Here is a 72,089-nt window from a genome sequence, read left to right on the forward strand (position 1 = left end):
ATTGCTTATGTATATTCTGTTCAGGTTATTTAGGGAGGAAAACGAAAATAAAGGCGTCCAGATATTGTTAATACCGTAATCGGACGGACTTTTATGTCATAGATAAGACTTCCGTTAAGGACTGTTTATAATTACACATAATTTCCACAGGTACTTTGCGACAGGACAATTATTTTCGCTTTTTCTGTATACTATGAATATACATGTACTTACTATTTACTATCATATTTTTAAGTGAAATCTCTCTTGTGGTGGAATGATGAGTCAAATGGATAGAAATGTTTTTATAGCTCTGCATACTTTCTTTGTTATTTGACAACGAACAGTTGACTTCTATCCCATTGAAAATAACTTAGTAATATTGTAATTTATAAGTCAAGTCTGTCTGTAAGGTTTCCTTGTCACACAGCTGTTTTGCAAATTTAAATCATGTGATGTGTTCCTATATACCTCAATGGTAAGGTTTTCAGCTAGCCTGAAAATTATATTATATTATTTGGAAGTGGTTTGATTTGGAATGGTGGTGATTATAAGGCCAAACTTAAACTATGAATGACCTCACTGAGTGATCACCTTTGAGGAAGTACAAGAAACGATTGCAGCAGGATTCCTATGTCCCCCTGCGTTACTCATATTTTATCTTTTTTTTCAAGGATATTAACACAAAAAATGTATTTTATCTGTTCTTTCCAAGGACATTAACTCAACACATTATGTTCTTTTAAACTTTTTAAAGTTATCTTCCTATAAAGTTAAGATTTTAGAACAATTTCCGATATATTTAATATTATCAGGGGAAACTCATAACAAATATTTGATTGGCATTGAATTTTTTTATCTGATTAAAATCTGGCAAAAATTGTACATGCGAGAGCACTTACAATGCAATTTACCATATATTTAATGTTTCAAAGGGACATAACTCTTTTAAAATTAGCTCGTTAAAGACTTGCTCATATAAATTTAGATTTAACAACTGCATCAAGTGTGATACGATATTTATCTACTCTAAATAGTTAAATTTTCAAATGTATAACGCATGTATTTTGTAGGTATTGTCACCGTTTGTGTCTTTTTATCATTTCAAAGTAATGTCACTGTGTGTTCCTATATGCGCCATGTGAACAGCAAGTGTATTTGTCACAGGTGCTGTCACACAGGGAGATAATAATGATGTGGTAAATAACTGCACAGCATTTCACTGTTGTGCGTTGCATTCTTTCTAAGTAATATAGGGGCATCAGTGGCTGAGTGATCTAAGTAGTTACTACTGTAATCACTAGCCAGTCAACACTGAGGTTGTGAGTTCGAACCCCGCCTTGGCAGGTGCACTCGACTCCAATCTTAATTGACTAGGATTGTCAGTTTTCCTATCGAAGGTCGTTGGTTTTCTCCGGGCACTCCGGGTTCCTCCACCAATAAAAACTGGCCGCCACAAAATAGCTCAAAGGCGGTGCTTAAAAGTGGCGTTAAAACACCAAAAATCTAAATCAATCAATCTAAGTAATAAAGTTGTGTGTTGTACATTTCAGTAGTTTCTGAATGCTTGGAAACGTACTATAAACATCAAACACCTACATGTATATCCTTTAAAGAAAGTGATTGTATGCACACATATCTGATCAGGAACATCTCTTGTTAACTTTTTTCTCGCAAAGTCATATAGGTCTTTGGCGTTGTTTATAACAATGCCTTCACCCTTCACTACCCGTTTTGGAGCATTTTTTATAACAGCACCAGCCCCATCTGATGGTCCTTTGCCATGTCTAGATCTGCAATGGGGAAATCCATTACTAAAGATTATTTTAAGGTCAATGTTGAGACCACTATCTCTCAGATGTTCATTTGTTTTCTTCATAAATGCTGCTACAGCATGTGAATCATGTGTAACGTCGTCTGATTAAAAGATAACCACTAACAGGTTAAATGAATGTTATTTCAATCTGGTCCCAATCCGCATTACTGCTTTGTTTAATTTCTCCTGATATGATCTTGCCTGGGACGGGGACTATCAAGACAAGTCAAATCTAAATAAACTGTATACATCTTTATTCTCAAATCATCTTTTTTCAACTACAAAACAAAAACAGTATACGGGTCCGATCTTCCATCCTAATAACATGGAATAGCTCCGACCTCGAACCGGATTCAACCGTACTACATAACATCTCCCCGAGAAACCAAAAAATAGACATTTTTTTTCTTTTACCACAAGTTGAATTCAGTTCTGTACTTCAACATATATATATGAAACAATACAAAATTTCCCCGAGATAGAATTTTCTTATACTTTGCCAAAATGAAGATTTTACTATGATCTTTTCAAAAATATAATAAAAAGGATGGGTCACCATGCTATTTTTCAAGCTATGAGTCGTTGAAAATTGCCTAAATTTGCTTAGATTGTTAATGAAAAAACACATTTTTGTGCATAAAAAGAAATCTATGAGATAGAATTTTGAAATAAATTGTGAGAAGATAGGTTTTATAATATGTTTTAAGAAAATCAAAAGAAAAAATGGTGTCACCGAACTTGTTTACTTGCTACAAATAAAAATAAAAAATTTTCCTATCAGTCCAGTATAATTTTTTTGCTAAAAGAGTTATCTCCCCTTAAATGGCTTAGTTGAAAAAATTGATTCTAAAACACAAATGTTTGGTATTTGTTTAAATATTTTGAATGCAATAAATCAGCAAGTTTTCTTCATATACATAAACAGGCCAACCAATAAAATTACACATCTGTCTACAAATTTGCAGATTTGGGCAAATAACTAGACTGATTGTGTACTGCGATAGTACAATCCAAGATGGCGGTAAACCATGAATCTACCTTAATATGAAAACTTCAATTCAAACATATAACTAGTCAGAAATCTTCAACTTTCTCTCTTTTCTTGATCTAAATACAATATAGTAACGGATTGAAATCAATAATCGATGATTTAAATATGGCAGTAAAAATGAAACAGTGTTGTCATAACATAGCTTAATTATTACAATATAATGTATACAGCTATGAAATAAAAAAAAAACCGCTACCTCTTATTGAAAAATGAGCTTTGCACTTTTGTTACCGTGAAAACTGTATTTGTGGTGTTTTGATCAAACTTTTATAGTGTAGTTTTGATCTATATAAATTATTTCTTCCTTTTTTTAATTCTGCCGCTAAATTCTTAAGCGTGTCTTCCAAAAAGCCTGCTTCAGCTTTTGTTGTCTCCATATACGGACATTCAGCTCCACAGATACTTCCTTTAAAAATCCGTGTGAATGGCATGATTTCAGAAATTTCACCGTTATAGAATGCTGTAACTGAAATTTCTTCACTATCGAGGAATGTTTCTAGTACAATTTTTTCCGTTACCTTTAGTTCCATTGTCCTTTCCAAAGTATCCCTTCTTTGAATATAAGAAGTCATTCGTAGGTAAACATTCTATATGTTCTTTCACACAGACCAAGGCAATGATTGGTAAAACTCGGTGTATATTGTTGGTTTATTTCGAGTGAACGACACACTTCTTCAATTGCACGTGCTGTGGCCTCAGAACCATGATCGCTGATGATTGTATAGCATACTCCATATTGAGACACAAGTTTAAACAATATTACAGCAGCTGTTAAAGAATCTTTGTTAGGAATTGGTTCTTCAACTATAAACTTGGTAAATGCGTCTACACATGTACAAATGTAAGAATTTCCTTTTGAAGAAAGTGGGACCGGTCCATACAATTCCTGCTTTGGGTTTAACTTCAGTAACTTTTCAAATATTGTTTCATTCTAAAAACAATTTGGAATATATTATAAAATATAAAAATATTGTATCAAATTAAAATGATTTTAATTTTTATCACGTTAACTTAGCGTTGTATTTTATTTGTAAATAGACACTTTTGATTTAGACTTGAGTTCTAGTAAATTGAAGGAAATTTTGTCTGATTTTAAAAATATACTTTACATTGTTAAATATTTGAATAAGCCTTTTTGTTCTCATGCGGCGTAAAGCAAACAACAATCAATCAATCAATTAGTTACTTTTCTACTCTGGCAGTCATGACAACTTTTAACATAATCCGTAACTGGTTGTAAACATTTCGGAAAATAGAAGTGTTCTTTCAACATATCTGCAGTATGCTGAATACCACCGTGTCCACCTAACGTTGTGTCATGGTACAATCGGATATCGGTTTTAATAACAAATTCTGGCAATGCTAGTTTATACGAACCGAAAAGTTTTGTTCGTTTACATTCTCTTTGTTTTAGGACAATACAAAGATGAGAAGTTATTTTTTTTTATCAGTTTAATACATGAAAAAAGTACAGTATCTACAATTTTCATATAAGCCTTATATAGATGTTACTTATTAAAACTAATTTGGCCCAGGTAAAGATGACCTTCGCAGTTCTAGTTGTTTTGTTTATGACTGATGTTCTCAAATGTTTTTGTCTTCGGTGTACCTGAATTTAACCAGAAAAACAGTTTACATTTAATAAAAATCCCTATCACACTTTTCTAAGCAGAGGAATATTTTTTTCTCAAACTCAATTTTGTCTTTGCTCCATGATTTACGATATATGATCAGACGTAAGTCATCTGGTTTTTTCACAGTTCTGTTTCTGCTATTTTCCGAATGAAATAACACACATATCAAATTTTCTAGGCCTCTTACAAATACTCTAAATAACAACGCACGGGTTTTAACAATTCAAAGTTGTCTATATAATATGTCTAGATTTTAATTTAATATTACTCTTAGGTGCACTCTATTCATTTGGTTTTTTTTTCAAGAAATTGGCTAACATAAATACCGTTTTACTTAAAGTTCATCATTATGTCCCTTGGTAATTGAGATGTGTTTTAAAAATTAGAAAAACTGTTATATTTACTTGTTCTGGACTCATATCTTAAGGGTTCTATCGTCAGGAAGTTTTTGGCCATTGATTCTACAGAAGTTTGTGACATTTTGGTAGTATTTGGTATAAACCTGACTTGTTTACATGCATTCCTGAAATCTACTCACAACTCTAAACAAAATGCCCCTTACCAGAAGAGACTTGTCCGTACAGTTTAGTACAAAATATTTCCGAGGGAATTTACGGAAACTAACTGCATAGTATCTCTACAAGATTTTGAATCTAAGGAAAATCTTTTAAGAAGTGGAATAACATTAAAGAACAGGTCAGTTTCATTTTATGATGTTGAGAAAAATATTTCAAATGTCACTGTAAAAGACTTACCATACGAACTAGATAATTGCTTTTTTGCAACCCAGATGCTTCTTTTCGGAAATGTTATTCCATCATCTGTTCAAAGGGGATATTTTAAAGGTACGACCATTGAAAATGGGACCAGGTATAAACAAATATTAAACTGTCAGCCCACATTACCGAACAGAACAAACTGATATACGACTCTTTGCAGACAATCATCGTACAGAATGTAAAGACTGCAAATCTTCTAATCACGTTTGGTACGCCTGTCCTCAAAAACCCAAGCTACAACAGGAACAAAAACAATGCTATAATTGCACACAGAAAGGTCACATTGCTAGGGATTGCAAAAATCAGCCAACATGCAGTTTTTTGCAAACAGGATGGTCACAATCGATCAGAATGTGAAAATTTTGCTTCTGAAAAGGCAAAACATGACTTTGGTCTGTATACATTCGAAATATTAGAAGGTCATCAATTGATGCAGAATGAGCAAAACAAATCTACATGTGAAACGTCCATTGAGGCAACTAACGAAACTTTACCTTCGCCTAATGAAAATGAAACAGTTGCTGAAACTGATGTCAAGCCATCTCACACAATGCACTCTACACATAAACCTTCTGAACATCTAAAAGACAACTTAAATCTCATCATTGGTGCATCAAATGCAAAACGTCTTGGTGACTTTCAGCAAAATGTTGTCAATGCGTCAATCTCCGGAGCCACTCTGGACGATATAGACATGTGTATAAATTTAGGTCGTAAGAAAATTAACCCATCAGTCACTAGTATAAACAAAATTTCACTGTGTTTGGGGACAAATGACATAACAAAAAACAGAAATGAGAGTGATCATGTGAATATTATATACACTAAAGCAATAGCGAAAGTCGAAGAGACTTTCCACAAGATACATATTGGTATCTGCAGTGTTTTGCCCCGCAAAGGCAAAGGTCACAACATCACAAGGTTAAACGAGACAACGAACTTAGTTAATACCTTCATTAAAAACTCTGTTCAAAAGAGGAGGAACTAGACTACCTTAATATCGCTGGTGAGTTTTATAAATCGGGTATTACTGTCCGATCATTATTCGACACAAGTGTCGTCAGTGGTGTCCTTATAAGTCCCAAAGGAAAAGACAAAATGTGTGCTTTATTAGCAAATTTCTTTACTTAGTCACATACACCAACATCTGTCCTTGAAACCCCTGTTATAGAACGGAAACGTACCGTCACTGACAGGAGTGATTCTAGAACAACGCCTTCCTCTGCAGACAGACAATGTAAAAGTTCATAAAAACAAGTCTCTCCTGGTGGAAGTTAATATCTTACGTTTTTAAAGCAGATCCTTATTGTAACCGGTTGTACTTTTTATTTTTGATATTTGTAAAAAATGGAAAGGTATACAAATTAAAAATATATATATATATATATATATATATATATATATATAACCCTTAAAAATGCCCTTACCTCTTTATCAGAACTAAGAAAAATATATACACCTTATACGAAGGAAGAAATGCTGAAAACTCGACTTTTTTGTAACTATGATATTAAATTTAAAAGAAAATCTCTATATTTTAAATCGTTCATCAAGAGTAAAATAACAACTATTAGTAACATATGGAATCTTGAAACGAATACTTTCCAAAACTGTAATTCTATATATAACCGACTTATTGATAAAAGAAATTGCATAGCCGAATATTCAAACATTAAAAATGCTATACCTAAAATGTACATAGATATACTAAGGGGTATAAACATTTTACACAGTCAGCAGGTCAATTTGTTAATTAGATTAGACAACTTAGATCTGAACACAATTTCAGGAATTAAATTACTCCCACAAATTTAAAACCGAAAGATATTCTATACGTACTTAATCAAAATACCATACCTAAGGCACAATTAAAATGGGAAACTGAGTATCGACTGGCAATCGGTTTAATAATTAGGTCAAGTATGTACTTTCATTTTTTAAGTTAACGTATCGATACATTCAATTAAAAAAAAGGTGATTATGTCTACCTTCTTACTACATTTACATGGTAAAAAAAATCCACAACATTACATAATGTGTCAGCAAAATTATCTTAAGTTTGTAAAAAAAATAACAATTTTTTTGCAATAAATATTTATTCTTCTATAAACTACAACAAAACAACTGGTTTCTACAATTTTCATATAATCCTTAAATAGATGTAACATATTAAAACTAATTTTTCCCAGGTAAAGATGACCTTCGCAGTTTTAGTTGTTTTGTTTTTGACTGATGTTCTCGAATGTTTTTGTCTTCGGTGTACCTGAATTTAACCAGAAAAACAGTTTACATTTAATAAAAATCCCTATCACACTTTTCTAAGCAGAGGAGTATTTTTTTCTCAAACTTAATTTTGTCTTTGTTCCATGATTAACGATATATGATCAGACGTAAGTCATCTGGTTTTTCCACAGTTCTGTTTCTGCTATTTTCCGAATGAAATAACTAACATATCAAATTTTCTAGGCCTCTTACAAATACTCTAAATAACAACGCACGGGTTTTAACAATTGAAAGTTGTCTATACAATATGTCTAGATTTACTTATTATTACTCTTATGTGCACTCTATTCATATGCTTTTTTCAAGAAATTGGCTAACATAAATACAGTTTTACTTAAAGTGGTTGTGTGCTTGGACGAAAGGGATCAAAACGCACAAAATGTCTCCTTGAAAAATATCAAATCTCTTTCCATCGGACCGTAGCCACAACATTATAACGATAATTAGTATATAAAGTGCTGTTTTTTTTCTTGTACGTGCACATTATAAGTTGTGCATGATAGTATCTTTGGTAAATTTGTATTGTTTTGTCTTTCCCATGGCTTGACATTTATTCCATAAATTTCTACAAATTGCATTTTGTCTCTCCATTAAAATTGAAACGCGATGTACAAAGGCAAAAGTAGTATACCGCTCTTCAATAGTCGTAAATCGATCAAAAGGCAAAACTTGGGGTACTTTGATAATTGTATAGCAGCCATATTGCCTTATTATGACGGCAGCCATTACAAGAGGAATAATATATGCTCCTAAAATAAAATGCAAATATGCCCATTACTAAGTCGAATCAACAATTTTTTCCGCAAGTAGGTGAATTGTACATGTGGCTGCCTTCTTATCGTGTACAAATGAACATTGTCTACTTTGACAACCTAAGGCCTTTTCAGTTTGAAAATCGAAAGCGTAAAAGTAGTATAATTGGTAACTAAAATAACTTTTTTTTTTATGAAAAAGCAAGATACAAAATAGAAATAAAGATATAAGAAGGCCTTGCTCATGATTAATCCGCATATCGGGAAACACCTTGAAGGTTGAATTTTCAGGTTCAATAACTTTTATCGCACCTGCTTTCTAAAGTTTTCAGCCACATTCTTTTAAAAACATGATGATTGCATCCTTCCCATTCCGTAAATAGTCAAATTAAATCATTTGTCCTTCAAATTGCACAAAATATTTGTACATATCCGTCAAATGAAGTTTTCAAAGACAAATAAGTTTTAGATCCCAAACGATGAAAGACTTGAATATCCGCAAATTTGATATAATTCATATTTTCAATCTACAACTAAGGGAAGTAATTCAATGAAAAGGGTTTAAGTCACGTGGTGCAAATCATATGAATAAAGTACCTAGGATTTTGTCATATGATAACCGAAAACAAATCGGGTTACGAACTAAAACCGAGGAAAACATATAAACTATATGAGGAAAACATATCAACTATAAGAGGAAAACAACAAAATAACAGAAACACTGAACTGCAACAAACAAAAACGTCAAGATACATAGAAGCGAACTATTTGATAACAATTGCTATGCTTCCATTTTTTTCATTATACGTTACACTTCTTATTTCAGATGAAAAACATCACAACGCTTAACGGTTAAGCACCGAACAAATGTACATCCCTAGGGTTGACCATGTATTAACCATGTGATCTTCCCATGAATTATTCTGTCCGACATTTAAGCCTTAGTCAAAGTTGAGCGTCCGTTTGACCTCACAAGATGTATAAATATACTCATCGATCCCGTTTGGAATAGTGACGATATAGCGGATTTATCTTGCAGGGAAAGTGTCACGCTATCTGTACGTAAGATCCCTTTCTTCTCATCGTTACAGCAAAAAAATCAAATGGCAGTCCAGATATCCGACAATTTTCCCCGATCGACCATCCTTGCATGACCTACTTATTGTAGTATTGTAAATTTTTCCTCATCCAACTTACGCAAGAAATATTTGCAACTAGACTTAAAGCATTCTACTTGTGATTAATCCAACTATCATAAATATAAATAAAATGAGAGCGTAAATTTACCTCATCAATTTCAATACAAGGGTTACCTAAAACTCTGATGATTTTCCACACTAAAGGCTACTCAAATACAGAAACATAATTAGAGGAAATTGGAAATTAAAACAAAGATTGTCTATGCCATGTGATAGCGTTTTTGACCCGACATAAACAAATCCAAAAATCCTTCGTTCAGGACCTCCTAGATACAAATTTGGTTAAAGTTGGCTATGTTGGTGGTTTAGTGGTTTCAAAATATGTCTACTAATCAATCAGCATCAAATTACTAGTGGTGTACATGGTTGAATCAGAAGCGTTAGCTATTTGCACCAAATCTTGGGTACACCAGGGTTAAGATTGGGTTATAGAAATATGGTTATCTGGATTTTATCTATAACAGTAAAATTCGTGACAAAGCGGCCGTCGATTTGGGTTTTGAGGATGTATAATTATGCAGCAATTGCTGGTCGGTATTGAGTGGTGGAATCCAAAGCATGATGTAGAGAGACTTCCACAACCTTTATACAATAAAGAAACTTTACAAGAACTGAAGTTTGCTTGTTGTAAGACTTAATTTCTGCCCCTACCTAACATGTCTTCATTTTCAGTGACATTTTCAACTGGCCTGCTGCCATTTTAGTTGGAATACCTTGCAGTGCATATCATTGCATTAACTATATTCAGTTTGTTGTCCAAAGTATGCATCCAATAAATGCCCCTGTATTTAATCAAGCATAGATGAATCGTATCTTTTGATTAGCCTATATAAAACCTAGTTAACGCAAATTTGATGATCTAACATTGTTGGGTTAGATTTGAGACGAATCATATATATATATATATATATTGCGAAAGCAAATTTACAGATCTAACATTGTTGGGATGATGTTTAGACGAGTTGTGTATACAGAATGTACACAGCCATGTATCTACATCATTGCTGGTGATCCGATGGATAAATCTGTTGTAGAGTTGTCACTGGTTCAGACGTACTTATAAATATAATTATTTCTGTGACTGTATCTTGCATTAATTTGTAGGATCCTTTACAATAGATATTTCAGCTGATCTGTAACTATTCCATCTTCATGCCTTATATATCATGTACTGTATTACGACGCTAGATTAAAACTGATGAGGAAAGGTAACATCCGGCCACCGAAAGCTTTATTATTGTGAAGCCTAGGTGGTCGTGTGGTCTAGCGCGTCGGATACAGTGCAGGCGATTTGGTGTCACGATATCTTAGTAGCATGAGTTCGAATCCCGGCGAGGGAAGAACAAAAAATTTGCGAAAGCAAATTTACAGATCTAACATGGTTGGGCTAATGTTTAGACGAGTTGTGTATACAGAATGTACACAGCCATGTATCACCATCATTGCTGGTGATCCGATGGATAAATCTGTTGTAGAGTTGTCACTGGTTCAGACGTACTTATAAATATAATTATTTCTGTGACTGTATCTTGTATTAATTTTTAGGATCCTTTACAATAGATAATTCAGCTGATCTGTAACAATTCCATCTTCATGCCTTATATATCATGTACTGTATTACGACGCTAGATTAAAACTGACGAGGAAAGGTAACACCCGGCCACCGAAAGCTTAATTATTGTGAAGCCTAGGTGGACGTGTGGTCTAGCGCGTCAGATACATTGCAGGCGATTTGGTGTCACGATATCTCAGTAGCATGAGTTCGAATCTCGGCGACGGAAGAACAAAAAATTTGCGAAAGCAAATGTACAGATCTAACATGGTTGGGCTGATGTTTAGACGAGTTGTGTATACAGAATGTACACAGCCATGTACCATCATTGCTGGTGATCCGATGGATAAATCTGGTGTAGAGTTGTCACTGGTCCAGACGTACTTATAAATATAATTATTTCTGTGACTGTATCTTGTATTAATTCGTAGGATCCTTTACAATAGATATTTCAGCTGATCTGTAACAATTCCATCTTCATGCCTTATATATCATGTACTGTATTACGACGCTAGATTAAAACTGACGAGGAAAGGTAACACCCGGCTACCGAAAGCATTATTATTGTGAAGCCTAGGTGGTCGTGTGGTCTAGCGCGTCGGATACAGTGCAGGCGATTTGGTGTCACGATATCTCAGTAGCATGAGTTCGAATCCCGGCAAGGGAAGACAAATCTAACATTATTGGGCTGATGTTTAGACGAGTTGTATATATATATAGAGAGAGACATTAATTGTCAAAATCCGGATATGGTGTACAAAAACCTTTGCACCTCTTGTTTGCGGTATACCATCTATTCCGCAAGTTTATTGTTTTCTGTTTAATGTCAAATTTATAATAAAGATCCATTTATTACATCGGTGATCCGTTTATTTGGCAATCGCCAATGGCAGTCAGCAGGGTTTAAGAACATTTGTTGTTCGACCTTTTAGTCAAATGCGTTTTGTTAAAATATACTTTTTCACTTTTTTGGTCTGTTGGAAAATGTTGTTTGTGCTGTATTTAGACCCCTCTAACAAGAAATTTGTTTTGCATGCACACGTATAAAAATTGCGGTTTTTATCCAACGCAATCATAGGTTTGAACTTTACAAGTCTCAATTGAAAACAACGTTCAAACCTATGATTGCGTTGGATAAAAACCGCAATTGTTATACGTGTGCATGCAAAACAAATTTCTTATTAGAGGGGTCTAAATACAGCACAAACAACATTTTCAAAAAGACCAAAAAAGTGAAAAAGAATATTTTAACAAAACGCATTTGACAAACAGGTCGAACAACAAATGTTCTTAAACCCTGCTGACTGCCATTGGCGATTGCTAAATAAACGGATCACCGATGTAATAAATGGATCTTAATTTAAAATTTAATACTAAACAGAAAAATATAAACTTGCGGAAAAGATGAAATACCGCAAACAAGTCTAAATTGAAAACAACGTTGAAACTATGATTGCGTTGGATAAAAACAGCAATTTTTATACGTGTGCATGCAAAACAAAGTTCTTGGTGGAGGGGTCTAAATACAGCACAAACAACATTTTCCAAAAGACCAAAAAAGTGAAAAAATATATTTTAACAAAACGCATTTGACTAGCAGGTCGAACAACGGATGTTTTCAAACCCTGCTGACTGCCATGGCGATTGCCAAATAAACGGATCACCAGATGTAACAAAATGGATCTTAATTATAAATTTAATACCAAACAGAAAACAACAATCTTGCGGAAAAGATGGTATACCGCAAACATGAGATGCAAAAATTTGTACACCATATCCGGATTTCGCTAAATAATGTCTCTTCAGTGATGTTAGGAATCGAAACGGTATTTGGAAATCCCAACAATTTACCTCAATTTAGGATAGACTCTTGAATATTGAGGAGTCAAAATAGGATGAACGGATCATATAAACCCGAAGGCAAATATAATACAAGCCCAAACGAAAAATATAAGCAAGTCTAAATTGAAAACAACGTTCAAACCTATGATTGCGTTGGATAAAAACCGCACTTTTTATACGTGTGCATGTAAAACAAATTTCGTGTTAAAGGGTTCTAAATACAGCACAAACAACATTTTCCAAAAGACCAAAAAATTTAAAAAGTATATTATAACAAAACGCATTTGACTAACAGGTCGAACAACTGACTGCCATTGGCGATTGCCAAATAAACGGACCACCGATGTAATAAATGGATCTTAATTTTAGATTTAATACAAAACAAAAAACAATAAACTTGCGGAAAAGATGATATACCGCAAACAAGTCTAAATTGAAAAGAACGTTCAAACCTATGATTGCGTTGGATAAAAACCGCAATTGTTATACGTTTGCTTGCAAAACAAATTTCTTGGTGGAGGGGTCTAAATACAGCACAAACAACATTTTCCAAAAGACCAAAAAAGTGAAAAAGTATATTTTAACAAAACGCATTTGACTAGCAGGTCGAACAACGGATGTTCTTAAACCCTGCTGACTGCCATGGCGATTGCCGAATAAACGGATCACCAGATGTAACAAAATGGATCTTAATTATAAATTTAATACCAAACAGAAAACAACAAACTTGCGGAAAAGATGGTATACCGCAAACATGAGGAGCAAAAATTTGTACACCATATCCGGATTTCGACAAATAATGTCTCTTCAGTGATGTTAGGAATCGAAACGGTATTTGGAAAGCCCAACAATTTACCACAATTTAGGATAGACTCTTGAATTTTAAGGAGTCAAAATAGGTTGAACAGATCATATAAACCCTAAAGCAAATATAATACAAGCCCAAACGAAAAATATAAACAAGTCTAAATTGAAAACAACGTTCAAAACTATGATTGCGTTGGATAAAAACTGCAATTTTTATACGTGTGCATGCAAAACAAATTTCTAGGTAGAAGGGTCTAAATACAGCACAAACAACATTTTCCAAAAGACCAAAAAAGTTAAAACGTATATTTTAACAAAACGCATTTGACTAGCAGGTCGAACAACGGATGTTCTTAAACCCTGCTGACTGCCATGACGATTGCCAAACAAACGGATCACCAGATGTAACAAAATGGATCTTAATTACAAATTTTATACCAAACAGAAAACAACAAACTTGCGGAGAAGATGGTATACCGCAAACATGAGGTGCAAAAATTTGTACACCATATCCGGATTTTGACAAATAATGTCTCTTCACTGATGTTAGGAATCGAAACGGTATTTGGAAAGCCCAACAATTTACCTCAATTTAGGATATATATATATATATATATATATACAAGTCTAAATTGAAAACAACGTTCAAACCTATGATTGCGTTGGATAAAAACCGCAATTTTTATACGTGTGCATGCAAAACAAATGTCTTGTTAGAGGGGTCTAAATACAGCACAAACAACATTTTCCAAAAGATCAAAAAAGTGAAAAAGTATATTTTAACAAAACGCATTTGACTAACAGGTCGAACAACAAATGTTCTTAAATCCTGCTGACTGCCATTGGCGATTGCCAAATAAACGGATCACAAGGTGTAATAAATGGATCTAAACTTTAAATTTAATACCAAACAGAAAACAATAAACTTGCGGCGAAGATGGTATACCGCAAACAAAGGTGCAAATATTCACCATATCCGGATTTCGACAATTAATGTCTCTACAGTGATGTTAGGAATCAAAACGGTTATTGGAAGGCCACATAATTTACCTCAATTTGGGATAGACTCTTGAATTTTGAGGAGTCAAAATAGGATGAACGGATCATATAAACCCGAAGGCAAATATAATACAAGCCCAAACAAAAAAATATAAACAAGTCTAAATTGAAAACAACGTTCAAACCTATGATTGCGTTGGATAAAAACCGCAATTTTTATACGTGTGCATGCAAAACAAATTTCTTGTTAGAGGGGTCTAAATACAGCACAAACAATATTTTCCAAAAGATCAAAAAAGTGAAAAAGTATATTTTAACAAAACGCATTTGACTAACAGGTCGAACAACAAATGTTCTTAAATCCTGCTGACTGCCATTGGCGATTGCCAAATAAACGGATCACAAGGTGTAATAAATGGATCTAAACTTTAAATTTAATACCAAACAGAAAACAATAAACTTGCGGCGAAGATGGTATACCGCAAACAAAGATGCAAATATTTTGTGTACACCATATCCGGATTTCGACAATTAATGTCTCTACAGTGATGTTAGGAATCAAAACGGTTATTGGAAGGCCACATAATTTACCTCAATTTGGGATAGACTCTTGAATTTTGAGGAGTCAAAATAGGATGAACGGATCATATAAACCCGAAGGCAAATATAATACAAGCCCAAACGAAAAAATTTAAACAAGTCTAAATTGAAAACAACGTTCAAACCTATGATTGCGTTGGATAAAAACCGCAATTTTTATACGTGTGCATGCAAAACAAATTTCTTGTTAGAGGGGTCTAAATACAGCACAAACAACATTTTCCAAAAGATCAAAAAAGTGAAAAAGTATATTTTAACAAAACGCATTTGACTAACAGGTCGAACAACAAATGTTCTTAAATCCTGCTGACTGCCATTGGCGATTGCCAAATAAACGGATCACAAGGTGTAATAAATGGATCTAAACTTTAAATTTAATACCAAACAGAAAACAATAAACTTGCGGCGAAGATGGTATACCGCAAACAAAGGTGCAAATATTTTTTGTACACCATATCCGGATTTCGACAATTAATGTCTCTATATATATATACGCGTCGGTCATATTAAACATGAACGTAACAAAATTTTAAATGATCTTTTGTTTTAATCTGAATACTGAATACAACTGCATATATTATGATCTTATAACATATGTAATTTGTAGTTCTGTAAAGTAAATGACAATCAATTATGTTAAATAGTCTAAGAAAAACAAAGAAATAATTCATTTCGATTGAATAAATGCACAAACAGTTTCCAATTAGAACATACTAACTGCCTTAAGAGTACTGCAAGATCATTTATGTTTTGTTTATTTCTTTTTTACGTCAAAGAGGAAAGCCTTTCCGTCTTGTCTGTTACAAACAAAGAGAATATTTTGTTTTTTGTCAAAGTGAATTCCAGCGGGCTTGCACAGTTCATCTGATCCTGCTAGAATGTCCCTATAATGTTGACCATCATCAAATACAACAACTACAGTGTTGGTATTTTCATCAGTCACATAGACATTACCCTCATTATCTGTTATCACACGATTTAAATTTCGATATTTCTCATTTTCAAACTTCCACAATAGTTTTCCATCTAAAGAGAAGCAGCTGATTGTTGTAAGTTCTATACAAACAAGCCTGTCTCTGTGTACTGTAATGCCACGGATAGTGCCTAAAGGTAAAGTACGTCTTACGTTTCCCGTCAGATCCATCACATGCATTTGCTTTATACTTCTACCAATGACAACGTACAAGTTATTATCATAAAATGATATTCCCCAAAGACAATCACTGGTTTCGATTGTACTGGTGACATCACCTGTAGATATATTTATTATCAGTATGAATCTGTCGAGTGTACAGGTTACAGCCACAGTATTACTGTCTATGTCTGTTATATAACATGGTCTATAAGGCATAGGAAAATAATGGACGTCAGCTACATCTGTATTGCGTATAATGAGTTGCTTATTTAAATAGTCGGTAAACACTAATGTATTGCCTATTTTTATACAGCTGCCAATATTCATATATTTATTCCTTGACGGTTGAACATTTAACTGTTGACGCAAAGTGACAAACACAGGAAGGTTGTGTTTGACAGGTGTTTGAGCTTGGACGAATGCTTCTCCTGTAATTGATGGTTTTTCTGAAATAGATCATCAGATTTATTATTTGACCTAATGATTGGATTTAATTCTTGTGCAGTTAACATGGACGTATTTTGGAACATGTCTTTTGTTTTGCGCACTATCTATTTTGAATCTTTTAAAAGCTCAAAGTTTTATGACTACAATCTCTAAGATAATATCAATATCTTTTAGTGTTATTTTCAGTTATCTAATTAATAGATTATTTGATTTTAAATTCCACTGAAAAGAGAACGTCCTGATGATGCAATAAATGGTCATTCTACTGTAAAGAATCGTAAAGCATTCGGTCACTTTAACAGTCGTCTAAAAGATTTTTACGTTTATCGTTTTACGAAGAATTTATTGAATAAGTATGTCACCTCGAACGAATGTCTGGTGACATATCACTTTTGCTCCGTCTCTCTTTCTTTTATTCTCAGAATACTATAGTAGCTTTTTTTTTTATAGATTACACAATCAAATGTAACAACAATTTATAGATATGTCATCTTTGATGAAAATTTGTAGAATAAGTTTTAAAAAAGTATCAAAATTGCCATAGTTGCAAAAGAAACAGAGAATATGTGTTAAATTGTAAAATGCTTTTAACGTAATTAACTTAAGAGAAATCTTAAATGCCATGTAAAGATATGCTATCTGTATTGGAAATTTAAAACAATGGCTGCCCTCACCATGAAAACAGCTAAACAGAAAAAAAATGCAGAAATATATATGAATTCACTTTTAAAAGTTTCAACATATTACCGAGAAAACTGCAAAACCAGGATTACATCCGTTCTTGCTTGTAATTGTAATTGTATTTTTTTTCATTCTCGTTTTTCGAGAACTTATTTTCTAATGGTGATACTGCAAATATTACGTGAAAGGGTGTATAAAAATATACGCAATACGAAAAGTCCTTTCGTGACATACGGTTTTGTTTATGCCTGTATAATATTTTGGTCGATTTCAAATTTCAAATAATTAAAACGTGAAGCGTAGTAGTCAATGAGACAGTGCACTTACATCACAAATCAAAAACAAATGTGACAATGCAACATAAACTTCCATGAAATAGTACTATAAAGACACACAAATAAATCAAATGTGGTATAAACATGAATGCGACACTACCTCAACAACAACAAATATAAAAAAATGTGGCATGAACGTCAATACGACAGTACCTTCACGACACGATTATTAAATAAATATGGCTATTACGTCATCGAGACAGTTTTTCAACCAAACAAATAAGTAAAAATAAAAATATGGCTTATACGGTTATGAGACATTTACCAAATGACACAAATGATAAAACAAGTGTGGCATATGCGTCAATGAAAAAGTTTCGGACGACAAAAATTATATATACGTTTATCAGGCATTACAACAACGAAACAAATAATAAAAAAATGTGGCATATACGTGAATGACAAAGTATTCGAACTATAAAAAATTGTAAAAAAATTAATTTCATATACGTTTGTTAGGCAGAACACCAACGACACAAATAAAAAAAAACAAAGTTTGATATACGTCAATGAAAAAGTAAATGAAGGATACAAATATTAAATAAAATGTGCATAAACGTCAAATACACGACGCTAATAAGAAAAATAATTTGGCACAAACGACACTGAGACAGAACCATTACGACACAAATAGCAAAAATAAGTAGCATATTCTTTAATCAGACAATACTTATTGTTCTCTATTTTTGACATTTTTACCTATTATGTCTGTTTGTTTTGTTCACACATCGTTTTCAATATAATGGAATTTTATGCGACTGTCATACAAGTGAGAAGTTTAGCTAGCTATAAAACTAGGTTTAATGCACCATTTTATACATAAGAAAATGCCTGTACCAAGTCAGGAATATGACAGTTGTTGTCCATTCGTTTGATGTGTTTGAGCTTTCGATTTTGCCATTTGATTAGGGACTTTCCGTTTTGAATTTTCCTCGGAGTTCAGTATTTTTGTGATTTTACTTTTTCTTAAATGAAGCACTATAGGATTCAAGGAACCTGTCATTCATCAAGATCAATAACTCCCTTTAGAAATAAGCTAACAGTTTCATCTTTATTGAACTATTGTTGATTATGTCCTTCTCGCTATTGTCTAGTTGTAGTTAGTTTCTGAGTATAACAATGTTCAACATTGGCAATGGATGATTGATAGGGCGTTTGATGCCGAAGTTGTTTCATTTCAAGAGACGATGATGAACTATATTTTGATTCACTGGTTACAATTGCTGTGCATCTGATGGATGTCAAGGCCTCTATTCCACTAACTACAGGTACAGAAATGAGTATGTTAAGTAGTTTTTAAAATACTGTTAGTATGCCTTTGGCTTGGTTTTGTCTAGCTTTGCAGTTTATATTGAACTCTTGTCATGATAAATCACTAATCCCTCGATAAACAGAAATCCAACTCTAGTGTACCTATTTACTTTGATAATAAAGAGGCTGTTGCAAACTTATCTATTTCAGAAGAATGCTTTCCTAAGTTATAACAGTAAACTTATTAGGTCTTTCCACTTCTCCGTCGAAAAGACCTATTGCTTTTGTTCTGATTATTATTTTTTTTCTTCCGCCTAATTTTTTACCTTTGCTTTTGTTTGTTTCGCAAGATGTCGCTTAGATATTTGGAATATGATATTGAATAGTTATCTCCCCAAACACTGTTTTTCTTGTTATTTCTAATACTTCGCAACCGTAAAAGTAAACGACAAATTTATTTTCCAATTTGTTCGTTATATCCTCAGGATGTTTTGTTTAATTTTGACCGAAGCGGTATAGAGAATGCATATGAGAGTTATTTCCCCTTCTGTATTTGATATAAGTGAAATCTTTTTGTACAGAATTATTAGTTGCGACATGTCGTAACACATAAATTTAGGTTAAAAGGGTACGTTGACATTTAATGGGAGTTTTCTCCCTCTTATATTTAATATTACACGTATGATGATATAGCTCATTGACCATATATAATAAAGACCTAGGGTCTTTTGATCTGAGGTTCTTGGTTTATGACCTTGAAATTAAGGTCAAGGTCACAGCTAAACTTAATGTTCTAGATTTGGACCTTTGCTTTCACTTAGTATGTATGCATGATAAAGCTATGGGACTTTGTACATGAAGTTGCAAGCCATGTGATTTGAAAAAATCAACCGGAAGTGACCTTGTGAAAACCGGAAGTAGCTATCTTTTTTACTTATATAATGTTAAAGTATATAGAACCATATATTTTTGGAATCAGTGTCAAGTAGACTATCAAATGATACTGGAAGTTACATTTTTCAAACCGGAAGTAACCAATTATCTCCCTTATTTCAAACAAAAGTGTATAGAAGCCATATATTTTTTAAATCAGCATACAATAAGCTATCATTTGGCACTGAAAATGACGTTTCAAACGGAATTTTAATATTTTTTATATCAAAATATATTGCTTCGGGTGGAAAGACCTTCAATTGTTCTCTGAACAATTGGTTTTTAATTCTTTTTGAAATTCTTTTTGTTAAGGTAAGATTTATTTACTTCGAGTATTTTCAAAATAAGTTTCCAAGATTGTTTCTAATTTCAAAAAAAAGTAATAAAACTGACACTCTGCCTGTGTGTTTGTCTGACTCTGTTATTTTACTAGTAATTGTACGCTCAAATAATCATATAATCATTGCATACACAATAACTTAACTTTTACTGACGTTTTATGGATGTTTTTTTTAAACCTTAGCAATATTATTGCGTTTACAGATGTTTGCTTTAAAACTGGGTTGCTCACACTCATCTATGTGCAATATTGAAAACTTGATATTTCTCAACTAAGATCTCTTTTGTATTGTTTTTGTCTTGATATGCATGTTTGCTGGTAAAATTGTTCTTCATCTATTATAATTTATGCATAATATGCAAACAAATAGATGAAGATCATAAAGAAAGAGCAATATAACTCCAATCAGGAGTCGACTGAAAAATTAAGCCGTGTTGATGTGTTTGCAGATCTTGTATTGCTATCATTTTGCTGTTTACATTTTTTCTTTATCTAGTATAATTTTGGTTAAAACTTCAAATTTAAATAGTAAAAATAGCCTTTTGGCGGCAATAACCCCTTAGCTTTCTATTTTCTTTTTTTCGTTTTCTATGTTGTTTTTTGTGTACTGTTGTTTGTCTTTTGGTCTGAGTTTGAATGTCCCTTAAGTATCTTTCGCCTCTGTATTTTAAGGTATGCTTTATCATTACAAACAAACTAAAAAAAAATAGATAGGATAAATCATTGTACTTTGTGATATTTTAATTTTTATGAAAATTTACAGGTAAATTATATATTAACATATAATGAAATCATAAATATGAACTAGTTACCAAGGCTAATAGGTAAGAGCGTTGCAGTCATATTGTTGTTTGTTCCTCTTCCATTGGAATGTTTGGAAATGGCTTCAGATATTTTACTCAGTTGCTCTTCCATTTTATTATCGGTTTCAAACAACTCAGCCTCTATATCAAAGTTTAGATGACATGCTTTTGCACTGGGTTTTGATTTATTCCATTGTGTTGTCTCTGTAAGGGTAAAATAAAAGAAATAAGTTATAAAGTCGTACAACAATATTATCATGAACACACTGCTAAGGTAGTAGGATATATTCAGATGTTTTTGTCTGCTTAGGTTTTGTCCATTTAGATTATGATCGTTGTTGTCGATCTTTAATTTTTTGCAAAATTGATTAATGAATTGTACGCTCCCTAGATATGTTAAGCTTCAAAAAATTTGGGAAGTCAACATTTCTTATTATTGTTGTTTTCTGGATCCGGGCTTGCAGTTTGGTACGTCAGCTGACCGTTTCGTCTAATTAAGACTCATCAGTTGCACACAGAATTGTAAAAAGGCCACATCATAAAAAAGCTGAAAGGCATTAGAAATCCAATGTTGTACCAAATGCATCGACGGCCTTCTTTTCAGGGCGTACAAAAATCTTACAAAAAAAATTGTGCTAAAGAGATATGTCCGTTGGGCTGTACAAATTTTCAACCTCGCCCGGTTAGAATAGGGTTTGGTCCGATATCTCGTTTAAGATAATGCCACGCAACGCACGGAAAAAATCATTGAAACCTCTCTATAAAGGTCTGTAGATTTCCTGTTGGAAGTCATACCTTGGGTTTAATTGTTCTTTCTGGAGGATTAATTCTGAATAGCGTTCCAGAAGTGCGAAATTTATAAAGTGTTCTCCAGCTCAGAAGTCAATACTTCGTGACTTTTAATAACAATAAATTTTAAAATTTCAAAGCATAAATTTCGAACTCCGTTAAGGCAAAGTTAACCTTAGATTAATTTGGCCGTATAGCTCCATACCTATCCTTGTATCTATTCATCATTGGTTTTAGTTTTTTTGGGAAGGCAATTCTATAAAAGCAGACGTTAAAACTTTATAAAGTGTTAGTTTTCATTTTATGATGACAAAGAAAATCGTCTTTACTTATTATTTTTCATAAACATTTAGTTTAGATTCATACCTGCATGGAACCGCCGAAGACAATCTTCTAGAAACACCAAGTATACTAAATACCCATAGAGTCATTACAAATGGTGTAGGGTAGTAATGGAACATTAATTACAAACCTTCTATAGGTAACAAAACCATATCAATACTTTCAGTAGTAAATGCCCTAATACGTTCCAAAATCTTTTCTAGAAATAAAGCCAGAGTGGATTGTAACATTTCATCTGTTTCAATCATTTCCAACAGAATATCTGCATTCAGGACTATACTCCCTTTTGTAGCAACAATGAACTCTATTCCAGTTAAGCCTTCATTTATTTCGTCTTTGAGCGAATTGAGGATATCAATAATTTTCTCGACATCATCCTCGGTTTGAAAAATGATCTGTAAACGTACTTTCTGTCTTCCTACTCAAATAATATATAACATTATAATGATGTTATGTTTATCTGTATGAACATTTAATATAACACAGACTATGTTATTACCTGGGTGAAGGCATATGTAGTGATGCAATTTAGTCCACAAATTCGTAAAATAAACAGCGTAACAAACTGTTTTAAGTACTCATTAAGAACGGAATAGTAAAAGAAAGACATTAATCACTAGGGAGAATTCATATGGAAGAAAGAAATCATTGTACTTGTTTTCATATGTAAATCATCTTCAACTTTAGGTATATCAGAACATACATTTTTCTATATTTATGTATATGCTAGATCAATCTGCGTTTCAAATTAAGAAACTTTCACAGTATCTATGGCATGACAATATTTTTGTTTTTTTTATGTTCGAATTTCCCTATATTAAGCATTTGTAATCTCTACTGGCGCCTTAATTTAGGGGTATGGGGTAATATACCATACATCTATAGATATATATAATTAATTTAGTAACTTGTGTTCAACATAATGAAATTGTTATTGATTAACATCAACTTCCTTAAAGCTTACAAATCTTCTTATTTCTCGATATATGCACGAGAAAAGTGCAATGATTGTTCCTCAACACACTAGTACTTCTTAATTTTGACACCTGAGTCTTAATTACTTTCTTTGTGTCCTTTTGTGCATTGTACTAAATGATGAAATATTAGATTATAATATCATATTGCTATTTGTAGTTATCTCTGTCATTAATCGTCTTTAAACATTTATTGTAAAATACGAATTACCTTCTAATATTTCTTCTTTTAAAAGTGATCTAAGATTCCTCAAACTTCTTTCAAAGTTTTCTCCCCAGTAAAACGTTATTGGCCTCTTTTCAAATTTCACTGTAGAAGAAAAGATATTGCAAAGCTATAAAAACTGAAATTCAAAAGTCAATTTGATAGAAATTTAAACGTAATCATGTAAAAAAAAATTACATGTCGTTTCCTGAACATACCTTGTTCTACTCGCTACATAAGGTATACAGCATCTAAGATGCCAAAATTATAAGTGTATTTGTTTTAGAATGTTCTTTTCAGATATGAACTATATGTTTACTAACAGAGCGTATATTTGTTCAGTATATCAGGTAACTAGTTAATTTAAAATGATGTATAATACAAACTTAACGATTTAAATTGTTCTCTTCATAATAATGCGTTATCAAACTGAAAACAAATATAGTTTAGATTGTACTGTCATCGTACGTGCATACTCCTTCATTAGCATTTTGTGTTCAGTTTTGAAAAAAAAGAACATTAGAATATTTTAGACTTATGTTTCGTCGAAAATGTTTTCTTCTTTCTGATTTATTCCCATTCATTTAAATAAAATCCATATAAAGAGAATAGTTTCTGTTGTTCTATTTTTATTATTAAAGAATGTTGTAGTGTTGGGTTGCAGTTTCCTTCTGTATGCCCCTTTTAGGGAAAAAATAACATATCTTAATTCTAGCACCACTAAGGGGTTTAATGAAGTCAAAACATTCGTATTGCGTTCAAAAATATAACACTGGTACCTTTGATTGGTTTTTAAAACCACTGGGTAGTTTCGGGTTTCATCCCCGAGGGAAGCATCAGCCCAATAGTGAGCACTTTTGTGTTGACATGGAATATCAGTGATGTTCATCATAGTATTTGTGTATATACAATGTTAACTTTTTCGAATCATTAAGGTTTTCAACCGCCAGTTATAGTTTGCCTTAGCCGTTTTGAGCAAAACTATTCGGAATTTTCTGTTCTAAAGCTTCCACTTTTATTTGGACTTTTTTGTATTTTATAAGCCTAGTACATTGGATGAGTATTGTCATAGCATTAGAAGGTTAAATGGAATAAAACACTAACTAACATACAGACAATTTCAACGCTATTGACATAAAAAATCATATGAAAACAGAAATGCTTATTACACCGACATGAATTCTGTTTTTCCAGCAGTTGCAAAGTTTATTCAGATTAATTTGTCATTCTTAGTAGTTTAATAGAAATGAGTCACAAATGCACAAGGTGAAGGTCATGCAAATATGAAAGTTAATTGTAATAAATTTGTTTAATGTAACTGTAAGCGATAAAATCTGAACACTTTTTCTTGTTTTGCAAAATATCCGTTAATTACAAAAATGCCTATGGATGCAGAACAGACATACGAACGGTGTCATTCATAAGGTAATAAATAAAGGCGACAATAGTTTGACAATGTTCAAATCTCGTAAATTGAATAGGAATAGATAAATCAAGGTAACAAACAGAAACAGAGAATTCCATGAACTCCAAATATATTTAAAATACTAGTATTTTGGAATTTTAGCTAAATTTCCGATAAAAAAAAAACAATAATGAACACGTGTTAAAATATTGTTTTCAAATTTAAAGGAATTTATAACGGATAAACATTGATATCGAATGATAATTTAAATATAAAAATCGAACGATACTTTAAAAAGCCTACAATTGTTATTGAAATGAATACTTATAAAAAGTCAACTATGAAAATTAAAGATACAAAGCGTGCAATGTTTGTAAACAAAAACCAAACAACACTTTTCTTGGGAGTCATTTTTTGTTTTAATTGTTAGCCTTCATTAGAGTTTTGGAGTTCACTCTAGGTAAATAGTATGTATACATTCTTGCCCTTCACACGTTTGGTTTAAGCATGTCTGGTTTGGGTAAATCCGCTCCGGAAATACCATAGTTTGTTCATCTTATGGAACCACTAGAACCATATTTTAATTTTGCAATTTGTTGGAACATATACATGTTTATGAAAGAATTACGGAATGATTCAATTAATTAAAATAAACAAGGGTCATAACATGCATATATTGTAATACTGCAGTTATTAGAAAATGCACTTAAAGGTTACACTTGATGGCTTACATTTGATGGTTTCTATCTCCTTCATTGCATTTTCATATTTTATTTGCGTTTCCGCATCCATTGTACATGTTCTGTGTCCAATTATTCGCATTTCATAATTCGTGTTTTGGAAAACATTGAGATCCATTCTACGACAAATATCACGAAACTTATTGAAGCAATCATCGAATTCCGATTTATCAATATTGGTGTCGCGTCGATGAACAAGTTGATTTCTATAGCATCTTATTCGTTCAATGTCATCTCCCAATTTGGTATCTGCATTGTCGGGAATAATTCCCCATCCTTTTGTTGGAGAAGGTATCAGCGAAAACTGTCTTAATAGTATATAAACTATTGTAATATCTAACGAATCATATGTATTTGAATTCTGTAGTTCTTTAAGGCTTGTCCGTTGTTCGTGATAAAACATTTTTAGAAATGGCTCACACATTTGATACAGCTGGCTTGCAGATATTCTTGATCGAATAACATGTCTAAGAACTTTCGGAAAAGTTTCGATGATGGCCATCGAAAGCCTAGAATACCTTTCTTGCCCTTCACGTTCAATATTTGGTAGGAACTCTGTTTCTTCAAAATTAAACAAATTGTAAAATTTTAATGAGAAATTTCAAATGACTTTAGACAATTATGTAAATTTTTGGTAAAGCAAAAACATTAAAAGTAAAATCGTTGTACATGTTTTCTGACTGGATATCTTGGATATACAAGTGATTTGGGCGAATGCGTAACGCAAATGGTACAACAGTATTGGCTATTTGTTTAAATGTAAACATATATTACCGAGTTCAGTGTACACAAGTTTTGTTTTGTAAATAACCTGCTAGTATGTATGTCAACGAAAACTCGAGCATCGCTCGTTAGTAACGAGTATCGAATTCCAAAATGATACTCGATTAATCGGTTTAATTTCATGTTAGAAGATTGTTCCCTTCTTTCAATAAATAGATTTTCTAAAGAACGCCTTGCAGAGAATCAATAGAATTCATCAAATAATTATTGTTGACAAACCGTTTCGTATGTTTGTGCAAAATTGTTGTTTACAATAATTACGAAATATGTTTAACTCATATAATAGAAGAAAACACAAAACTAAGTTAAAGACTTTGATTTATATACAAAAGGTGGTTATTTAATTATTAAATCACGGTTTACTTAATTGGTACAATATTGATTGAGCTATTAATTACGTTAGTCGATCATGCCTTGGATTACAGTTATTAAGCCCAAGATAATAAATGTAGAGGTTTCAACAAACCGTATAATGCGTATTATTGTTTTCTGTTTTGTAGACACTTTTCCGAGCGAGTACTCGAGTATCGCTCGATAAATCCAACGACTTCTTCATTAGTAATTCTTCGTCGAATTGACATCCCTACTGCATGCGATTTTTTCGAAACCATATGGTTGACAAATGACAATAGAAATTATTGTTAATGATGGACGTGAATTTGTTACCGTTGTAAATTTAATATACACATTCATTTTCATTAGAATTTCGTTGAATCAATATCTTTAGTAATCCTAATGTACGTGAAACTTACCTTCAATTGCTTTTATCAGTGCTAGGTCTTGTAAGACAGAAGTAGAATCTGTTCCAGATCTGCTTAAAGTGTTATACATACGTCTTAAAGTGTCTTGTTTAAAAAAGGAATCCATTCTGGTAACTATCAGTTTGATGTCCTGTAGCAACTTTTCGGAATAACTGTTTGTAACCTCTTCAGGTTTGAGGCTAGTTATTGAATTTGTTGCATTAATTAACCGTTGTATATCATCAGCGATTTCCACTTCTACATCATGAGGGACATTTCCCCATTTACATTTAGGTTCGTCTAACATATTTTCAGATCTAAGTATTTTGTAGCATATTTCAATTGTAAACTCGTCCATGTTTGGAAGCTTGTCCATTAGAACAATTTCATTTTCCATAAAAACAAAACGGTAATCTTGCTGCAAATATTTTCGTTTTAACCAATGTGGAGTTACATAATATCTTAAAATCATCTGCATAACTTGAGGAAACAATCTCAGAACCATGCATCCTAACTTTGCATGTCGATCTTTAAATGAATCGGACATTATGCCAACTTAACTTATCGTACCTCTTGACTTCTAACACACAAGCCTTTATATGTATTATTCATATGCTATGTCGTCTCAAAGTGATTAATCTGCAAAGAAAATATGAAAGGTAAATGCTTAACCAATCAATTAGAAAATGAAGTGTGGTATGTGAATAAAAAGCAGTATGCAATATCTTGTTGAAACAAAATATGGGCGTTGCACCTTTTTCTTTTTCATTTTGCCTTTGATATCTATAAAATGCTTCTATAGGCGGTTTCAAATTTATTTTGTTATAAAAGAGGCTATATTATGACGTATATTCAAGCAAATGAAAATGTGTTATTTGCTTTTGATACAATGTATGTATGACTGGCTAGAATTTTTGTTTTGCCTCGACATTTCGGGATTTTTTAACCATGAATAATTCCTGCATCTTATTTTCTATAACATTATTTTTATTAAACACCTGATTAAGCAAACATGGATGTTCATTACAGGAGTAAGGGAATACCCTCAAATTAATGACATTCTTATCAGAATTTCTACTATATCCACCACCACCTCTCCCTAAAATGGGAGAATCATCTCATATGTATACGACGAAAATAAAAATTTGGAATCATTTTATTTTTAAAAAGATAAAAGTAAGTAATTATTGATTCGTTTATTTTTTTATGACTGGTCTGTTTATCCTCGTTTAATCTTTAAATTTGTCATTTCATTTTACTTTGTTTCCAATGAATCGTCACTTCGTACTCTGTTTTAATTATATTCAATTTTAGCTTTTTGTAAAACGAAAAATCTTAACAATGTCTTAGGTTTTAGTTTTTGCATCTCATTAATATAGGTGAAATGTATATTTTGTTGCCGACATTAAGTATTTTGCATCTAAACATTATCTTGTTATCTTTATACTGACACATATAAACGACTTCATGCTAGAATTCCTGCATGCCAAATATGACGATTTCGATTGTCCCATTTAAAACATTAACAAATTATCTTTTTATAGTGAAGCATTTAATTAAAGCTTATTGATGACATTATACTGACAAGATTTATTATAAATTCAAAATCATTACAAAACAGATTAAACTTATTATCCACGAAATAAAGCAATGTGTAATATGAATAGTCCACCATATAAAGCAATGTGGACGATGAATAGAGGGGTGTAAACATTAATACCTTTCAAAATATATGAACTCACGTTTAAAAACATATCTGTATTGACTTCTCACGTGTCCTTTTTTTACTTGTTTTTAGTTTTTTCTTGGAAATTGAACAAATCTATATATCACAGTGGCAACTTCATGTAACATTGTATATTGATTTTTGGTAGACACTCGTAATTACCAAAAATGGTAAGGTGGAAAATCATAATTGTAACATGGTAAACATATATAAACAAGATCATGACTACGTCCAAAACTAAGTGTTATGATTATACCGGTGTAGTTTATATTTCACATTATTGTTCTTTGTTTTTTTAGTGAATATTCAAAAATTTTGTAGCGAACATTTCTCTCACAATAAATACACGGATATACCAATAACATGGGTTGATCGATGGTTTGTTCTTCACGTCATTCTTAGCACTGTTAGCCATATAGTGGCGGTAAGTTAATATTGGTTAAGAAAACCGCAGTGCCAGGGCACCAACAACATGTTGGTCGTGTTCGGTCGATAAGATCATATATGAACAAACACTTGTTAATCAAATTGGTATTATTTCACATTATCCCTGTTATGGGTTTAAAGATACATATAACAAAGGATAATTGATAACAGCACCTTATTTCGCAATACGGTTTAAACGTGCGATTAGATTATTGTAAATCTTTCGTTCAATTAAATTTTATAGTTCTAGGTAAACAAACGAATATTGTTTTAAAGCATAATTGTTCGTTAATATGACTGTCAATCGGCATGATTTTTTTGTTGTTGTAATTGATTTATTGATTGGTACGAAAGCCGAGAAGGATCATTCATAATTCAAAATTCAAAATTCAAAATTCAGAACTCGCAAATCAAGAAAGATAATCCTGTATAATTGCAGTTGAAATTCAAACACAACAAATATTATCTTAATCTTATCACTTGATCGTTTATATACCGAAGATTAATAATATAATTGTGCACATACAAACAATAAAACGTGTGAAAGGATATGTGCCGACATTATGTCAGACAAGTGAAAAATTTCTTGATATCACTTATACTCCGGGGGAAGGGGATATCGAGTGTCACTTCAATCCTAATTCGAATGTTTTATGTTTTTCTTCAGTTCACTACTTGATAATCAGTCATAATATAAAAATAAGAAAATGTGGTTTGATTGCCAGTGAGACAACTTTCCACAAGAGACTAAAATGACACTAAAGGTTACCGTACAGCCTTCATCAACGAGTGGAACCCATCCCACATAATCAGCCATAAAAAGGCCCCCTCCTCCCCCCGAACCCACCACCATAAACAGGGACAGTGGTGTTACAATACGACATAATAACAAACTATAAAAATCAGTTGAAAAGGGCTTCAATCATCAGATGGATACAACGCAAAAATATTTCTAACAAAAACACAGAGTGAACGCGGAAAGGTACTTATAAATCCCCACAAAAAACGACACTAAGAACAGATCTTAGAGTACTCGCAGTTACTGACAGCTAATTCAGAGCAAATAACAACTAATAAAAACAATCATGCATCTAAGACTAGATTTAAAAAAAAAATATCAATCAGTACACATCCAACATCCAAAAGGTTTAGTAAACATCGTTGACAGTCAGAGAAACACATGACCTTGTGTAATGCCAAGATACAGGTAGGTACCGACAGAATGTAGAGCCATGAATGTGCATATTTATATAAAAAAATATCAACCTTGATTTTAATTTACTGATAAATAAATTATATATTTTTATCATATTTATACCAATAAAAACAATATTATTACAGTTGTGATAACACGTAGTCACTCAGTGATGCATCAGTACATATTTGGACTCTTCTACAGCGATAGAGTAGTAACTTGCAATGCATGGCATTTGAAGCAGCCCTCTTTTCCATATATTGACATATTTTGTCTTGTTATGCAGTATGGGGTTTGTCCATTGTTGAAGTGGTAATAAGCATTGTATGTAAGTTTCATAACATTTGGTTGAGGCAAATACAGTGAGAGTGCGGAAACGGCAAATTAACGTAAAAAGGCGGATTTTAAATTGCTAATTTTTCCATTAATACGTACGGACGTACAGACGGACAAAGGTTAAAATTAAAGCCTACTCCACCGCAGCTGAGATTATTCCGACGGCACTTCTGTGTATACCTTCGTATAGAAAAAGTCTTCTAATAAGAAATTGAGAAGACTGAAAAACGTGTGTGTGTGTGTAAAGAGGGGGCAAACTTCTGATAGTGACAAGCAAAAAAAAACTATTTTCTATATAGTGTAATAGTCTAAAAGTTAGTCAATTAGTCCTCTTACAATTGGAGGTGGCATAGTTTCTTAATTTTTTCAGTACTTTTACTTTTATTTTCCCACGTCTCAACGTATTCTTGCTATTTAACAATATGAGTATTGTCTGACCGATGCCCCTGTATTCTAATTTTGAATAAATTCCAAAAATATAATTTTAAATAAAAGACGGGTCCAATATTCTAAACGCCTGTGATTGTAGACCTTGTAGATTTCGGAAATTTTGAGAAAGTACATCAAAGAGGGAATTGCATCAATTTGTCTTAAAATGTGTAATTAATTTTATAATATCAAAACATTATTTTTTCATGATAACATTCTCAAATACATTTGTCTTACTAATATATCAGAAGCTGTTCTGGTGATTTTTAACATTTGACATAGTTTTCATTTTATCAGCTTTATGCATAAAACAGATTATAACGACATTCACTCTTATCAGTAATGGTTGCAGTAATCTTGGTGACTGTTTAAAAACAGGAGAATAATTTTCAACTTTCGTGTGTTCAACATTACCTTGTATAGGTAAACTATTGCAAATAAAATACATAAACAAGTGTTTTGAAACGCACTTGGTTATTGTAATATAGATGTGTTCATGTTTATTTGAAATTTAATTGTGTGGTAGCCCTTTTCATTGCCCCTTATGTGTTTGTGGATGCGAGTGTCCAGAGGGGAGAAATGCAAACTTTATTACAATCTATCATTGCTGCATTTGGTGCATTTTTTATTATACATTATATATTAAGGATAACAGTTCTTGTATATCATATCGATGCACCTCACTTGCCATCTTATTGGCGAATACTTATTTATAAGCTACTGATCTGAATTCTCAAATAAATTTAGATAAATAACCGAGTGTCTTGGCTGGTCGAGTTCAACTGTAGAACGTGCATATTTTTATTGTTGATTGTTTCCATCTATTTTTTGAAAAGTTTGTACTTGTGACAGTTTTATGAATCTATTATAAATGAAGTTGTGCTTTGTTTGGACTTTCCATCATATTAACAATTCTGGGAAATCATAAGACTTCATTCGATTTTATATAATTATATATTTATATTCAATTACAAATATTTTATTGGATAAAGCATATATGATAAATATGACATTGCGTAATCCAAGTGTACAGCATACAGGACATATAGTATACCACATGACAAATGATGTATATACAAAGACCATGACTTCTAAACAACATAAATGAAAATCTTCAAAATTTGATTAAGGATACACAAAATCTGTCTGATGTATATACATACCCATTTTAATAACTAGATTCTTCCTTTAAAAAATCGGGTTACAATAAGAGATTGGTTGTTGTTTGCTTAACTTCCAGTGACAAATATTTCATGCATATTTATGACGAGAAAAAAATAACAATTAATACAAAAGGTATGTCCTTTAATAGGCGGTCGACCGGCATGAACGGTGAAAAATTTGTCACTGGATATAAGGATATATTGGGTAGGACAGAAATTTGAAACAAGACCCCTTAAAAGTTGTTGCAAGGTCTTTAGCTCTCTGCACGAATCATCGGATTAAACGATTCCAATATGACCGAACGTGACTGCAAATTAATGCGTCCCGCACAGCAAAAAAGGACTTGATTTGACAAGCCATTTACTGCCGATTGGAAGAAGACCAAGAGATGACCATATTTCTATACACCAGTCAAAATGAAAATAATAATAAGAGACGTACCTATATTATTATGATTGATTGTTGATTGTTGGTTGCTTAACGTCCAGTGGCAAATATTTCATGCATATTCAGGACGAGTGATTGATTGATTGTTGGTTGCTTAACGTCCAGTGGCAAATATTTCATGCATATTCAGGACGAGAACAGATTAACAATAAATACAATAGGTAGGTTCTGTAATAGGGGCGTCAAGGATTAAGGTCGGAGAAATTTAGACTGCCACGGGAAATGAGGGTATATTGATAGGGACAGAAATTTAGCCTTGAAACAGGTCACCTACGGACCCCTCAAAGATGATTGATTGATTTTTAGTCGCTTAGCGTCCAGTGACAAATATTTCATGCATATTCAGGACGAGAACAAATTAACAATAAATACAATAGGTAGGTTCTGTAATAGGGGCGTCAAGGATTAAGGTCGGAGAAATTTAGACTGCCACGGGAAATGAGGGTATATTGGATAGGGACAGAAATTTAGCCTTGCAACAGGTCACCTACGGACCCCTCAAAGAGTTGTTGCAAGAGTTCTTAACGTGCAAAAAGCGTGGCACTCTCTTTACACGAGGCATCGGATTTAACGTCCCCATTCTGACCGGACGTTGCTGCAAATTTGTTCATCCCGCACAGCCAAACGGACGCCCCATTTTAGCAAGGGTTTTACTACCGGTCTGAGAAAGACCAATGGTGACCATACTTCTATTCCCCAGTCACTTTTGGGGGTTATATTATTATGAGACAGACTTTTAGCAAGAACTTCTCAATTAAAATGAAAATAACTGGGGTTTATCTGAAATTTACTTCTGATTCTCTATATAGAAGAATATCTCGTTCGTGGACTTAAGTTATTTAAATTTATATCAATGAATCTGAAATAACGATACCACAGGTACAGTAAACTCAAAATATTCAAAAATTGACAACGAGGGTCGGTTGACATCTAACACTTTACGAAAAAGCGATTATTTCAATTTTTAAATTGTGAACGTTCCATTTCTGTGAAGCGACATTCCAGCTGTGCCTTCACATTGAATATTTATACGATACGAAACGATAGTAATGGGCTTCGGTTTCCAGTCCTATTTTCTTGATAGAGGGTCGCTACTCGAAAGGACGCTGTGTTACCAAGGGTTTCAAATGGTAAAGTTGGATGCATCCCTATGAAGGTTTTACGGACCCTATGCCTTGTTTTAATGGGTAGTGTTCTTAACAAACTTTATAATATAGCTTTCAGTAGTATATCAAAGTGGGATCTTTGTTGACTTTCGTTAGCGCGCGGAAACATGATAGATTAATGTAGGATTTTTGAGTTTTGAATTTGGAATTTTGAATGATCCTTCTCGGCTTTCGTAAATTGGTGATTTCTTTAAGCCGCATCAGTACAAAAAGGCTATATCGCGATGAGAGCGAATGCAAATATTGTAACAAAAGACAGTTTTTAAAATTCAGTCAAAAGTCTTTGAATTTACTACAACTTTAGTTTAAGGCGAAATTACTTAATATGTACATATACAATTAAGCAATAATGAATAAGATAAAATAGAAAAACCTCAGAATAATTGTACACTAATACAACATATTTTATTTTTGAATATATTCCACTTCCTTTTTATAATGGAACATTTTCTTGAACAGGGATAATATCAAATAAATTATACAAATTATTTACTTAAAAATGTTCATTTAATCTTGGTTCCTGTGAGATAAGTCGGACAGGTGCCATCTTCTGGATAGTTACTAGTCTTTATACTGCTTTATCTTTTAATTTTTTTTAAGTAGTATACATATTCAAAAGAACATACGACAAAAGTCTTCCATAATTAACGTAACAATATTTATTCTTAATTTGTGACCATGAAATACAAAGATATATTTTGTTTCGCATTTAAATCTTATAATCACAACTAGGGATACTAAATAAACCATCATCTTTTTGTGTTTACACTAAACAAACTGAAATTTCCAGTAACTTAGTAGTTGCCTGTTTTATACGTCTGAGTGTAAAACATGTTGTAACAAAGTTTCATTTTAAGTAAGACTGTAAAACATTTTTTTCAAATCTATCACAAGATTTCTTAAAGGAATATTCGTTGCCATATTTTATCAATTTTATCATTAACGTTATTAATGACAAAATACCGGATAGTGTTTTTTATATGTGAAATGCCAACACCTTAATTAATCAAACAATACAAGCATTTTCAATGCAGAATCCGCTTTTATCTCTAGTCAAAACCCTTTTCAAAAGCTCTAATAAAATCATTCCACAGAAACAGGGGCAAAGTAAAAAGCGAGAATTACAAAATTAAAGTTGCCTTTTGTTCTTATATGAACCTTATGTATATGTTAATTAATAGTATTGAATAAAGATACTTCTGCGTAAATACAAAATTTCAATCCAGGTTCCCCCAAGAGTGACTGGGGAATAGAAGTATGGTCACCATTGGTCTTCCTCCGACGGGCAGTAAAACCCTTGCTAAAGTGGGGCGTCCGTTTGGCTGTGCGGGATGTACAAATTTGCAGCCACGTCCGGTCAGAATGAGCAAAAATACCTTTGGGACAGACCGTCTCATAGGGACAACACGAGAACTTGCGTTGATAATGAACTTTCATTCCCAATCAAAATATACACTTATAATTTGTGTAATCCCCAAGGGTGACTGGGGAATAGAAGTATGGTTACCATTGGTCTTCCTCCGACCGGCAGTAAAACCCTCCCTAAAGTGGGGCGTCCGTTTGGCTGTGCAGGATGTACAAATTTGCAGCCACGTCCGGTCAGAATGAGGACGTTAAATCCGATGCCTCGTGTAAAGAGAGTGCCACGCTCTTTGCACGTTAGGAACCCTTGCAACAACTCTTTGAGGGGTCCGTAGGTGACCTGTTGCAAGGCTAAATTTCTGTCCCTATCCAATATACCCTCATTTCCCATGGCAGTCTCAATTTCTCCGACATTAATCCCGGACTCCCCTATTACAGAACCTACCTATTGTTTTTATTGTTAATTTGTTCTCGTCCTGAATATGCATGAAATATTTGCCACTGGACGTTAAGAAACCAACAATCAATCAATCAATCAGTCCTAGTATCTATGATGAGTTTATTTACTTATATACCATATTCCAATAATTCAGATGATTGGATTCCTTCCGAAAATATGCTGTAAGTAAAGTATTCTTTGACATCAACGTATTGTGACAGGTTCTTATCGAAAATGGAATCAACACGCGGCTTTTAACAGATACAGTTTAAATTCCACAATAATTAGACAGAAATTTCAATTTACATGAACAGTGATATACTTACGTGCTTTGCCGAAAGATTTGATTACCATTCAGTTATGATTATTTGTTTTATTAGCTTAATGAACATAGAAGAGTATAAATAGCACACAACTGCCTTATGATGATGAAAATGTTAATATTGCATTAGTATTGCTCTATAAAAGAAGAAAGACGTTTCGGATTAAAATGTCATAAACGTGTAAAAAGGATCGTAAACATCACTGTGTATATGATACTATATTGCGAAATAAAACTTCCTAATATATATAGATATTTGTAAACAAAAGTTAATATCAACAGTGCTATTATTGGAATATATATGGACAAAAATAATAGCATTTCAGAATTGATTTACATTTTGTCATGTCAAGTGGCCTTTTTTCAGCTGTTTACGTTTTTGTGCTCATAGTTAAAAGCCATACGGTGATCTATAGTTGCTTACATCTACGTCATAGGGTACCTTTTGGATTTTTGTATTTGTTTACCACTTTTCCTTATTTAAAATTCAATCCATCCAGGTAGTCATCAGTTTGAAATAAACTTATTCCGTTTACAGTTGTCTCAAGGTAACATCACTTATGAATGCCTTTGAATGGAACGTTAATTGGCTCATGACAGTTAATAAAATATATATGATCAAACGTAATATAAGTGCACGCAATAGTATGATGATTAAATGTAGATCTCCATGTGATTATTTGGGGTTCCTTTAAAGCAATTGGCTATTTATCTCAATTATAAATATTAAATTTGCCAATTGAATGTCCCTAGTTTTGATTATCACACTGTATTTAAAGACTGACAATACCAAAGTGGGATTTAAATATTTGAAAAAATGTAATTTTACATTTCATGGTCAAAAATAGAAAAAAAAAGGATTATTGAATGGTGTTTTTGTAATATCTGTTCAAAACCAATCCTTATAGAGAGTTCTATTAGTTAGACTTTAAAGACTTTCCTTTATTTTAAAAGAATGAATGTGAGACTATCACCTGGAAGGATTAGTGCATACAAATCGTTCAGCGTCTTATACTTATCCAGCATCTAGTTACTAAGTAGAATGGATTCTGCTGTGAGAGTTCAGTTTTGATTTATTATTGGATCAGAATTTTTTTTTAAATTGTCAAATTTAATTCATATAGACCAAAAGTAATACACCTTTGTCCTCTAGAATAACCCTTTTCCTCTCATATCAATATTTTTTAAATTTAATAAATAACCACCAGCGATATATACTTTCAACCTAAATACATACATGCATAGTTTCATATTTAAACAGATATAGCATGTATATATACACTCATACATACACACATATATATTTATTCAAAATGTAGTGACCCTAGATGTGGTCTTTGTGAATATATGGAAACCGGGCCGCAAATAACATTACTAAACGGCAAAACCATTGTTTCAAATACAGACATTAATTGCAAAACGGTAAACCTTATTTACTGTATTGTATGCAGCACTTGCAAGGAATGGTACATCGGACAGACTGGTAATTCAATATGTCAAAGAGTCCGTATTCACAGATAACATATACGAGATCCAACCACACAAATGCAAGATGTGAGCGAACATTTAGAAACGTGCAGTAGTGGAAAATTTAACCTATTTCCGTTCTATAAAATGAATGAATCTAATAAATATAAAAGACTGGCAAAGGAAGCACAGTTTATAAAGGTCTTTCAGCCAAAATTAAACGGATCTACGTAAACACGTTTAAATTATCTCCCCTTACCATTATTGTAACGTAATGAACGTTACCAACGGTAGTGTCGTCAAGGACATTGTTAAATCGTCGCCCGAAGATTGCCAGAAGGCATGAAAGCGCTAGTGACATTATTTTAACTGTTATTATTTGATGTGAAATGTAGTCTGCGAATTTTAAATACTAATATATATATATATATATATATATATTTATTTGGCAATCGCCAATGGCAGTCAGCAGGGTTTAAGAACATCAGTTGTTCGACCTGTTAGTCAAATGCGTTTTGTTAAAATAGACTTTTTCACTTTTTTTGGTCTTTTGGAAATTGTTGTTTGTGCTGTATTTAGACCCCTCTACCAAGAAATTTGTTTTACATGCACACGTATAAAAATTGCGGTTTTTATCCAACGCAATCATAGGTTTGAACGTTGTTTTCAATTTAGACTTTTATATATATATATATTCAGACACGTCCAAATCAAAAGCATTACGTATTTTTTGCAAGAATAACGGGATGTTCTACAAATTGATTGTTTTTATCGACAAAAGAGTATTTTTCACCTAAAAATTTGAATACGTAAACTATTTCTTTTGAAAAATTTTGGAATATAAAAAAATCATTACTCGCAGATTTAGTTTCTGTTTTCATATTCTGAACAGATTTATTGTATAATTCGTAAAAGTTTCAGATTTTTAGTACCAAATATTTAGTTTTTGTTTTTAAGAAAAAATTGCACATTATTGATTTCTTTCGAAAGCAAGTGCAAATAGTCAAACAGCAATATATATTTTTTTATATTAAAAAAAAACATTATTGCAAATATTTGAGTACAATTGGTTTTTTTTTAACATAATTTTTTGGGTCCCCAAAATTTCAAAATTTTCGTTATGCCAATTTTCGACCAATGTTTATGGTCTTATAGTATAATACGTCCGTGCGGAAGTCAACCACTTCTAGAAAAAAACCCTGGTTTTCTGGAAATCCAAATAAAGTATTATATGGGTGCATTTCAAATCAATTCATGAAGAAGAAAAATCAGGAAATTTTGGCTCAATATGGTCTAAATATATTTCTCTTTCACCTAAATTGTATGTTAGTTCAAGTAAACAATGACATATCAAAAACACCATTTTTGGTCAAAGTAGGGCTTTTTTTTAGATGTGTTTTAAATTGGAGTGGATGAATTGGGTTAACACCATAATACTTTTCTTCTTTTAGTTCCAATCTTCATCCTTTATATAACAAAAAATAATATAGGATCGTGTATCAATTTTGTTGTTTAATTTCAAAATTAATGCTTGAAAGACACTCTCTTTTGTTGAATACGTGAACCAAACAAATGATATACAATGCCATGCCATCATATAGATGTGTCATTTAAAAATTTTAAGTTTTATTTCTTTATATCACAAAAAATAGTTTTCATACCATAATCATAACAGCAAGGATGGTTACGTTGTGGATTCCGTCGAAAAAGGAGTATTAAGGGTTGTAATTTGTTTTTTTTGCTTTCTGTTCCAGTTCCACCTATATTTATAGTTTTCTAGCGTACTTGACGGGCTAGTCGGCAAAATTAATTGTGTATTTAATTTGTTTATTAATTACGGAAAGTGTACATGGTGTAAAGGTATGAATGATGTAGATCTGTCAGTCGTTAATAGAGTAAATACATGAATTTTCCCTCGTTTCGGCTAGTAGTAGCGGGAAAATGTCTGTATTAACTGTTTGTGAAAACAGGTATTGTCCTATCACGATTTGTTTGTATTCAAAATTGAGTACAGTTAAAAGGTAACATGTAAATGTATCTCACTTTCCAACCGTTCTTTGAGGCGTACACATCAATATTACACTTTTTATAATATATTTAATATCGCAAAGCTGTAGGCGTAGAATATTTTTTATTTCTGAATTTCAATTATAAAGTGTTACACAAATTATATTGATTGATTGTTGGTTGCTTAACGTCCAGTGGCAAATATTCCATGCATATTCAGGAGGAGAACAAATTCACAATAAATACAATGGGTAGGTTCTGTAATAGAGGAGTCCGGGATTACACAAATTATAAGTGTATATTTTGATTGGGAATGAAAGTTCATTATCAACGCAAGTTCTCGTGTTGTCCCTATGAGACGGTCTGTCCCAAAGGTATTTTTGCTAGAGAACACAGGTTTCCAGAGCTTTTATGACTATCAAATACTATATTGTTTTTATCTCTGGTTTTTCCTGAGAGTGACTTGGCTGTTGGTACGGGGAGAAACTATCTTAAGTTCTTTGTAAATGATCAGCGATTAATAAATGAATGGAAGTTTACCCAAATGTATGAAATATTTATTATCAGTACATCTTTCAATTTTGCATAACCTTTAGTTTGAACAAAAGCACCGTGACCCATTCTTTTTATTGTATTTTTTAAAAATGCCAAATAAAAACTACATTTTCTTAAATCATTTAAAGAGTATATCGTTTTTAATTTAGATCTATCTTAAACTGTGCTGAATTTCATATGACCCATCATTGTAAGAAAGTATCAAACGCACCCATTACACCATTACTTATATGATTTGCACAGAAATAAAAATATAAATGTGAGAAACAAATATTTTTATTTGTACTTTATGGATTTTTTTTTTATCTTTTCCTTGGTAATTACATATATCTTTACCAAATTGTACCTTAATGATTCGTTTGTATTGTTACATTGTAAATTGCTATTCGATAGACACTTTCAATAAACAAACATTTGTGCCAACAACAACTTGACTACGACAAAACTACTAACGTAATGATAATACCAGTTATAATGTAGAATAGACATTTACTGAAGACTTTTAAAGGTAAAAAGATCTAATTAACAAAGAAGATTTAATTAAATTGTCTTATTTCTCAATCATTTCTTAATTAAATAGAATGGATTATTGTGAATCTTTTGTTGAATTAAAGTTTGTAATAATAGGAACTGATAATTGATAAATAAGTATAGTTATTAAAACACAGATTGTTCTTTATGATTGTCAATCGACATTCAGTGTTTGGTTGCAAAGCGATTGAATCATGTTTACTATTTATCCATTATGGGTGATTATATACTTATGACGTGGATCGGTAGTCAATATTGAGTTCTTATCTTTCTTTTTTGCTTATGTACTTTGTCTATAAGCCATTTTGTATTTCTTTGTAGAAACAGTCATTTGTTTTATAGTGATTTAGATTATATTACAATGTTGACTGCTGTACCCCAATTTTTGACGTTATTACCTATTATGTCTGTTTGTTTTGTTCGCACATTGTTGTCAATATAATTGAATTATATGCGACTGTCATACAAGTGAGAGGTTTAAATAGCTATAAAACCAGGTGTAATCCACCATTTTCTACATAAGGAAATGCCTGTACCAAGTCAGGAATATGACAGTTGTTTTCCATTTGTTAGATATGTTTGAGCTTTTGATTTTGCCATATTATAAAGGACGTTCCGTTTTAAATTTCCCTTTGAGTTCGGTATTTTTGTTATTACAGTATAATTTATATATCATATTTTTGTACACTCTCGCTCAATTGAAAAAGTTGACTACATCTTCTCATCAAAGAATGATTATCACGTCGTGAAGTCTTAAATGACGAATGAATCAAGTCCTGTAGTCTTTAATGAATGATTGTATCATCGGGAATTATAGCGCATATACTTTTTTTTTTATATCTACAACAATTATAATCATAAATATAATTTCCTTTACTTTGTAAAGAATATTTCTTTTACAAAAAATACAAGAAATATGATATGTCAACAACACTGATTGATCGATTTTTTTGCACTGTTGTTCTATAGCGGCGGTCAGTTATTCTTGACGCAGTGCCAGATCACTAGCAACATCTATGTCGTGTTTGGTAGATAAATATACAGTATATATTAAGTGCGGATCACTGTATATGCCATAAATTTCTAATGTAGAATGATAAATAAACAGACGAAAAATTAATGATTTCGTAAAAAAATAATAAATAATATATCAAATGAATGTTTTAATAAACTCATGATACAGGTAAGAGATGCAGATGAGTTTATATCACACATACAACGATCTTGGTGTGAAATTGTTACACAAATTGGTAAATATTAAGAATATTTCACGAACAGAGCGTGCAGGAGATAAAAAGGCAGCAGCAAAGTTTTAATTTCAGAAAAGTATACCTTTTAACAGAATCATTAATGTTGTATAACTTTAAACAGGTTTTGTTATTCAGTTTGTTTAAATTGAGTTAAATTCCACTATATTAATGCGATTCATGTTTACTGTCAAATAATGATAAACTTTCATTTTCACTGTAGGAGCAATTCATTTCTAATGTATATGCAGTTCATTTTCACAGTAGGAATCTTTTTCATTTTCATCAAATACAGTGTTAATTTAGCCGACACGCTGACAAACTAAATAAAGTAAGAAGGATTTGATCATGTTTACTTTGTGAGTAAAAGTCAAACGATTACAAAAACAAATTCCGTAAAAATAATAGCATTTATTGCTAAACATATTCAATTCTATTTTTTTTTTTAACAATTAGCCAGGATATATGTGACGACGTCTGACAAAATGGGCCCGGATGCGGTAAAATGTCATTTTGGCTATGACGTTCCAAAGTTAACTTCGACGAGCACCTGCAAAATATTTGTTCGCTGCCTAAAAACAATATTATTTCACTAATAAAATCACATGTAAAGCTTACCATGTGTGCGTATTTCGTAATTGTCTTTATATATCAAAGTCCGCAATATTCATTTTGACACGATTCCGTATTTTAGCCTGTTTATATTATAAGTTACTTCCTTTACATAAAACGAAAGTTGACAAAAGTGAAAGAGTCTCAAGCTAGTTTTGTTTCATTTTGCTAAAGTATCTCAATGGAAATAACAGATAGACATGATGAGAGTTTATTGAGGAGCTAAGGATTGTTGATAAACTATATTTTGCCCAGATAGAAAGTTCACAACGTGATATTCTAAACGATGATGTTGGCGCTGTTTAATAACATGTGAATCTGATTAAATCCGAGTCAATGGCCAATGCAAGATGATCTTTTTATACAAATAAATGAAGAAAATCGGGAATGTATGAAACATATGCCATAGAAGTGAAAGACAAGTGTTGGTTTACGCATCAATGGAACACATTTACAACATTCCAATTACCAAAGAAAATACGCGCCCAGAATTTTGTTTGAATTTCCATATTTTTCTGACTATATATTTTGTACGCAAATGCACGCCGAATATGAACATGCTGTATTTTCGAAACCAGTTGAGATATCATCATAAAATTTTGTATTCATGGTGAGCACACTAGAAGCATTGACAAAATGCAAACAAACTAAACAAAATATGTATAAATCTCATCTGGACCCATTTTCTCAGTTAAAGTCACATATATGAAGGGTTAGATGTAACCATTCCAATGATATTTTATCGCTGAATGCATATACCTTGCACAGTTAAGCACATTAACTGCCACCGAAAACTATGCTCAAGTTTTGGGTTTCGGTCTAAATGTAGTGTGCTATACACCACATACTAATAAAACATCATTAATGTATGCATCTTTGATAATAAATAGCGTTGACACGACGACCTATGATTTACGCTTGAGTGACTGGTTACGTTTTAAATTTGTTTTTATCTAAGGTGCAAATCATCACGTATCAATGCAACTTCATCAGTGCGCATATCTTGGGCATAAAAAGAATACGCAATTTTGATATTACTATGACATATTGAAAACAGTCTATTACTACAAGCTCTAATGGTTAAATATCACTGGTATCTCCACCTTACAGTTGATTTCGGACGCTACTGTGTAGCGTAGCGAAATTGGTAGATAGAACGTCCAAATATTTTTCTATAAAAACTTATGGCCGTTACAGCAGGTATAACATGTTTACTGCTTCCTGACAGCATTGTTTATTTTTTATGGTACATATTCACCAATTATTAATTTAAACAACAAAAACGCACGGTAATTTTTAGTGTTCGAGTCAACGTACAATGATTTTGTTTATAGTTTAATCAAGTTTGTGATACACATAATCTTTGTTTCTCGATGTCTACAATTAACTTATACTCACGTCTATTTAAAATAGTCACAACGAATAAAAACGCCTTTGTTATATTCAAAAAACAAAATCAGAATTTCGTCATGTTTCGATGTCTTTATAGGTTTTTTGTTTAGTTGCGTTCATTACAAAGTCTTGTAATCGTCGTGCATTTTGACAACACAAAGCCGATGAATATGGTCAAAATATGTATATAATGTAGCATAATAATACTGCTTGACAACTTTTCAAGCTTAATTTTTTAATCAAATACTACGTCATGTTTCGATGTCTTTATAGGTTTTTTGTTTAGTTGCGTTCATTACAAAGTCTTGTAATCGTCGTGCATTTTGACAACACAAAGCCGATGAATATGGTCAAAATATGTATATAATGTAGCATAATAATACTGCTTGACAACTTTTCAAGCTTAATTTTTTAATCAAATACTGTAACGTTTTAAGGAAATTTCGCCATGAAAAGGATTTTCTACTCCCAAATATTTCTCAATTCCCAACACACTAATAGCAAACTAAGGACGATGTGTCGCATATCATCATGACCTTCGTGTGACTTTTACCTCAAGATCAAAATACTAGATTTTAGAGTTATATTTTAGAAATCTCTCAGAATTGGACTGCAATCAGGTGCTCCCGATGAGAGAGCTCCACTAAGTCCCACATAAAGCATACATGTGTGTACGCAATTCTGGTGCTTACATTTTCAATATTTAATGTTACAAATGTCAAATAGTTAAGTCGTTATAAAAAAATAAAGATGGGTTTTCCAAAGGAGACAGCATATTTTCTTCTTGATACCTTTAGCAATGAAGGGAACAGTATTGTTACGAAAATGAACAATGAACGGTACTGTATAAACAATTTCATAAACTGATGACTATTTCAGAAAATCATAATAATTACAAACAACAAGGTATTAGGGATATATTCTTTATGACGATACGCTCACTAACAAGCACTGTGTTATTTAAAGTTATTTAATGATTGCATTTTTGAAGAATTTGTAGCGAGTTTTTGTGACCAAGGTTTGCAAACATACGAGCGTTTATCATTCAGTAAGTACAGAACAAAAGTTAAAATTGGAATTCTTTAATTGATATTTTTGACTTATCATGCATACAACCTGTATAATATATTGTTGTATACAAACTGTGTACAAAACTCATAACAGTTTTAATATAATACATCGGCTTCTCTCAGATTGTTCTTTGTCGCCTAAAAAATGCACAACGTTTGCAATCAACTGTACGGTAGTTAAGCATGTACGATAAGTTTCAATTTTGAAATTGAAATTATCATCAATAACTTATTCATCAAATGATTATTGTGAGTTTTTGCATGTCCAATAATCACATAAAAACGCAATGAAAATCCATCGCACCTAATAAAATCCCACATCAGAAATGATCGCACTTACAGTGATCATGCATCGCAACAATGGCAAAATGAATCGCTTACATTAAATTCATTCTAGATTTTTTTTTTAATAATATATTTGTGGACTTTAATCATGTTCTTGGACATTGTAATGTCATATTCGAATGCAAGTGTTTTAAAAAAATACATTCATAGCAATTATTTTGTATTTTCAAATCTTTTATTCTACAATAGTAATACTCGCATATGACAGTGAAAATGAACTATCTGGATTAGCACTTTATATACACTGAATATATATATATATGAATAAGTACGTTTTGTGCATCACTACTGACCAGCTTGTTGTTATATTTATACAAAGACAAAACGAAAACGAATCTTAAAAATGTCTTAAATTTGAGTTTATGAATCTCATTCATCTAAGAAAAATGTAATTTTTTATGCCGACAATATTACTCTTTATACTGACACAGATGAATGACTTCAAAGTAGGATGCCAAATATGACGATACCAATTGACCCATTTGTAAATTCAAAATCTAAGTAGTTGTTAATCTTCTAGTGAAGCGTTTAATTATTAAAACTAATACTTGCATGAACACATTATACTGACTAGAATAATTCTAAATTCGACATAATTCAAAATACATAAACTTATTATCCACGATATAAAGCAATGTGAAAGATGAATAGAGGGGTTAAAAATGTAACTCGTCACAATATATGAACAGATGTTGACTCGTCATTCAGTCATTCAAATCTATAAGATACAAATACAATACTGACGCTCACAAAGACATATCTTTATTGACTACTCACATGTACTTTTTGACTTTGTTTTTTTTTAGTTTGTCCTTGGGAAATGAACACATCTATATCACAATGGTAACTCCAAGTAACATTGTATATTGATTTTTGGTCGACACTCGCAATTACAAAACATTTCAAGGTGGACAATTATAATTGTAAAAAGGTAAAATTTATGCAAACAGCAACATGACTACGTCCAACACACAAGTGTAATAATAATACCAATAGCAACAATAAATAAGCTTATACTGAGGTCTGTTAAAGGTAAAATGATGCAATTAACAAAGAACATTTAATAAAAGTGTCTTATTTCTCAATTAGGTTTAAATTATATTGATAAGATTATTGTAACTCTTTTATTCATTTAAATTTTATAATAATAGATAACTGGTGATTGATGAACGAGCATTGTTATTAAAACATACATTGTTCGTTATGATTGTCAATCGTCATTTAAAGTTTAGTCGTAAAAATCAGTTTTATTCCAGTACAATTTGTATCAAATTTTCCTCATTATGTATTTTATATCTCATAGCGTATTGCACGTACTTTACTCTTGCTAAATTAAACAAAGTGACTACAATTGATCATTAATCAATGACTTCTACGTTCTGGTGAATGGCTGGTTCTTACCGCAGCTCAATATCTTTATATTTTTACATAAATGGAAAGAATACACATGCTTTATATTTTGTCACAAAAAGTCTTACACTTTGTAGTGAACGTTCTTCCAATAAAAATACACCGAAGATGATATAAATACAATGGTTGATTGGTTGTTAGATTATTTGTTGCTTAACGTCCTGTGGCAAATATTTCATGGGTATTCAGGACGAGAACAAATTAACAATTTTGACGCCCAGAAATCACTTTTAAATGCCAACTTAACTGTTAAAATATCTGAATATCTTTATCCGGAATTCTTCTCTTAACTGTAACGGAATCCAACGGAATATATATGTCCAATAATTTCACAAACTAGTATGATGCTGTTAACGTAAATAAAATTGAGTTCCAACAACTCCAGAGAGCTTCTGAGAAAACTAATATATTTATTGATAAGTCTCATTTCGGTGTCTGTATATATAGCTGTTACGAAAACTTCTTAGACACTACAGAAGGGAAAATTCTAGAACACTCTAGATGCGAAACTTCATACAGGAATTTCTTAGGAAGAAAGATAAGAAGTTAGCAATATCTTTTAGCTTTACGTTCCGCTATATAGATGATGATCTCTCACTAAATAATACAAAATTTGGTGACTATGTTGAACGAATCTATCCCATCGAACTAGAGATAAAGGATCTTACAGATACAGTTAAGTCTGCCTCATATCTTGACTTACATCTAGAAATTGACAATGAGGGTCGGTTGAAAACAAAACTTTACGACAAAAGAGATGATTTCAGCTTTCCAATTGTGAAATTTCCATTTCTATGTAGCAACATTCCAGCAGCGCCTGCATACGGAGTATATATCTCCCAACTGATACGATATTCCCGGGCTTGTATTTCCTATCATGATTTCCTTGATAGAGGATTGCTGCTCACAAGGAAGCTATTAAACCAAGAGTTCCAAATGGTGAAGTTGAAATCATCCCTTCGTAAATTTTACGGACGCCATCACGAGTTGGTTGACCGTTATGGAATAACCGTTTCACAGATGATATTGGATATGTTCCTTATGTCGTAACTACAATACCCTTCCCTTTTCACGAATGTGACCTTCCGAATTAGACTATTTACCGGATTTGTAATAACAAAAGCAACACGGTGGGTGCCACATGTGGAGCAGGATCTGCTTACCCTTCCAGAGCACCTGCGATCACTCCCAGTTTTTGGTGGGGTTCGTGTTGCTTAGTCTTTAGTTCTCTATGTTGTGTCATCTGTACTATTATTTGTCTGTTTGTCCTTTTATTTTTGGCCATGGCGTTGTTTATTTCGAACTAATCGACAAGTTAAAAAGATTGATTACATAATAAGGAGATGTTTTATGATTGCGTAAAATAAAACTCAACTACCTACAAAGACTAAATGATGTAGATGTTAGGAAGTATAGGTCACAATATGGCCTTCAACAATGAGTAATACGCATACTGCATTGCAAGCTATAAAAGCCCTGACATGAATTAAATGTAAAACAATTATCAACGTTCGTTGCTTTAAACTTTTGCCGTATGCATGTATATTCAAATAATAGTGCATTGTTTATTTACTTTCCATCTCATAATACATATATCTCTAAAAGTAAACAGCAGGTACAAGTTTTAGTTGAAAATGAACTAGTCTGTTAACATTTAATTTATTTTACGATACTTTTTACAAGTTTGGCATTTTTATGACACTTCTTTTAAAGTGCTTTTTAAAAAAAATGTTCATTATTTTCAGCAGGTAAATTATAACCCTCCATGATCATAAATCTAATAAACTAATCAATAATGACTTAATTTCTATTTACGTCTTTTGTAAAAACCACTTTACTATTCATGTAAAGGAAAAACCATGATTCATTATACATTTGTTTGGAATTTAAACCGTGTTTATCAACAACCCCATGTTGACAATCTTTACGATAAAAATGATAAGTTGAAATTTAAATGACACAACAGTGTATGTTTTACTTTCAGTATATATTGATTTAGAATATTCAAGAATGCAAGAATATATATTCAATATGCAAGAAATTGAATTGTTTGAATTATTTAACGGCATTAAAATTTGATAAATATCACATGTGCCTTCTTCCTGATTATGTGGAATTGATTTGTTGTCTCATCTTTGAAATGGTTTTGATAGAAACTGCTTTAAGTTGTAATGTTAAGCTGATATCAGATCACATATAAAAATCACCAGCAGAAATTTTTTTTTTAAATAACACTAACGACTACTCGAATAATTTTCCTTACATATACAATTAAGACCATGTTGTATTATTGCCAACGAGACAAATCGCAACCAGAGACCAAAAAGCATAAACATTTAAATAATGACTAAATGAAAATATCTTTTCCATGGTATTGCATGTCAACACAAAAGTGAAATTAAAATCCATGGATGTGTAACAGGTACAAACGATAAAAACTTTATTACTTCAATATCGATTTCCAACGCAAATTCCAAATGGCAAAATCAAAGCAAAACACATCAGACGAATGAAAAGCAACTGTAAAGAAACATAAAACAGAATAAATAATTCATCTAGAGTAATCTTTGCCTGAGGGTGAATCTAGTCATTTCTTTATTTATCCACGTCCATATGGTCATTTAGGTGTTTTTCCAACCGTCAGCAAAAACCGTTGCAAAAGTGGGGCGTCAGTTTGGCTGCGCTGGATGTACTAGTATGCAGCCACGTCGGGTCAGGATAATATATTGAATCCAATGATTCATGTTAAGAGAGTGTCACTCTCTTTGCATGTTCAAAATTTTAATAACCGCTGTTTAAGGGACCGTATTAGCCAGGCTGCAAGGTAAAATGTCTCTCCCTATCCAATACAACCTTTTTCCTTTGTAAGATCAAATTTCTCTGACTTTCATCCCGACAGCCTTTTTTACAGGAACTACTTTTGGTATTTATTGCTAGTTTGTTTTAGTCTTGAACATGCATACACTATTTGCCACTGGAAGTTAGGCAACAAACAATCATCAATTAAACAATCTTTTTGTCAACAGAATTTTAGAAAAATAAATAAGATCTGCGTCAAGTCAGTACCTAAACACTGAATACGGAGATGATGATACACTCAGGTACCATCAGTGAACATGGATGGATTCAGTTAAAAACCCACTTCGATTTTTATTTTGTACTTTTTTATTGTATGAATTGAAAAAAAAACAAGTCTGTCAGTACAACAGGAATACCGACCGCTTGTACACATATTTTTATCTACCAAAGTCTGCAAATATTATGTCGAAAACATAAATAATTTTGGTTATATCTTCTTTGGTTCTATAAATAGCAATGTCCATAAAACAATTTCAGGAAAACATATATAGGTGAACCATATATTGTGTTAATAAAGGTTTGAGTATAGACTATCTGATTTTACTCATATCATTTAAGCAATGATTTGTCATCAGTTATGATATGAGGATATCAAGTAGCAACCTTAGATAATAATGCGACTGGTGTTTCGGACATCATTTAGGTAATTTTTCACCAAAGCCGTAAATTCGCCCCAATTACCTTAGCCTTGTGTGGTCATAATTATTATATAATTAAAACACTGCCAGCTCTTACTGTGGTGACACATGAGATGATATTTTTCGCAATTACAAAAAAAACATTTAAAAAGATGATTGATTTTTTGTTAAAATACCCAAACGAATTCACTATATCTAATAAATAGCAAATAGATTTTTATCAGCAACTAAAACTCAATTTAAATTTCGACTATTCGACTTATTTATTGATTTTGTCTTGTTGATAATTTTTGCAATTTACAGTTTATTTCTTTCCATTCTGGTTTTCAAGATAATAGGAAATAATGAAATGTATTGGTAACATTTGTCATTTTAAATTTTAAACTAGATACCCAAATGATGATTGTGGTCAAGTGTGGCTAAATTTGGCCTAGTAGTTTCAGAGTAAAAGATTTTTGATACAGTTAACTACTATGGACGCCAAGTGATGACAAAAACTCACTTGGGCCTTCGTTTTTGTAACGAAATACCTATTTTTCTAATTTGTGTGAATTATTACTAGCGGCTTTGAAGAGCATTTTTAACATATATGTTCACGTATTTGTACATTTATCCCGTTGATAATTTTTTTCCATTATTGACAATAAATTCATTCATTTTTATATCGTCGACAGTCATCGTCTGCATATGGGTCAAATGCAATTTTTTTCTATTATTATTATAAAAAGAGAAAATCTGAAAGGATCAGAAATGTGTCTGATGACATCGCCTGCCGATTAAAATTGACGACATGGCTGAAAATAGAACATAGGAGAAAACATGCAATGGTATGCTTTTATCTTGAAAACTGTTTAAGATAGAGAAAATCTGACCGAAATGATGAGATCGATCTACCTTATTATTTGCAAAATAAGTTTTAGTCGTCATTTTCCCCCATATACTCGAAAACGGAAAGCAGATCCTTATTTGTGTCACTAACAAAATAGTAGAAGACGATATGGAAGCAGACCCTTATAGAAAGCATATGAGAGATACTAAACAGAATAAAGTTATTTCATATCCAGTATTCGCCTTTTCCACTCTGAAAAAAACATCTCATAAACATCTCATAAACATAGGACAAGACAGTAATTACACAGCAATTGTTTCAAATCGGAATTTACTTGAAATCACTTGTATGTTAATTCTTTTGAGTACTGTGACACTTGATGATACTTACCTATATTTCGATTTTCCAATAATGTTGCTATACAAATAATAACTTCCCTTTTATATTTAAAATAAAAAATACACGATGTAAAGTTAATAAACGTCAATGCATCCGGACAGTCTTTTATCTAAAAAAGTCAAACATCAAACGAAAGGATAACAACTGTCATATTCCTGACTTGGTACAGGCAATTGTGGTTGTTTATATCAGCAATAAACATTTACTAGTAATAATATTTTATTCATAATTGGACGTTAATTCAGAAACATGAACGGTAAGATGATTTGACGTTAGACTGTCAATATATTCAATATGCATCTGTAATTCTATTCATTTTTTTATTTTATCTGTATCATTTGTTTTTTTCTATAAAATCTTTTTATATTATTATTTTATGTATTATGTTTTAACCCATAATAATTTAATGATGTGTATACCCATTTCTTACATGATAGTAATTTGAAACAAACCATTATAAAACCAAGTATCAGAATCTATGGATTTGATTTTTTTGTTCAGAATATACATTGAGTTATGTTCCGTTTTCTCATAACATATTGAGAAACTGTCGAGATATCTAATAAACCAAAGAGAAAGTGTATTAGTGAATGGGTTGTCAAAAAACATTTCATTTTCAATAGAATTTTCTTCGACTTTTAAGAATAAAACAATAATTAAATTAAACAAGAGGCTCTCAAGAGCCTGAATCGCTCACCTGTAATATTTTGCTTAAATCTTTCATCAATGATTATTTTTGCTTTTTAAAATATATTAATGAGTGGCCTAAAAATTCAATTTAGATGTTCTTTGTATCTGTCATATTTTCTTCAAAAGCAAAGAAATACATTTTACCCCTATGTTCCATTTTAGCCATAGTGGCTACGTGACGTACAAGAAAATAAAATACAAAATTTATACTAGATACTCTGAAACTCATTCAGCCAAAGTTTGGCTGAAATTGATTCAGCAGTTTCAAAGGAGAAGATTTTTTAAAGCAAGCAAACTAGATGAACAAATTGTGAAAAATTGTCTTTAAAGGGCAATAACTCCTTAAGGACACATTTGACAATTTTGGTCACAATTTATTTGTAGATCTTTCTTTGCTGAACATTTTTGCTGTTCACAGTTTATCTTTATCATTTATAATAATCAAGATAATAACCAAAAACTGCAAAGTTCCTTAAAATTATCAATTTAGTGGCAGCAACCCAACAATGGACTGTTAGATTCGTCTGAAAATTTCATGGCTGATAGAACTTGGCCTTATGAACATTTTAACCTCTCATCAGATTTGCCCTAATTGCTTAAGTGTTTGAGATATATTAGCCAAATACTGCATGTTACCCCTATGTTCTAATTTTAGCCATGGCGGCCATGTTTTTTGACGAAACAGAAAATAAAACACAATCTTTATTCTAGATACCCTAGAATCATTCAGCCTAATTTTGGTTGGAATTGGTTCAGTAGTTTCAGAGGAGAAGATTTTGTAAAGTTAGAAAACATGATACACAAATTGTGTAAAATTGTCTTCAAAGGGCAATACTCCTTAAGTGGTCAATTGACAATTGTGGTCATATAAACTTATTTGTAGATCTTACTTTGCTGAACATATTTGCTGTTTACAGTTTATCTTTATCATTAATACTATTCAAGATAATAACCAAAAACTGCAAAATTTCCTTAAAATTACCAATTCAGTGGCAGCAACCCAACAATGGGTTATTAGATTCATCTGAAAATCTCAGGGCTGATAGAACTTCACCTAATGAACACTTTAACCCCATGTCAGATTTGTTCTAACTGCTTTGTTTTTTTAGATATAAGCCAAAAACTGCATTTTACCCCTATGTTCTATTTTTAGCCATAGTGGCCATGTTTGTTGACGAAATAGAAAATAAAACACAATCTTTATTCAAGATACCCTAAAGGATCATTCAGCTTAAGTTTGGTTGGAATTGGTTCAGTGGTATCAGAGGAGAAGATTTTTTTTCAAGTTAGAAAACATGATAAACAAATTGTGTAAAATTGTCATTAAAGGGCAATAACTCTTTAAGGGGTCGATTGATAATTTTGGTCATATTAACTTATTTATAGATCTTGCTTTGCTGAACATATTTGCTGTCTACAGTTTATCTTTATCATTAATATTATTCAAGATAATTAACCAAAAACTGCAAAATTTCCTTAAAATTACCAATTTAGTGACAGCAACCCAACAATGGGTTATCAGATTCATCTGAAAATTTCAGGGCTGATAGAACTTTACCTTATGAACACTTTTACCCCTGTCAGATTTGCTCTAACTGCTTTGGTTTTTGAGATATTAGCCAAAAACTCATTTTACCCCTATGTTCTATTTTTAGCCATGGCGGCCATGTTTTTGACGAAACAAAAAATAAAACAAACTTTATTCTAGATACCCTATAAGGATCATTTAGGTTAAGTTTGGTTGGAATTGGTTTAGTAGTTTCAGTGGAGAAGATGTTTGAAATAATTTACACCAGACGGGCGACGACGACGACGGACGCCAAGTGATGGCTAAAGCTCACCGTTCCTCCTTCGGAACGGTGAGCTAAAAAATACAAGTAAAATACATATTTGCATTGCCCTATTAATATGAATATTTCACAATGGCCTTGTGAAAAGTACTTATATATAGAAAACTTTAAAACCATTTACATTGACATTTATAAAGGTATAATAGTTTAAAATGCCAGAAGGTGTACAGTTACCATCAAATTGTAAATGAGTGTTATGACATTTGCAACATTAGTTATTGTTTATATTCATTCTCTTACATTCTCATAAATTAAATAATAATAAAAAGCGTAAAGTCGATCGCTGTAAAAAAATCAAGCAGTAACAGACGATATTAAGGCAAACTCTTATAGAATGCATATGAGAGATTTAGATGAAATGTATTTCATATCCAGTATCCGCCTTCCACCATGAAAAAAAGTAAAATAACAAAAATCCGAACTCCGAGGAAAATTCAAAACGGAAAGTCCCTGATCAAATGGCAAATTTAAAGCTCACACATCAAACGAACAAATAACAACTGTCACATTTCGACTTGGTACAGGCATTTCCTAATGTAGAAAATGGAGGATTAAACCTAGTTTTGAAATCATCTCATAAACGTCGGATAAGACAATAGTGACAGCAATTGTATCAAATCGGAAGTTAACTTAAACTCACTTATATGTTAATTAATTTCAGTACTGTGATACTTAATGATACTAAACTATATTTCAATCTTCCAATAATGTTGCAATGTAAATAATAAATTTCTTTTAAAAATATTCTAAATAAAAAATAAACGATGCAAAGTAAGTTAACGTCAATGCATCCGGAACAAACCACTATAAAAACAAGGATCAGTATCGATTTATGGATTTGAGTTTTTATTCCAGAATATACCTGAAGTTGTGTTCCGTTTACTTATAACAAACTAAGAAACTGTCGAGATAATAAATAAACCTAAACAAGTGTCGAATTATCAATAAAGTCTGAATCAATCACTGCATTACCCTTTTCACAATGAAACCAGATTGAATGAAATGAACAAGAAAACTTTGTATTGCACTGATTTATATTAAACGTTTTCTTCTAAATTAAGACAGATATCCATTGTGCCTTAATTGTAAAATGTAGGAACATTTTTTCCTGGCTTAGCTGCGCATACATTTTTTTAAACTCATTGCAAAACGTTCATGGACAAGAAAAGAAATCCAATCTCTTGAAAAAACATTAAACAAACTAGTGATGTGATGTTTATTAGCAAACTCGTCAGTAAACATTTGAAAAGCAACAATTATTTGAAATAAAAACATGAAACTTGTAAACCAAAACATTACCAATGACATTTTATCAGTCAGTCAGGTCAGTGTAAAAGGCTTTTAAAAATGAATTTCATTACAAGTTCACTTATGTTTAAATGTTTCAGATACATTGATTTCACATTTATCGCTAATCGGTGCAAGACAATTATTTCATTTACCACCAGTTAATTAGACTTAAAGCTGTTATGCTAATCAATTGCTAAGAATAGTTATTTCACTAGTTAGGAGAAATATTTTTCTCACACCGATCAAGAAATGTGAAAATAACACATACATTAGATTGATTTGATTGATTTGTGTTTGCTTTACGCCGCAAAAAGGCTATATCGCGGCGAGAGCTAATTCAAATATATATACAATTTAAAGTATAATTTTAAAATCAGAAAAAAGGTCCTTCAATAAACTAAAATTCTAGTCTAAAGCAAATTGATTATTTACAAATAAAAATCAACACTAAGATAACGTGATAAAAATTGAAATCATTTTAAATTTATACAACATTTTTATATTTTATAATATATTCCAACTTCTTTTAAGAATGAAACAATATTTTTATTTGGAACACTATTAAATAAATCATACATATTATTGACATTGATATGCTTCCTACGAATATCAGCAAAGTCAATACTTTTTATTCAAGATAAAAAAAAAAAAAAATTTTTTTTTTTTTTTTTTTACAATACAATTAATTAAAACATGTTTAATAGTATACTTGCAGTTGCAAGGTATACATTGTGGTTCATCTTCATTCAAGATACTCGTGTGTTATTCTTGTATGACCAATACGGCATCTAGAAATAACACACTGTTCTTTACTGCATATAAAATGATTAAAAGGTTTACCTAATTTAGGTTTACACATAAATTAGAGAACAAAACAATAATTACACTAACATTGTATCACATCGGAAGTTTACTTGAAATAATTTATATGTTTTATTCTTTCGAATACTGAATAATGATACTAACCAATATTTCGATTTCCAATAATGTTGAGATCTGAATAGTATATTCCCTTCAAAAATATTTTGGTTGATAAAACAGCAAACACCTCATCTTATTTTCTTATAATTAGACGTAAAATTACTATCACGAACAGTAAGAAAGTTATGTGTTTTGGCGTTATACACTGTTATACTTTCAACATATTTGATTTTCTTATGACTGTTTAGAAAATATCTGTTCAAACGTATTGTTAATGTGCGTTTTAAACGATGTTTACCTTTCTTAACTATACAAATCAAATTTCATATCTTTGATGCATGGAATTTAAATATTGAAAAGAATATTTTTACTTTTTACAATGTTACTTATTGTCGTGTTTAGGATTTTATTTGTAAACATTAACCATCGATATGAAAACAAGATAAATAAGTATTTAGCGACCTTCAACTTAAAATTACTTCGTTTTTTTTCAATTCTATGTAAACTGATCTACGCAGATTAGTCAAATACGTGTATTTTATTGGTACAAACGCCTTACAATTATTGGCAATGGGTCATATTTCAGTATATTATAACAACAAAACAGCAAAATGATAAAACATGTTATAATTCAAAAGATGATATGTCATTTCTAAAATCTAAACACTTAACTTTTATGAGAACGAGTGACTTTCATGACTTTTAATTAATTACTTTAAAGGAACATTTCATATTTACTTGATTCTGACTTTGAAGATTGATTGATTGTTGGTTGCTTAACGTCCAGTGGCAAATATTTCATGCATATTCAGGACGAGAACAAATTAACAATAAATACAATAGGTAGGTTCTGTAAAAGAGTCGCCAAGGATTATGGTCGGGGAAATTTAGACTGCCACGGGAAATGAGGGTATATTGGATAGGGACAGAAATTTAGCCTTGCAACAGGTCACCTACGGACCCCTCAAAGATTTGTTGCAAGGGTTCTTAACGTGCAAAGAGCGTGGCAGTCTCTTTACACGAGTCATCGGAATTAACGTCCCCATTCTGACCGGACGTGGCTGCAAATTTATACATCCCGCACAGCCAAACGGACGCCCCACTTTGGCAAGGGTTTTACTGCCGGTCGGAGAAAGACCAATGGTGACCATACTTCTATTCCCCAATCACCCTTGGGGGTCTGACTTTGAAGTGTAGGGTATTTCAAATAAAATTTAAAAGCTTAATCTATAGTTAGAATATTTGTCAAATCTCAGTGTTAAGTGATCTTCATATTCTACCTCACTAGATTTACATTCATTGCAAACTCGTTCAATAGTGGGTAACTTAAATGTAGCCGTGTTCTATTGCAAGATTGTGATCACTCAATTTTAGGAAACACAAAGATGATCAATTAGATTTGTTATGTAAAAGACCGTCTCGTAATTTTTCTAATACAGTTCATCGACAAATACCATACATTACAATTTCACTTGTTTTTAAAAGTTTCAGATACAAACTATGTTTCCGACACAAAAGAGCATTGAATTAACATTTTTCGTTAATCTATGTGAGAAAATTATTTACCTTGAGATTTTCAGACTTTTAGCTGTTCTGATGTTTTTTTTTTCTTTCAAATATTTAATTACGAGCAAAATACGAAAGCAGGAAGTCAATACAGACATGTCCAACACTGACGAATATTAAAAATTGTCTTTAAGGAAAGATTCTTTTAAAGACCGTCTCGTAATTTTTCTAAAAAAGTTTTCAATTTAGACTTTGTGTATATATATATATATATATAAGTATGTCTGAACCAGTGACAACTCTTTGACAGATTTTATCCATCGGATCACCAGTGATGGTGATACAAGGCTGAAAACACATTCCTTATAAATAAACGTCTGAATATTAGTCAACGATCTTTCCCACGAGGGCGCTGGATCGCTACGAGTAACGATACATGTACACAATAAATAAATTATATAAACGCCTAAAAAGTGTACAAAACAACACCAATAATAAAAAAAAGGAAATATTAAATGTAATTATCTATAAATATTTCGCATAACAGACATATAAATTGAGGTAAATTATATGGCCTTCCAAATACCGTTTCTATTCCTAGCATTGCCACTGGACGTTAAGAAACCAACAATCAATCTATTCCTAGCATCACTGAAGAGACATTAATTGTCGTAATCCGGATATGGTGTACAATTTTTTGCACCTCATGTTTGCGGTATACCATCTTTTCCGCAAGTTTATTGTTTTCTGTTTGGTAATAAATTAATAATAAGATCTATTTTGTTACATCTTGTGATATGTTTATTTGGCAATCGCCAATGGCAGTCAGCAGGGTTTAAGAACATCAGTTGTTCGACCTGCAAGTCAAATGCGTTTTGTTAAAATATACTTTTCCACTCATTTGGTCTTTTGGAAAATGTTGTTTGTGTTGTATTTAGACCCCTCCACCAAGAAATTTGTTTAGCATGCACACGTATAAAAATTGCGGTTTTTATCCAACGCAATCATAGGTTTGAACGTTGTTTCCAATTAAGACTTGTTTATATATATATATATATATTTTTTTTCCATTGACCATAAGTTTTACCCTTTTAAGTCAACAAACGTAAAACAAAACAATAATTACACTGAAATTGTATCATATCGGAAGTTTACTTGAAATCACTTATATGTTTTATTCTTTCGAATACTGAAAAGGAAAATCACAAAAATACTGAACTCCGATAATGAATAATGATACCAACCAATAATGTTGAAATCTGAATACTAGTAGTATATTCCCTTCAAAAAGATTCTTAATAAAAAATACACGTTGTACAGTAAAATGGTTTTTTTTTTATTCAACAACAATATTGCACATGCTGTTAACAGATTTCTTCACTGGTACAGCTATTTCAGTGAAGATCCCTGTATATTAGTACCTTAAGACCAGGGTATCTTCAGGTATATATTTCTAATGTTGTTAGTATGTATATTATATGTCTTTAATACATTGTTTATCATTAATACATTATTTATCTCTAATGCATCATTTCTCTATTATTTTACTATTATAACTCTGAATATGAACTATATATATATATATAGTAAAAAAAGAGTTTTTTTTAATATACCATCAATTGTTCCTATCTGATAGATGTTGAGAATAAAACAGAATAACGGGTTATCTTAGCGTGTTCGGAATTTGGTTTGTTGTTTAATATATTTCTCTGTTGTCCGGTTTGACGGTTTTTATGTTGTTATATTTTGTGTGGATTAATTGCTTTCACCACGTGTCTCCCAAATATAATTGTATTAGCCACGGAAGGTATGTACACAAAAAAACTTTTGGTCTCATATAGTAAGCATAATTTGTATATCTTCCGTATAATCTAAAATTACAGTATATAAATTTGTGGAAGAAATAAGAGGTATTTTCACTTTCAAAACTCATTGAAATTGTAAAATGAAATAATTATCTATCAAACCGTTCTGTAAAATACATATTTAATAACAATATTGACAATAATATAACAAGGATGTCAAATATAAGAATATATCTTTTCTAGTATCCCTTTTCCTTCAATATTAATATATTTTTTTTGTAATAATAATTCTTTTTTAAATTCTGACCTAAAAACATTATATAGATTGATATTTTTTGTCCTATATTCTGACAAATAGTGTATTTTGTGTATAGTGAACACAATAACTGTAAGTAAAAAGTTTATTTCATAATAATGTTCATCATTAATTTTATATCCCCAGATTACATTTTTTTTCAGTGAAAATGTGTCTACCAATCTTAGCTATTTCAAATAAATTATATATTTCCCCCCAAAACTCATCATATATAGATAAATTGATTGATTGTTGGTTGCTTAACGTCCAGTGGCAAATATTGCATGCATATTCAGGACGAGAACAAGTTCACAATAAATACAATAGGTAGGTCCTGTAATAGAGGCCGTCCGGGATGAAGGTCGGGGAAATTTGGACTGCCACGGGAAAATGAGGGTATATTGGATAAGGACAGAAATTTAGCCTTGCAACAGGCCACCTACGGACCCCTCAAAGAGTTGTTGCAAGGGTTCTTAACGTGCAAAGAACGTGGCACTCTCTTTACACGAGGCATCGGATTTAACGTCCCCATTCTGACCGGACGTGACTGCGAACTTGTACATCCCGCACAGCCAAACGGACGCCCCACTTAAGCGAGGGTTTTACCGCCGGTCGGAGGAAGACCAATGGTGACCATATTTCTATTCCCCAGTCACCCTTGGGGTTATATAGATAAATATATAGAATCGATTAAGATAGGTTGGATAAAAAGATTAACTGCTGATGAATTTCTTAATTGCATGGTTATACCAAAATTTTATCTAAATAAATTTGTAAGTAATCTACTTATCTTAAGAATGAATACTAATAATATATACTCGCTACCAGGTACTAAAGAGCTACCAGAATTTTATCTTGATATGATTAAAGTATGGTTAAAAAATAAAAATAATAAAACTAAACCTCCAAATAATTACAGACTTATCCGCCAAGAAGTCATTTGGGGAAATCAATTGATCAAATTTCAAAAGAAAACACTTCTTTTCCAAAACTGGATAGATAGCAAAATCATTCATATAAATGATATTATTGATGAAAGTAAAATGTCAACGCATCCCTGACAGTTCTTTATCTATATATCGTGTAATCGTGGTTGTTGATAAAAACAGTAAACACCTCTGAATATTTTCTTATAATTTGACGTAAAATTACTATCATGAACAGTAAGATAGTGTATTGGCGTTAAATTGTCAATTTATCTAATTTTCTCATGACGGGTTAGAAAATATCTGTCCAAAGTATTGTTAATGTGCGTTTTAAACGATGTTTACCTTTTTCGCTCATATAAATCAAATTTGACATTTAATTATTTAATATCACTAGTTATATAATTCCACGGTATGTAAAGACTGTCGTTATCAATATGGACTTTAAATACTTAAAAGAATATTTCTACCTTTACCATGCTATTTGTTGTCGTGTATAAGAATTGATTTGTAAATGTTTACAATCGATATGACAAGATAAATAAGTATTTAGCGACGATCAACATAAATTGCTTCGTTTTTTTTCAATTCTATACAAACTGATCTACGCAGATAATACAAATACATAGACTTTATTGGCACAAACACAAATACAGTTATTGGCAATGGGTCATATTTCAGTACATTACTACGATAAATACAGCAAAATGATTTAACATTTCATAATTAAAAAGATGAAAACTCATTTGTATAATCTTAACAATTACGTATATGAGAACTAGTCATCTGGTTAAATGTAGTAGAATTATCAATAAAAAGGTGGCCAATTTAAGGTAACATCTAATGGCCCGAGAAAACAGTTATTTTGTAGTGCATTTCTTTTAGACAATAAATTCAAATTAAAAAATCGCACCTGCTCTATCTCAAAAAGGATTTTACAGTGTAGTGTACTACTATTGGGACAAATAATATAAAATTATAGAAACTTCTTTCAGCTCTAACTCAAAACATTCACAATTCTGTGTTAAGGGGGTCTAAAATTCAGTTTGACAGTTTCAGACGTACTAATTTTTGAACTTTTTTAACTGGACCAAATCACTACTTAACATAAAGATTCAGCACCCAAATTTTTTTAACATATAATTTCATCCCCTTACTTAATATTTCATGCATTAAATATAAAGAAGTACATTTAGAAATTGTATCCAAAAAAAAAATGCAAGTTATACACTGTTCACACTAAGGACTATATTCGTAGACAACGAAAACCAAAGGACAATAACTGTGTTCTTGGACCTAATACAATTATCTAGAAAAAGTGGTCGTCGATTTAAGGTTATATCTAATACAATTATCTAGAAAAAGTGGCCGATTTAAGGTTACATCTAAAACAATTATCTTTGAAAGTGGTCAATCCTTGTAAAATATTACAGAATTCTCAATAAAGAAAGTGGCAGTCTTAAGGTTTCATCTAATACAATTATCTAGAAAAGGTGACCGATTTAAAGTTACACTTAATACACAAAAGAAGTCAAATTTACTGTAAAATGTAGTAAAATTGTCAATAAAGTAGTAGTAAGGTTACATCTATTTCAATCATTTATAAAATGTGGTCGATTTTAGGTTAAATTTAATACAACTATCTAAAAAAAGTAGTCGAATTTATTGTAAGATATAGTGAAATTATCAATGAAGAAAGTAGACGATTCAAGAAAACATTTGATACAATTATCTAGAATAAACTGTTATCACAGAGATATGTCTCGCTTTTTTGTAATTTTGATACATGTAATGCAAATTTTGAAATTAAGAATAGCAATACTTTAACATGTAAGTTATGCAAATATTCAAAGTCGATGAACCATGACTGAAGGTACATGGCTGAACAATCTCCATGGAAATGAGATGTGCCAATGTTAATACAACTGCATACCAAATACCATTGACCATCATAAGTCCCTCCCTTTAATTAATTGATTGTTGGTTGCTTAACGTCCAGTGGCAAATATTTCGTTCATATTCAGGACGAGAACAAATTAATAATAAATACAATAGGAAGGTTCTGTAAGAGGGGCGTCCGGGATTAAGGTCGGAGAAATTTAGACTGCCACGGGAAATGAGGGTATATTGGATAGGGACAGAAATTTAGCCTTGCAACAGGTCACCTACGGACTCCTCAAAGAGCTGTTGCAAGGGTTCTTAACGTGCAAAGAGGCCAAATATTCTCCATGGAAATGATTGATTGATTGATTGTTGGTTGCTTAACGTCCAGTGGCAAATATTTCATGCATATTCAGGACGAGAACAAGTTAACAATAAATTCAATAGGTAGGTTCTGTAATAGGGGCTTCCGGGATTAAGGTCGGAGAAATTTAGACTGCCACGGGAAATGAGGGTATATTGGATAGGGACAGAAATTTAGCCTTGCAACAGGTCACCTACGGACCCCCTCATGGAGTTGTTGCAAGGGTTCTTAACGTGCATAGAGCGTGGCACTCTCTTTTCACGAGGCATCGGATTTAACGTCCCCATTCTGACCGGACGTGGCTGCAAATTTGTACATCCCGCACAGCCAAACGGACGCCCAACTTTAGCAAGGGTTTTACTGCCGGTCGGAGGAAGACCAATGGTGACCATACTTCTATTCTCCATTCACCCTTGGGGGTTCCATGGAAATGAGATGTGCTAATACTCATACAACTGAATACCAATTAACATTGGCCTACCACTAATGGTTCCCCTTGAACTGACCTAATCACAAACTAATACATGTAAACTAAGCAAAATTTTCAAAGTTAATAGACCATGACTAAGGGGTGGAGCCAAATAATTTCCATGGAAAGGAGATATGCCAATGCTTATACAACTGCATACCAAATATCATTGACCTACCACTAATGGTTCACCATAAACTGACCTAATCACAAACTAATACATGTTAACTAAGCAAAAGTTTCAAAGTCAATAGTCCATGACTGAGGGGTCAGGGCCAAATAATCTCTATGGAAATGATTGATTGATTGATTGTTGGTTGCTTAACGTCCAGTGGCAAATATTTCATGCATATTCAGGACGAGAACAAGTTCACAATAAATACAATAGGTAGGTTCTGTAATAGATTAAGGGATTAAGGTAGGAGAAATTTAGACTGCCACGGGAAATGAGGGTATATTGGATAGGGACAGAAATTTAGCCTTGCAACAGGTCACCTACGGACCCCTCAAAGAGTTGTTGCAAAGGTTCTTAACGTGCAAAGAGCGTGGCACTCTCTTTACACGAGGCATCGGATTTAACGTCCCCATTCTGACCGGACGTGGCTGCAAATTTGTACATCCCGCACAGCCAAACGGACGCCCCACTTCAGCACGGGTTTTACTGCCGGTCGGAGGAAGACCAATGGTGACCATACTTCTATTCCCCAGTCACCCTTGGGGGGTTCTCTATGGAAATGAGATGTGCCAATGATTATACAACTGCATACAAAATATCATTGACATACCACTTGTGGTTCACCATAAACTAGACCTAATCACAAACTAATACATTGACGCCGCCAACGCCGGAAACAGCATACATATGTTTCGCTTTTTGACTCCGTCAAGGCGAGACAAATAGTGACTGATTTAAGGTTACATCTAATACAATAAACTAGAAAAGTGGTTTAATTTATTCTTAAATATAGTAAAATAATCAATAAAGAAACTGACCGATTTAAAGTTACATCTAAAGCAAATATCTATAAAAAGTGGCCAATTTGATTTATGTATCAATAACAAAGTCGTCGATTTTAGGTTAGATGTATTGATTGAAGCAATACAGGCGATATACACAAATCTCACCTGTAATACCTGTTTAGCAATAAAAACAATGGCGATTTCCTGTATATCAAATTTTACGTTTTACCCATTCTGCAAAACAGATATTATTATATTCATTAAGGAAGACAAATGACAGTTGACTCGATAATTGGTTTATTTTTATCTATATAAAACAAATAATCCATTAATAATCGATCAGCGGATTTGTTTCAACGTTTGTTAAATAAAGATTTATGTTAACTGAGTTTGCCCAGGAATAATGGGGATCAAAATGGGTTAATTGAAAATCTTTTATTTTAAAGATTGATTTTACTGTTAATTTATCGGTAGGAAAAGATAGATATTATAGATTTGCAAAATTGGTAAAATGGTATAATTAAGAGGAATGTAGAATTAAAAATGTGTATTAAAAAAATTAAAACTAATGTAATATAGATTTGAAGCCATACAGCCTATTCAAAGAAATATACTCAGCGAATGAACAATCTAGATTTGGTTTATTTTTTTACTGCACTTCCGATTTTTTTAAACTTTCGCGCAGAATGTAATGGACGTTATCCTTACTTTTAAAAGGTTAAGTTAAACCTCCGATTTTTACGTGAAGCCATACATCTTCTCTGTAAAGGCAAACATAATTCATGGGCGTTTTTCTTTGTTTCATTTTTTTTGCTGGTTTAAGAGCTTCGAATATTAAATATGATTGATGATTGATTGTTGGTTGCTTAACGTCCAGTGGCAAATATTTCATGCATATTCAGGACGAGAACAAGTTCACAATAAATACAATAGGTAGGTTCTGTAAGAGGGGCATCCGGGATTAAGGTCGGAGAAATTTAGACTGCCACGGGAAATGAGGGTATATTGGATAGGGACAGAAATTTAGCCTTGCAACAGGTCACCTACGGACCCCTCAAAGAGTTGTTGCAAGGGTTCTTAACGTGCAAAGAGCGTGGCACTCTCTTTACACGAGGCATCGGATTTAACGTCCCCATTCTGACCGGACGTGGCTGCAAATTTGTACATCCCGCACAGCCAAACGGACGCCCCACTTTAGCACGGGTTTTACTGCCGGTCGGAGGAAGACCAATGGTGACCATACTTCTATTCCCCAGTCACCCTTGGGGGGCGAATATTAAATATAAATTCAAATGATTTTGATGAATTCGGACCACGCTGTATTTCTGGGTACATAGTGGATGTTATAGGTCCTCCATTCATCTTGGAAAGCTCATTCAGGGACTGGTAGTTGTCGATTGGTAAATTTTCTTTGGCAATGTAATGAGCATTTTTAAACAGTGTTGTCATTGCATCATCTGTTTTCTCATACACTTTCTCTACCATCGTCTTACGTTTGTTGTCTTTGGCTGCTTCATCATACTTCAATGCTTGAAAATTGTCATTTGAACTTCCATGGTCTACTACGCTTGACTTTCTTAAGTTGCAGGCCCCGGGATATACAAAATTGTTTTTCTTTTTGTGTTTCTGGCAGATGGTGCAGAACATGGCATTACGTGTACTGTCAAAGGTAAGCCATGTGAGCAACTGTTACCATTTGTATTTGAAAGATCTGGCATTTTTTTGCAGGTTTCTGGTTTTCATCAGATGACTCTCTTTTACGCTTATTCCCTGTTGGATATTATTATGAATTTATACGAATATTAAATATAAATTCATAATAATATCCAACAGGGAATAAGCGTAAAAGAGAGTCATCTGATGAAAACCAGAAACCTGCAAAAAATGCCAGATCTTTCAAATACAAATGGTAACAGTTGCTCACATGGCTTACCTTTGACAGTACACGTAATGCCATGTTCTGCACCATCTGCCAGAAACACAAAAAGAAAAACAATTTTGTATATCCCGGGGCCTGCAACTTAAGAAAGTCAAGCGTAGTAGACCATGGAAGTTCAAATGACAATTTTCAAGCATTGAAGTATGATGAAGCAGCCAAAGACAACAAACGTAAGACGATGGTAGAGAAAGTGTATGAGAAAACAGATGATGCAATGACAACACTGTTTAAAAATGCTCATTACATTGCCAAAGAAAATTTACCAATCGACAACTACCAGTCCCTGAATGAGCTTTCCAAGATGAATGGAGGACCTATAACATCCACTATGTACCCAGAAATACAGCGTGGTCCGAATTCATCAAAATCATTTCCTCCCAGATTGAGCAGACCGTTTTGCGAGATAAAAAAGACAGTCCAGCGGTCTCTATAATGACAGACAAGTCCACTGACCTATCAACACAGAAAACTTAATATTTTACCTCAGTTATTTGAAAGATGCCAAACTTAAGATCGCCTACTCCAAGCTGATACACCTGAGTGCCTGCGACAGTGTTGCCATAACCAACCAGCTTAAAGCATAACTGCAAGAGAATGATGTTGAACTTTCCAAACTGTGTGGTATGGGATCCGAAGGTGCAGCTGTCATGATCGGTAAACACAATGTTGTTTCCAAGTTCCTTAAAGAGAACAGTCCATATCTGATAGTGATGCACTGTGTTGCTCATCGTCTAGCACGTGTTGACTTATCCAAAGATATTCCAGAAATCAAATTTGTAGACAGCATCATCAAAACAGTCCATGTATATCAAGAGGTCATCATCCAACCTGTCAGAGCTTCGTACATGTCAAACAATCTTAGACGATCCACAGCTGAATCAACTAGATGTCCACAAGGTCCGATGGTTATCTATGGGTTAAGCATTAGTCAACTTAAGATTGTTTGATTGATTGATGGTTACTAAACGTCCAGTGGCAAATATTTCATGCATGTTCAGGACGAAAACAAGTTAACAAAATATACAATAGGCAGGTCTTTTAATGGAGGCCATACGGAATGAAGGTCGGGGAAATTTTGACTACCACTGGAAAATGAGGGTATATTGGATAGGGACAGAATTTTGCCTTGCAACTGGACACTTACTAACCCCTCAAAGAGTTGTTGCAAGGGTTCTTAACGTGCAGAAAGCGTGGCACTCTCTTTACATCTTTACACGAGGTTTGTAGAAGATTGTCGGGAGAAGATGACACAGAAGATAAAAGTTTAGGAGTGCTGAAGAGAATAATGAGGTGCTTAAACATAAAGAACATAGAACAATGGACAAAAAGTATAAAGAAAAAAGAAAAACGGCCTTTGGTCTGTGTTGGAGAATTTCTACCTTCGCGATCATACCTTAACTAATTGCAATTTCCCTCTACTTCCTCATACGTTCGTCGAGTTTTTTTTAATTATAAATACGGTAATACCTCCAGTTATCTCCCTTGCGTAACTCTTCAGTTTCTTTCGGCGGCCGCCATTTAAGCACATGCGTTGCTTTCCCCGTGCGTTTATTTGGATAATAAGAATTGGAATCGTAAGATGGAGAAACAGGAAGATAAGTTTAAGGCGTTTGTAAGGTGTCCCAACAAGATGAACACTCTGGATGAGCACGATGAATGATATAAACATCGTATTTGTAACGAGTCATTTCCGTGCAAAATTTGGTCAAAGGAGCATCGAAGCTTGATCACAAAAATGATCGAAAAAAGTGTTCAGAAGACAATTAAATTGAATAAACTGTCTCAACCCGCCTGTGTAGACGAGTTGACAGATTTTAAAGACATAAATCCACCTGTGGAGGCGGCAGTCACAGCTTCAAATGACGACACTGCCACTGACAATTCGCCTGACAACAGCACTTGTATAGTCAATATTCGACCATTGTTAAAGAACAGGTACAATTACAAATACAAAACTTATTCAAAAAGACATTGATTGATATCAATGCTAATGTTCGTGAAGTTCAACCTCCTGAAAAGCCTAGTTCTGCAACTTTGCAAAACCAAAGGCCACATTTTGACAAGTTCAAAAGCTATGACGATCAGATGTTTTTAATGTCGAATGTTGATCAAGATCAGGTTCCTTATCTTGACCCAGTTGAAATGGTTGATGATGGTTCTGCATCGCCACGATCTAGTCAAATGTATACATGCACCCCAGTCGTGGTACCACAAGGGCACTTAGTGCCTCTGATCCAATTGAGTGGGTTTTATTTATTCATAAAATGGCAACAGTTCTATGACGATTTTTTCCTGCCGGTCTTTTTGCCTCAAATACTAACATCAAGGCAAAAAAGAATAGGGAAGTAGTTGTTGAAATTTATGTTTTTTTTACTTTGTTTGGTTCTTTCTACACAAAAAATCGGACCACACAACAGTTTATATCATAAAATCAAGAGGCTGTCAGAGTGACAGCAAACCGGATTTCCTGCAGAGGTCGAACCCTGAACAGTTGAGAAAGTATGGACACTACATTTAAGCTTAAAACAGCTCTGAATTTGGATTGTGGTTGAATAGTAGACACAGCATAGGTTTGTGACACAAAATGAATGTGGTCAAAGAACTGAGTAATTTGAAATTGGACCTATTATGGTGCAATATCCAAAATCTAAGTCCATTGTTAGAATCAGCATATCAAAGAACCCCAAGAATTAAATGTTTGATGAAATCAAACAAAAGTTTAATTAAGGACCCTTTGGACCTCAATGTGTACCAATTTAATAAAGGAGCCCACAATCCAAAATCTCTAAATACATGGTTAGATTCAGCATTTCAAAGAACCCCATAAATTCAATTTTTGTTGAAACCAAACAAAAGTTTAATATAGGACCCTGATTTGGACCAACTTGAAAACTGCACCCAAAAATCTAATATCTAAATACAGGTTTAGATTCAGCATTTGAAAGAACCCTATATATATTTAATTTATGTTGAAATGAAACACAGTTTAATTTTATCCATATAATTAATGTTCAAAGGGAAATAACTCAAACTGAATAAATCATAAACAAACAGGTTTCTAAAATTAGATATGATGTAATATATATCTATTTTCAAATTATAATAAAAAAAATCTAAAATGTTATTATTCATTAATACAATATCTCTTTAAAAAATCTATAAAACGTATCTGTAATTATCTTCAAAATGTCTAATAATGAACAGTAAGTTTCAAATTTTATTTATACAGTCCTACAGATCTTATCAGAAAACAGAAAATTTTTAAATAAATCTGTCACTCCAATTATAATCATATGATAAGATATTTCCCAGATCTAATCAATAATGAAAATGATATTTGCAAACCTGAAGGGTTTTTTTCCCTTAAACATCGCATCTTTATTTTAATATTTGTATTATACCATCGAAATTGCACATCTTCTATTGGTGATTAATTTATTTTAAAATGTGCAAGATGAAATAAAATACACATCATCTTGTTTTTTAAATTACTTGTACATCAATTTGATTGTTTGATTTATTGTTGGTTGCTTAACGTCAAGTGGCAAATATTTCATGCATGTTCATGACGAGAACAAGTTAACAATAAATACAATAGGTAGGTCTTGTAAAAACAAGACATCCGGGATGATGGTCAGGGAAATTATGACTGCCACTGGAAAATGAGGGCACATTGGATAGGGACAGAAATTTTTCCTTGAAATAGGCCACCTACGGACCCCTCAATGAATAGTTGCAAGGGTTCTTAACGTGCACTTTCTTTACACGGCATCGGATTTAACGTCCCCATTCTGACCGGACGTGACTGCGAACTTGTACATCCCGCACAGCCAAACGGACGCCCCATTTTAGCGAGGGTTTTAACGCCGGTCGGAGGAAGACCAATGGTGACCATATTTCTATTCCTCAGTCACCCTTGGGGGTATATAAATCAGAAATTACCAACTTAAAATGGAAAATTTTAAAGAAAAAAAAAAGGAAAAAGAGGGGGAAAAAAGGAAGAAACCCCCCCCCCCCCCCAAATTTTTTGAACCCCCTTATGATTTATCACCCCCCAAACTCAATCCCAGCCTTCCCTTTGTGGTATGATTCCTTGCAGTACAATTTCACAGAGATCCATACACTTGAACACAAGTTACTGTCTGGAAACTAGAAAAATGCTTATTTTTGGCCCCTTATTCCTAAACGTTTTGGGAAATTACCCCCAAACTCAATTCCAGCTTGCCCTTTGTGATATTGAACCTTGTAGTACAATTTCAGAAAGATCCATACACTTACCCACAAGATAGTGTCATGAAACTAGAAAAATGCTTGTTTTTTTGCCCCTAATTCCAAAAATTTTAAGGCAATTACCCCCAAAATCAATCCCAGCATTCCCTTTGTGATATGGAACCTTGTGGTACAATGTCAGAGAGATCCATACAGTTATTGTCTGGAAGTTACAAAAATGCTTATTTTTGGCCCCTAATTCCTTTACTGTTGGTACTATAACCCCCAAAATCAATCCAAACCTTCCTTTTGTGGTATTGGACCTTATGGTAAAATTTCATAGAGATTCATTCACTTCAACTAAAGTTATTGTGCGAAAACCAATGTTTTGCGGTCGTATAAAAATGAGAACATCGCATCTTTATTTTAATATTTGTATTATACCATCGAAATTGCACATCTTCTATTGGTGATTAATTTATTTTAAAATGTGCAAGATGAAATAAAATACACATCATCTTGTTTTTTAAATTACTTGTACATCAATTTGATTGTTTGATTTATTGTTGGTTGCTTAACGTCCAGTGGCAAATATTTCATGCATATTCAGGACGAGAACAAATCAACACTAAATACAATAAGTAGGTTCTGTAATGTAGGCCATCCGGGAAGGTCGGGGAAATTTAAACTGCCACTGGAAAATGAGGGTAAATTTGATAGGGACAGCAATTTTGCCTAGCAACAGGTCACCTACGGACCCATCAAAGAGTTGTTGCAAGGGTTCTTAACGTGCAGAGAGCGTGGCATTCTCTCTACACGAGGCATCGGATTTAATGTCCCCATTATGACAGGACGTGGCTGCGTACTTGTACATCCCGCACAGCCAAACGGACGCCCCACTTTAGCGAGGGTTTTACCGCCGGTCGGAGGAAGACCAATGGTGACCATATATCTATTCCCCAGTCACCCCTTGGGGGTCACATCAATTTGAAAACCAGACCTTGTTTCCAACAATGACCTATATATATATATATATATAGTCGGTAACAATTCTATGAATCTTCTGAATGAATCTTTTATTTTCATTCACCAAATACAAACGTACAGCTACTGATACTTTTATACAAATGCAGTTTGAAACAAATAAAAAGTTCCATGTGGTTGCGGAAGTCATATTATATTTTCGTGTGTTCATATTCTCCACCAATTTGCTTGAGATGTGCACACCATCGAGAAATTAATCAGAGCAGTAGCTGAACGTAAATTAAACTGTAAATAAATGTGCAAAATTTCGCCAGCAAACCAGCCGTGAAGCAGAAACATTCCTGAAGACCATGATTTGTTAACTTCCTGGCAAAGGTGCTCATCCTTTTATTCAAAATATCAAACATACCAGAGGGACAGTCAAACTCATA

At 32.5% G+C, this 72,089-nt stretch overlaps 1 protein-coding gene across 3 annotated transcripts; it reads right to left on the reverse strand.

The window, feature by feature from the left end:
• Positions 1–15,820: 15,820 nt before the first annotated feature.
• Positions 15,821–56,659, reverse strand: LOC127720501 (uncharacterized). Of its 3 annotated transcripts, none has more exons than XM_052227090.1 (7): positions 56,366–56,654; positions 27,209–27,835; positions 25,665–26,234; positions 23,535–23,633; positions 22,480–22,767; positions 21,228–21,422; positions 15,821–16,874 (listed from the first exon to the last, which is right to left on the reverse strand). In XM_052227090.1, the coding sequence occupies exons 2-7, from the start codon at positions 27,741–27,743 to the stop codon at positions 16,048–16,050; spliced, it is 2,514 nt and encodes an 837-aa protein (XP_052083050.1). In that variant the 5' UTR covers positions 27,744–27,835; positions 56,366–56,654; the 3' UTR covers positions 15,821–16,047. The 3 variants fall into 3 exon arrangements, with proteins under 3 accessions (XP_052083050.1, XP_052083051.1, XP_052083052.1); XM_052227091.1 differs by lacking the exon at positions 56,366–56,654 and adding an exon at positions 46,212–46,397; XM_052227092.1 differs by lacking the exon at positions 15,821–16,874 and adding an exon at positions 16,883–19,153 and having other exon boundaries at positions 56,366–56,659.
• Positions 56,660–72,089: the final 15,430 nt, after the last annotated feature.

Source organism: Mytilus californianus, unplaced genomic scaffold (genome assembly GCF_021869535.1).
Source record: "Mytilus californianus isolate M0D057914Y unplaced genomic scaffold, xbMytCali1.0.p SCAF_11, whole genome shotgun sequence".
Taxonomy (NCBI): domain Eukaryota; kingdom Metazoa; phylum Mollusca; class Bivalvia; order Mytilida; family Mytilidae; genus Mytilus; species Mytilus californianus.

What these genes read in the sequence shown, in the direction of transcription:
- LOC127720501 (XM_052227090.1), bottom strand. Translation starts at nt 27,743, where the DNA reads ATGTCCGATTCATTTAAAGATCGACATGCAAAGTTAGGATGCATGGTT. An exon ending in AAAAGAAGAAATATTAGAAG is followed by an intron (nt 22,768 to 23,534) that starts GTAATTCGTATT and finishes TTATTTGAGTAG; the next exon opens with GAAGACAGAAAGTACGTTTA. An exon ending in GCTCTTACCTATTAGCCTTG is followed by an intron (nt 16,875 to 21,227) that starts GTAACTAGTTCA and finishes GATCTATTTCAG; the next exon opens with AAAAACCATCAATTACAGGA.